The following is a 72,089-nucleotide window of genomic DNA, read 5'->3' as shown; positions in this document are numbered from 1 at the left end:
GTCTCAGTAATATCACTTCAGTTTTCTGTACAGCAAAAAATAGACAAAATGTGTATAGCATTTTTAGAGGGGGGGGGTTTCCCTGTATGAAGCTTGCTTGGAACGTGGAAACCTGCTCAAAAGGCGTGACCCGACAAATGCACAAACGTCAAAAGCGCGCCGACAAAATCACGGCGTGCTTTCCGCCATGTCAAAAGCGCGCGGAAAGCGCGCCGACAAAACCGCACAGACAGAAGCGCAATTTAAGTTAAGTTAAGGTTTAGGGTTAAGTTTAGGGTTAGGTTTAGGGTTAGGTTTAGGGTTAGGTTTAGGGTTTGGTTTAGGGTTAGGGTTACGGCGCGCTTCTGTCGGCGCGCTGTTGTCGGCGCGCTTCAACACTCATTCGTCGGCGCGGTTTTGTCACCGCGGTTTAGTCAGGCGCGCTTTTGTCGTTTGCGCATTTGTGGTGGAACCGCTCAAAGGAACCTTTTCAAGTAGGTTTCTGGTTCAGTCCATCTTGTCCACTATTTGTTGTCCAGCATAATAATTATTTTCCAGTTCAACCCATTTTTCTATTTAGCCTGGAGATTTTTTCCCAGAAGGTAAATGAGTCCTCAGTTTTCATCTACAGAGATAGACATGAGACTTCAACAAAGACACACTCAATGGACTCTCCTATTTACTTTAGGCCATCTTAAATTACATCTATACTGTTCCAGCACAATGGTGTTGATCATCTATCTGGCCCTAGCACAAGCAAGCAACACAATGCTGCTGAGTTTGAATTTCATCTGAGGAATTAACAGCCACCCTCCCATTGCCCAGGCTTTCTGGAGAATCCAACTTTTGTGGAGGCTCAAGGTTGCTCAGTTCTCACAGCTATGGACTTTAAAAATAATTCCACTCCTTTTACCTAGACCGTAACTCAAGATCATATTTTTTACTCTCCAAGTGTGTCTGCCCATGCGTTCATGTGTCCCCTCCAATCTGCTATACTGCTGAACACCACTAAGGCAGTTTAAGTACCTCCCTTCCTCCGAGGCCCATATAAGAGTGTTCTGAAGATCTTGCTAAACTATTTCTCCCCTCCAACATTCCCCTCTTCTACTTCCCTTCCCCCTCAAACATTCCTTTCTCCCCTTCCCTCCATCTCACCCTCCTTACATTCCCCTCTCACTCCCTCTTTACTTCTCCCTCTTCTTTCCCTCTACTCCTCACTTTGGTGTATCTCTACAATTCATTAATCTATTCAGTTTATATTTTACTCTAAAATTAGGAAAAATGAAAAGAAAAAAGAGAAAAAAAAGAAAAAAAGAAAAGAAAAGAGAGCAACAGTATACAAGTGCATTCTTATTGTTCTGAAAATTGGGACTGTATTTCCACCCTCCCCCCTCCCACCCTAAACCCCCCTCCCTAACCCCCTTTCGGCTTCCCAGGTCCCATACACGGCATAACTCTTTATCAAGCACAGTCTGGAGTATATTAAAATCAAATAACTTTAGAATTAAAAGATAAAAGATAAATGAAAAACAAAAAAAAAAGGAAATAGTAAAAAAAGAAAAAAAACCACACACACACACACACACAGACAAAAGGAAAAACGGGAAAAATCAACAAATTCTCTACATTAAACTCAGCTTCCCATCATTTTTAAATCTTAAACAATGTACCTCATTCCTAATTTCAGTTATTTTATTACTTGCAGGATTTCAAACTATATTGAAACCAAGTAAGTTAATTAAATGGAATTCCAGCGAAGGCCTTATCTCTTTATCTAAATATCCAAACCTTTGATTTATCTCTTTTACCTCCTTCTCTATTAAACCATTTAAACATTCAAATACTTCTCTCGGTTTCCTTTTCCAACTCCTCCCATCCTGCCTTTACCCGTGTCCATATATATATTTTATTTTCATCCGTACTCCTCTTATATTTGCTTCACCTTCCTGCAGACTCTATAGGTATATCTTTCCAAACATTATATTCAAATAACAATTTATACAAAGATCAGCTTACTTTCTGTCTCAAAATAAACTCTACTTAAACCTTCACTACCCTCCCATCTACCCCAAACTTCCCAGCTCCATTCAACCCGAACCACAATCCAAGAAGATCACGATCTCCGCTCTCCTCACCCTAAAAAATAAATCATGAACAATTAAAGTAGAAATTCAAAGTTATCCATCGAATCCTGTTTAAATCCCATACAATATATATTCCAAAATCATCGCCACTTCTTTCAGTCTCTTTCAGTCTCAATGTCTCTTCGTCAGTATGCAGCTATACCGTTTTACCCAAGACAGAAATCACAAAGTATTATTCAGATTAAAAATTAAGCAAATGTTTTAGAAGCATAACTAAGTCTTTATTCTCTACTCTTCTGCCCTTCCGGAGGGGGAAGCAATGCCTCTCGCCTTGTAGCCATGTGTTCCGCTGTTTCTCTTCTCCTTCTCCTTGTCTTTCTCCATGTCCGGGTAATTCAGGAAGTCCCGCGTTCAGAATATTGTAATAGAAATCTTGGGCTTCCCAAACAGAGTTGAGGCAATGTTTTTGGTTATCAAATGTAACAGTAATACCAAACGGCACTTCCCATCTGTATTGTATCTGAGAGTTTCTGAGTTCCTTAGTTAAGAAGGCATAGTCTCTTCTGGCTCTTAATATTTGAGGTGGTATTTCTTTGAAAACAATCAAATCCTGTCCATCAATTCGCAGCCTATTATTGTAGAACTCCTGTATTATCGCGTTTCTGGATTCTCTTGTGGCGAAATATATAATTATGTCCCTCGGAAGTTGTCGCTGTTTTGCTACGTACGAATTATGGCGATAGATTTTTTGAATCTGCCAATCAAAGTTAAGTCCCAGACTTCCCACCGAGCGACTAAAAGCCTCAAAAAAGGTCTGTTTCAAATTCTCCTGCTCATTTTCACGCAATCCCCTAACTCTTATTGCAGACTCAGTCTTCTTATAATTTATCATTACAAGTTGTTTTTGCGCAATTTGGATTTCCCGTTGTAATATTTCAATTTTAGATGTCAGGTTGGAATTAGCTTCTTCCAAAAGTTCCAATTTATCCTCCATTCCAGCAATATAATCTGTCATAACATTCATAACCTCGATCATATCCTCCTTTGTTTGAGCAATCTTGGCATCAAGTCTGTCATAAAAGTCTGAAATAAATTTTTGCATTTCCTCTCTGAACTCTTTAAGGATTTCAAAAAGAAATTCTTTCATTAGCAAATCTCCAGTAGAGGGCGTAGAAGGCAAGGACAGCGGCTTTGTAACAAATGCCTGAGATGAGCGTCTGGGTTTCGATTTCGGTGCCATGATAAAAAGGGAAGCAAACAGAGTCTCTACTCACGTTAATTTGAGATAAGGTAGTTTCAACAAACCCCTGGCAATCAATAAAAAGAAATCTTTGAGGGAACAGGGCTAATTAGTTTGTAATCCCTTAAGTCTGTCCAGGAAGTTGAAGATATATCGTTATAGCAAATGCGGAAGTTACAAAATCGCCATTTTTTTTAAAGAAAAAAAAAGGTTAAACAAAAGGAGTCTTTTATAAAATTGAAGCTGGTATTTTAAATAGAGAAAAAGGAAAAATTCACAGGTATGTTCACTGCCCGGATTAATCTTAAATGGGTTAATTACAAAGGCTTGTTCTGGGGGGGGGGGGAAAGTAACTCGCCTAGAGCTGAAAAAAAAACAGCTGAGAAGATCTGGCCGGAGTAAATGACTCAGCTTTCGTTGATTCACTCTCTTTCGTTCGCAGTCAAAAAGAAAAAAAGGCTACGAACTTCAAAGAGGATTCTAACTGGCTGAGGGTCCCTCCCTACTTTTTCCTTAATGGAAAAAGAGTTATCTAAGATCTGCGTGGGGAAATAGAATGGCTGCCAAATTCCACCGCTCCGAATGCTTGCGACCAAGAAGATATTAACCGTGGCGACCAGGACCCCTAATATGGTAACGGAGGGGTTCCTTTTGGGCACCAGCCTTCAGCCTTCCCAGGGAGGTGGTCGTTTAGGGAGGGGGCCGCCCTTAAGCGGCTCCAGGAACAGCTCCGGAACGACGAGATCCTCCCTGGCGTGGCTTTTTACATCGGACTTTTTAAACAGCTGGGAAGCGGCGGCGACGGCTCTGTGCGAGAGGCGGAGGCTTTGGCCCTGCCGTTTGGAGAAGTGCCGAACCCCCTCACTGATTGACCAACATCGTGGGGCTGGCCTATGCCCCGAAGAGGAGGTGGGAGGCCCAGGAGAGATGTCTAGACTGGACTGGGACTGGGACCGGGAGGCAGAGGAATTGATTCCCTGTCTCCGTTACAGCTTCACTCCTATCCCCCCCTGCATTTTAAAAGGGCGTTTTGCCACGATTTCATCGCTGTGCCTGCAGGACCTTAAAAGTTCTGACCATCTATCGGCTTGGCTTAGGAGAAAAACTGGAAGAACCAACTTACGGACTCCCGGTGGCAGCCATTACCATCAGCTGCCTCCATTACAATTAGCACTGCCTCAAGAGTGCTGTGTTGGCCGGGAAACTGAACTCCCTCTAGTGGCCATTACGGGTATTTATTTGAAACCTTTACCATTACCCAGCACTATTACATCAGGGAGGCAGTGTGTTAAGAACTTAGACGCCCTCCAGTGGACATTGTTAGTATTTCTTTTTGGACATATACTTTTCTGGACCATTTACAGCTTTCTATTGGACTCCCACTAGACTTTATTAATTAACTTTGCGCAATTTATAATTTCTCTCTTTTCTTTCATCTTTTTCTTCTCCCTTTGTATGGGTTATATATGAGGTACGCATGAGATGAATGAATGTCCCACTTTTATGACCATATTGTTGTAAATTTTGTGTTTTTTTTAACCTTCACGTGGGGACTGTTTGGGGGAGTGTTTGAGTATGTATGATTCGGAGGACCTGCCGGGAGTTGCGGGGGCTATGGGGGTGGCTGAGGGGACCAGAGACACGGGAGAGGGTCGGGGTATTGCGGTCGTAACAGGGAGGGGCAGATACGGCGGGGACTTTAGGGCAGGCCATTACCGGGGAAGGAGGGTTCGCTACATTGCAGAGATCCCTCCTTCCGGCCCTAGGAGTCCCACTCCAAGACCAGATGGCGGAAGTAGTCAGGACCCTGGTCTCAGGCTGTTGTCGCTAAATGCCAGGTCTGTTGTTCATAAAGCTCCTCTCGTCCGGGACTTAATTTTAGACGAGAGGGCAGACCTGGCATGTATTACTGAAACCTGGCTGGGCCCAGAGGGAGGAGTCCCCCTTGTAGAGCTGTGCCCAGGAGGATTTCAGGTGCTGCATCAGCCGAGAGCCCAGGGAAGGGGTGGGGGTGTGGCCGCCGTTATCCGGGAGTCGTTAGTCCCTCGTAGGGTCCCTGCTCCGGAGATTGTCGGGTGTGAGTCTTTGCTGTTAAAGTTGGACCTCAAGGGTCAAGTGGGTCTGCTGCTAACGTACCTGCCTCCCAACAGCGTTGCAGCAGCCCTCCCCTCGCTCCTCGAGTCGGTAGCCGAGCTGGCAATTGAGTTCCCTAGGTTGATGGTCCTGGGGGACTTCAATTTGCCGTCGCTCGGTGAAAACTCTGATGGGGCGCAGGAGTTCATGGCCTCCATGACAGCCATGGGCTTGACCCAAGTAATTCAAGGCCCAACCCACTCAGCGGGACACATGCTTGACCTTGTATTTCTCTCGGAGCAGTGGATTTGTGATCTTGGTCTGAGGGGGAGCGACATCATACCCCTGTCGTGGTCAGACCACTGCCTACTGAGGCTCGACTTCCGGAGGCCAAACCCCCACTGTAGGGAGGAGGAACCGACCAGGTGGTTCCGCCCCAGGCGCCTTATGGAGCCGTCAAGGTTCCAGACAGAGCTTAGGGTTATTCCTGACACTCTCGCCCACAGTCCGGTGGAGACTCTGGCTGCTGCGTGGCACTCGGCAGCGTCGGAGGCCCTCGACCGGATTGCGCCACTGCGGCTCCTCCGAGGCAGCGGATCCCGGAGACCCCCTTGGTTTACCGAGGAACTCCGGGAGATGAAGCGCCGGAGGAGATGCCTAGAGCACCGTTGGAGGTCCGATAAGTCCGAATCGAACCGAGCAATGGTAACCACCTGCACCAGGGAATACACCAGAGCACTTAGGGCAGCAAAAAGATCGCACATAGCTACCCTGGTTGCATCCGCTGAGTCCCGTCCAGCCGCCCTGTTTAGGATAACCCGCTCCCTATTGAACAAAAGGGAGGCGGGGGAACCCTTGCAGGGCAGGGCTGAAGAGTATGCCCAATTCTTAGCGGACAAAATTGCTCGGTTTCGGTCGGACTTGGACTCCACCCCCGCAGTTCCAGCCGAGGCACAGGGGGACCAAGTAGAACAGCTCTGGGTTGAGTTTCAGGACGTTACCCCCGGGGATGTGGACAAGGCCATGAGAGCTGTAAGTACCTCCACCTGTGTTCTGGATCCGTGTCCCTCATGGCTGGTTACGAACTGCAGTGAGGTGACACGAGGCTGGATCCAGGTGGTCGTGACCGCCTCCCTTCGGGAGGGGAACTTCCCCGCCGCACTGAAAGCGGCGGTGGTGAGACCCCTCCTGAAGAAACCATCTTTGGATCCAGCTGTTCTTAATAGCTATCGTCCTGTCTCCAACCTTCCCTTTTTGGGGAAGGTTGTTGAGAAGGTGGTGGCCTTTCAGCTCCAACGGTCCTTGGAGGAAGCAAACTACCTAGACCCCTTCCAGTCAGGCTTCAGACCCGGTTACAGCACAGAAACCGCTTTGGTCGCATTGATTGATGATCTCTGGAGAGCCAGAGATGAAGGACATTCCTCCATCCTGGTCCTCCTTGACCTCTCAGCGGCTTTCGATACCATCGACCATGGTATCCTTCTGCGACGACTGCGGGGGGTGGGAGTGGGAGGCACCGTGCTACGGTGGTTCTCCTCCTACCTCTCGGACAGGTCGCAGTCGGTGTTAGTGGGGGGGCAGAGATCGTCCCCTAGGCCCCTAAATTATGGGGTGCCTCAGGGTTCGGTCTTATCCCCCCTGCTATTCAACATCTACATGAAACCGCTGGGAGAGATCATCCGCAGGCATGGGATTAGATACCATCAATATGCGGACGATACTCAATTGTATCTGTCCGCCCCGTGCCAACTCAATGAAGCGGCAGATGTGATGAGCCGGGGTCTTGAGGCCGTTATGGACTGGATGAGGGTTAACAAGCTTGTGCTCAACCCAGAAAAGACCGAGTGGCTGTTGTGTTTTCCTCCCAAAGATTTGACTAATATTCCAACACTCAGGCTGGGGGGTCAAATTTTGCACCCCTCAGAGAGGGTTCGCAACTTGGGAGTCCTCCTGGATCCACAGCTGTCATTTGACCACCACCTAACGGCTGTGACCAGGGGGGCATTCGCCCAGGTTCGCCTGGTGCGCCAGTTGCGACCCTACCTGAATCGGGAGGCTCTCACAACAGTCACTCGGGCCCTTGTGATCTCTAGGCTGGAATACTGCAATGTGCTCTACATGGGGCTGCCCTTGAAGAGCATCCGGCGGCTTCAGCTAGTTCAGAACGCAGCCGCGCGAGTGATTGCGGGTGCACCTCGATTCACCCGCATAACACCCATCCTCCGCGAGCTGCGCTGGCTGCCTGTCGATCTCCGGATGCGCTTCAAGGTGCTATTAATCACCCATAAAGCCCTACATGGCAGTGGATCTGGATACTTGAGAGACCGCCTTCTGCCAATTACCTCCCTGCGACCAATAAGATCCCATAGACTAGGCCTCCTCCGTATTCCATCGGCCAGCCAGTGTCGGCTGGCAACCACAAGGAGGAGGGCCTTCTCAGCAGTAGCCCCGGCCCTTTGGAACGAGCTCCCCGTGGAGATTCGTACCCTCTCCACCGTCCAAGCCTTCCGCATAGCCTTGAAGAACTGGCTCGCCCGTCAGGCCTGGGGATAAGGATAGTTACCCCTCCCGAATGATGAATGTATGTTGCCTACCATTTTATTACATGTCTTCTATCTTGATGTTTGTGTTCCCCCCTTCCCAGTTTTATGTGAGCCGCCCTGAGTCCCCTCAAATTCTAATAAAACTCAAACTCAAACTCAAACTCAAATAGATATACGAACCAGAACTCTGAGGGCAGCTTCATTAAGCTGCCGACGGTGGCAAGCACCTCCCCCGGAAAGCCCTTGCTAAACTATTGATGTTCCTAAAGATGTTGAAATCTCTTGTTAACCTCCAAGTAAAACCATCCTGAATCTTTGGGGATGACCCTCTACAAACATAATTAACAGCAATAATATAGTACTCAGGAGTGCTTATCCAGATAGATGTGACACCCAAAATAATCCTTTAGGAAATGAAAAGCTAGAAGACTCATTAGTAGTGGCTTCTACTACCCCAAAATAGTTTCTCTAAATCAGCCAGACTTAAGTGCTATCTTAACAAGAGAGGTAAAAAAAAATGCCATTCACAAATAATTCGACACATGGGAACAATAATGGTAGCTTCCTTTATATCTGTTCCAGCAATCTTCTACAATAATCTTTCTGAAGACCTAAGTTTGCACATGTACTTTTATATAATTAAATAAAATGCAATCCTTTGTCACCTTTCATCCCTATTCAGAAATAGTTGGTGAATCATGTGATCAAAGAAAATATTTTATTTTTACCCGACCTTTTGCCTAACTGATCAAGGATGGACAAAGATCCCTCTCAGAAATAATGTGTCAGAGGGCAAGAGTAAAACCAGTTCCTTTTACAGACATCATCAGGGGTGAAATCCAGCAGGTCCTGACAGGTTCTGGAGAACCAGTAGCAGAAATTTTGAGTAGTTCTGAGAACTGGCAAATACCACCTCTGACTGGCCCCAGAGTGTGGTGGAAATGGAGATTTTGCAATATTCTTCCCCCAGAAATGGGGTGGGAATGAAGATTTTGCAATATCCTTCCCCTAGAAGATGGGTGGGAATGGAGATTTTGCAATATCCTTCCCCTAGAAGTGGGGTGGGAATGGAGATTTTGCAATATCCTTCCCCTAGAAGATGGGTGGGAATGGAGATTTTGCAATATACTCCCCCTAGAAGATGGGTGGGAATGGAGATTTTGCAATATCCTTCCCCTAGAAGATGGGTGGGAATAGAGATTTTGCAATATCCTTCCCCTAGAAGATGGGTGGGAATGGAGATTTTGCAATATCCTTCCCCTAGAAGATGGGTGGGAATGGAGATTTTGCAATATCCTTCCCCCAGAAGTGTGGTGGGAATGGAGATTTTGCAATATTCTTCCCCCAGAAGTGGGGCGGGAATAGAGATTTTGCAATTTCCTTCCCCTACCATGCCCACTAAGCCACGCCCACCAAGCCACATCACACCCCCCAAGCCACGCCCAATGAACCGGTAGTAAAAAAAAATGAATTTTACCACTGGACATCATCTACAACAACCTTCTTGTAGATCTAAATAGACAGATGTAACTTTGTATAATTAAATAAAATGTACTTATTTCTCTCCTTTGATTCCTTCTGTATCAAAAATTTAAAATATCCCAGGTCACGGAACAATTTATTTAAACTTGAAGTTCTGCATAACGGATCAGCATAGACAGATGATAATGTTAGCCCCTATGTGAGTTTAGGAACAGTGCTTCAGGGACAATGAAAGCAGAGCGGGAAAAGTTAAAAATTACTATTTTTTTAATTTTAAAAAAAGGGAAAAGGGGGACCATCCTGTTTTGCATGACGTTTAGAATCATTGCATAATTTAGAATATATCTACCATCCAACATTCCAACAGAGAAGAATGACTAGTTTTTGTTCTCAAGGAAGTATAACCTTTCTATTCCTAAGAAAATGACATAAAATTCTTTATGTTAATAAACTTGTTTGAAGCATGGCAACACAATCTATTATTCTTTCCATTTCTTTCCCATGATGACACAAAGCACTCTACATATATAAGCCAATAACAAAAACACTCAAGCAGAAAACTTTCAGCCTATCGTGTGGAGATATCTTCTATACTTTGTGGAAGGTAAGAACTTTTACTTTTGTTCAAAGTTGAAACTACCTGCAATATTGCAGCAAAGTGATAATGTGTGGGATGTGTGAAAAGAATAGTGCAGATGGTTCAATTAAAATTCCAGAGGGAGGATATTTAAATGTTAGCTCATAATAGATCAGGGTTTAAAGTAGCATTAGTGATTTGATCCACAGCTCTAGATGAGAATTGAACTGATTTTAAATGAAAGAATTAGCATATCTGAAGAAGCAGCAATAAGGCAGGAATTGGTCATTATTTACTATCATAAAAAGGTTCCCCACGCACATAAGTGCTAGATGTTCCTCACTCTAGGGAGCAGTGCTCATCTCCATTTCAAAGCCGAAGATGTCTCCGTGGTCATGTGGCCAGCATGACTAAACACCAAAGGTGCATGGAATGCTGTTGTCTTCCCATCAAAAGTGGTCCCTATTTTTCTACCTGCATTTTTACATGCTTTTGAAGCACTAGGTTGGCAGAAGCTGGGACAAGCAGCGGGAGCTCACTCCGTTACCCGGTGCTAGGGATTCGAACCACTGAAGTGCTGACATTTCTAACTGACAACCTCAGCGTCTTAGCCACTGAGCCACTGCGTCCCTCATTTACTATCATAGAATTCCACATTAATCTTCTAGAAATGATGAAAGGTAAATGGAGAATGGAGTGGAATGAGAGAATGGCATTAGGACCTAGGACAAAGAGATCCATCCCAAAAACACACAAATAAATGGCAGCTAAGCAGGAATGTGGCCAAGGCAAGAGGGTCAAAAGAAACCCTTAAAATGGGATGGGGGAAGAGAATGAGATTTTCTAACTTGCAAGTTTTTCTTTCATATAATAAAGTAGAATTAGTTTACCTGATTGTATTTCTTGTCTGCTCTATATATCATAAAACTGACAGAGAATAACAGGTCTGGGGGAGCTCAGAAAGGGAAAATATGCCAATATTATTATTTGACTTGAGGAGTTTAGGGGAAGATTTGAAATTAAAATCTATGAAAGAATCTACACTACCTGTTTTTTTATTATCTTCTTGCCAAAAGGATTACTTGATGTAGCTCTGTTTAATTCTATTTATTCTGCTGGTTATATCTATAGCACAATGCATGAATCTAGGATGAAATGACTCTGACTAGTAGAATAAGGCTTCTAGCAGCATCTTCTACTAGGAGGAACACAACTCAAAGTAAGAATTGATCCCATTTTTCAGAGAAAGTATTCAGTTGTGTTTTGAACACCTGAGGAGCAGAGGTGGGTTCCTACCAGTTCAGACCAGTTCAAATGAATAGGTAGTAACTTGGCCAGTTCTACCCTGGACACCACCATCTTTATTTTTTGTTCTGAACATGCGCAAAACAATCTTCATTGAAAAAGTGTATCCCCCCCCCCATTAATGATGTGCACATGGCAGTCCCAGAGAGGTCCCAGAGATAGGCTGTTTTGTTTTGCAAAAATGGAAGCATTTTTGCATTCCCCCAGCCTCCAGTAGCACTCTGCAGACTTCAGCAGGGCTGGGGGATGGGAAAATGCCCCCCCTTTTTTTTGCAAAAAATAGGCAAAAACCAGGCCATTTTTCACCAAAAAAAAAATAAATGGAGGCATTTTTGCCTTCCCAGCCCCCAGAAGCACTCTGCATGTTCAAATATTTCGTAGGCATTTCAGCAGGACCATCATTTTTTAATATAAATTTCATTCTGGGACTGACTGTCTCAAGAGGTCTAATTCTAATTCTGCTCTGTTTTTTTTAGGAAACATCTGCTATCCAGGATTTCTGCGGTAAACAATTCTGTCAAAAATATCACTCTATCCAGGTAAGTTTCCTTTATCTCAAGCTTCTTATGGTCACAGCATACTCAGCAGGCTCAACTGCTTTCCTTTTTATTACGCTGTTTGTATTATAGCAATAGTATTTATACTTATATACTGCTTTACAGTGCTTTACAGCCCTCTCTAAATGGGTTACAGAGTCAGTATATCACCCCCAACAATCTGGGTCCTCATTTTACCTACCTCTGAAGGAAGAGTCAACCTTGAGCTTGGTGAGATTCGAACTGCCAAATTGAAGTCATCCGGCAGTCAGCAGAAATACCCTGCAGTACTGCATTCTAACCACTGTGCCACCACAGCAGATGTGGGTTCCTACAAATTCGGACCGGTTCGGCCAAATATGTAATAATTCGGCCTGCCACGCCCCCAAACTAGTTCTATCGGTGGTGCCATAGGCACTGCTACCTTGTTTTTTTGCTTCTGCCCATGCACAGGAGTATAGTTGTTACTACTGTGCATGCATGCATAGTGCACATCAAATGCGTGTGTGCCCGAAGTGCATCCCTGATCAAACCGGCAGTAACAGAAGCTGGAACCTACCCCTGTACCACAGCTCTTATGATTGAATTATCATTCATATTTACCAGTGGTGCAATTCAGCCACTTCTATCCAGTTCAGGTGAACCTGTAGTGATGGCAGAGGGAAGCTCTGCCCACCTGCCCGGACGTCATCACATCCTGTTTTGGATGCTCTACGCATGCGTTCACATTTGCGAACCAGTAGCAAAGGTAAGTTGATTTCACCCCTGATATTTACCATATTTTCCTTTAATTAATAATACTATAAAATCCTCAGATATAAAAAAGTCACCAACTCCCGGTTTGATTTGAAGAAATGAAGCAATGAAATGGTTCTGGAATTCATCTTGGAAAAATAATGTTCCATCCCATCTCCAGGGAATGCACTTTGATCCTCTTCACAGTTTCCTGTTTCCTTTTCTCCTTTTTATTTATAGGGGCACTGGGGAAAGAGAGACAGAAGCCATGGCTGCTAAGGGAAGCCACCTATTCTGGATGCTCTTTTCAGTTTGGAACTCTTGGAGACAGAAGCTGACAGTTTTGAAGACTTCAAACAGAAGCATGTAGATCATCTGGTGACAGATGATTCCCCAGATTTTTGTAGAAAGATAATGACGTCCAGGGGCCATTATGAATCTATTATATATATCCATCTCTCAGGTGCTGATTTAAAACATATTTGCCCTAGCAAATATAATGGGCAATGTGTCTCAGAAAATCCTGTTCTATATACTTATTGTTTAACTATTTTGGGTTATTATTCTGGTTGTCAGAATACTCTCAAGATTATTATACATTGTCGGAATGGATTGCCCATTGAATTCAATTCACTTTATTCTCATTAGAACCAAATGCTGATTTGATCAAGACCTCTTTCATGTCAATGTTCTGCCATAGAGAGAGAGGTTGAATGGGAATTGTGCTTTGCTCCAACATTGCCTTAAAACCAGCCTGGTATTTTTCATAGCATCACATTTCCCTTTCATTCTTTTGGGTTTCAGGAAGCCAAAAATGCTCTATTCAGTGTATATGATGCACCCAGATTTTCACCCTCTTTTTGGGTGGAAAAAGGTGTGTCTTATACTCCAAAAAATATGGTATATATATTTTGCCCAACTCCAATGTTCTGAAGGGCTCTCTAAGACTTGAGTTAGCAGGTGGAATATAAATCCAAATGGAATATCCCTTCCATGAGAACTTTTTTCCTTCCCACATTTGGCCCTTATTTTCTGTCATTGGAGATATTGTCATTAAAAAAAAACTTCTGGACACTTCGATATTCATCCTGCTACTTTAGATGGAAAAAGATTTATTAAAAAATAAAAATTAAAGAAGGAAAAGCCTAAAATTTTCAGCCAGGCTGTCATTATGTAAATTTAAATATTCCTCAACTAAGACATATGTTGATTGTGAGTGACCAGGGCAGCATATTGATTCGGCCAAACTTAGCAGTCCTCTTCTATGTCTGGGAGACATGCCTGGGACTTATCAGTAAAATGAATATAATTTTTTGGCAGCCATTTAAGGAAGGAGAAAAAAGAGCCCAACTAATGAATTGTTAAATAGGAAGTTAACCAATAAATATCCTTTATGTATAGCAATAGCAATAGCAGTAGACTTATATACCGCTTCATAGAGCTTTCAGCCCTCTCTAAGCGGTTTACAGAGAGTCAGCATATTGCCCCCAACAATCTGGGTCCTCATTTTACCCACCTCGGAAGGATGGAAGGCTGAGTCAACCCTGAGCCGGTGAGATTTGAACCGCTGAACTGCTGATCTAGCAGTAGCCTGCAGTGCTGCATTTAACCACTGCGCCACCTTGGCTCTCAATGTATGTAATTAACAGAACCAAAACCTGATTTAAAAATTCCGAGGACATTTTAGTAAAGGCCACTATCTTTGTTCTGAATCATAGCTTTCAAAGTATTGCATTGTGTTTTTGTACCATGACTTATATAAAACCAAAATAGCATTAACAATAACAATAGCACTTAGACTTAGATATCGCTTTACAATGCTTTACAACCCTCTCTAAGCAGGTTGCAGTGTCAGTATATTGACCCCAACAATCTGGGTTCTCATTTTACCCATCTCGGAAGGAGCCAGTCAGGACTAAGCTACTGGCAGTCAGCAGAGTTAGCAGAGTTCTCTGTGTCCGTGTGTCTGTTTCAGAGAGGGGGAGGGAAGGAGAAAGGGAGGAAGGAGGGGGAGGGAGAAGAAAAAGAATGAAGGAAAACTTTTTCACAAAGGAGAAAAACAAATGCTGTCGCTTTAAATTGGAACTGAGCATGCCTGCCTGTGGAATTCTGGAAGTTGAAGTCCACAAGTGTAAAAAATTTGAAACCCCTGTGTCAGTGCCTCACCAGCCATAAATCTCACCGCACATCACTGCTCAGGGGCTGCCACAAAGAAGAGGGAGTCAAAACTATTCTCCAAAGCACCTGAGGGCAGGGCAAGAAGCAGTGGGTGGAAACTAATCAAGGAGAGAAGCAGTCTAGAACTAAGGAGTAATTTCCTGACAGAACAATTAATCAATGGAACAACTTGCTCCCAACACTGGAAGTTTTTAAGAAGATATTGGATAACCATTTGTCTGAAGTGGTGTAGGGTTTCCTGCCTATGCAGGTGGTTGGACTAGAAGACCACCAAGGTCCCTTCCAACTCTGTTATTCTATTCTCTTCTATTCTATTGTCAGTCTATGCTAGTCCATTCCCTTCCCTGATGAGAAAGGGAAATTTTGAGTTAGCTTGTCCAGGAGCTGCTGCCTGCAGGCAAGGGACTGGCTTCCACAAAGCCTAACTAAAGCCAGGAGAGAGCTGTAGTCTCCCAACTGCCAGCTGAGTGAGGCAGAGGCCCAGCCAAGGGAGGTGGCTTCCTTCTTTTGCAAAATGCCACCTACAGGTGAGCTTCTTCCTTGGTGTTTCAAAGCATCAGGGTTTTTCCAGATATTTTCGAGTGGGGATTAAGGCAAAACAGAATTTCATTGGACAATCTTTGTCGCATTCTTCTCATCTTCCATCAACTCACACCATTCGTACCTTCACTGCGGTGATGGAGAGGACCTCCCCGTGAATGCAAGGAAAGCATATTTTCAATTGCAAGATACAGAAGATAACTTCAGACTAGAAGGATGAAACTCTTCTGCTGGAGAGCTTTCAATTGTGGTTTATACAGAGCAGTGATAGCTCACCTTTTTAATTTATTACTTGCAAGGTTTCAAACTATATTGAAACCGAATAAGTTAATCAGATGGAATTCTACTCTAGCTAGGGGCCTTATCTCTTTATCTAAATATCTGTCCATTTCCAAACCTTTAATTTGTCCCTTTTACCTCCTTCTCTATAAAGCAGTTTCTCAAATACTTCTCTCGGTTTCCTTTTCCAACTCTTCTCATCCTACCTCACCCGTGTCCATATATATATATATTATTTTCATCCGTACTCCTCTCATATTTGCTCCGCCTTCCTGCACACTCCCTGGATATATCCTTCCAAACATTATATTCAAATAACAGTTTATATAAAAATCAACTTACTTTCTGACTCAAAATAAGCTCTAATTGAACCTTCACTACCCTCCCGTCTACACCAGGCGTCCCAACTCTATTCAACCTAAACCACAATCCAGGAACATCCCGATCTCCACCCTCCTCACCCTAGAAAATAAATCGTAAACAATTTATATAAAAGTTCAGAGTTATCCATCAAGTCTTTTTTAAGTCCCATACAATATATTTTCTGAGGAAATCCGCATCACTTCTTTCAGCCTTAATGTCTCTTCATCGGTATACAACTATACCATTTTATACAAGACAGAAGTCACAAAGTATTATTCAAGTTAATAGCAATAATAGCAATAACAGTAGACTTATATACCGCTTCATAGGGCTTTCAGCCCTCTCTAAGCGGTTTACAGAGTCAGCATATTGCCCCCAACAACAATCCGGGTCCTCATTTTACCCACCTCGGAAGGATGGAAGGCTGAGTCAACCCTGAGCCGGTGAGATTTGAACCGCTGAACTGCTGATCTAGCAGTCAGCCTGCAGTGCTGCATTTAACCACTGCGCCACCTTGGCTCCTTAAAATTAAGCAAGTGTTTTGGAAGCATAACTAAATCCTTGTTCTCTGCTCTTCTGCCCTTCCGGAGGGGGAAAGCGATACCTCCCGCCTTGTAGTTGTGTGTTTTGTTGTTTCTCTTCTACTTCTCCTTGTCTTTCTCCAAGTCCGGGTAGTTCAGGAAGTCCCGCCTTTAGGATCTTATAGTAAAAGTCTTGAGCTTCCCAAACAGAGTTGAGGTGATGTTTTTGGTCATCAAATGTAACTGTAATACCAAATGGCACCTCCCATCTGTACTGTATCTGATTATTTCTGAGTTCTTTAGTTAGAAAAGCATAGTCTCTCCTGGCTCTTAACATTTGGGGTGGTATTTCTTTAAAAACAATCAAGTCCTGTCCATCAATTCGCAGCCTGTTGTTGTAAAACTCTTGTAATATCGCATTTCTGGATTCTCTTGTGGCAAAATATATAATTATATCTCTCGGAAGCTGTCTCTGTTTTGCTGTCCACGAATTATGGCGGTAAATTTTTTGGATCTGCCAATCAAAATTGAGTCCCGGGCTTCCCACCAAAAGACTGAAAGCCTCAAAAAAGGTCTGTTTCAAATTCTCCTGTTGATTTTCACGCAATCCCTTAACTCTTATTGCAAACGCCGTCTTTTTATAATTTGTCATAACAAGTTGTTTTTCTGCGTTTTCAACTTCCTGTTGCAACATTTCAATTTTAGATGTCAGATTAGAATTAGCTTCCTCCAAAAGCTCCAGTTTATTTTCCATTCCTGCAATATAATCTGTCATTACAGTTATGACCCCGATCATATCCTCCTTTGTTTGAGCAATCTTGGCATCAAGCTTGTCACATAAGTCCGAAATAAGTTGCTTTATTTCCTCTCTAAATTCTTTAAGAGTTTCAAAAAGAAATTCTTTCGTTAACAAATCTCCAGTAGAGGGCGTAGAAGACAAGAGCTGCTTTGATTTGGGAGCCATTATAAAAAGGAAACAAACAAAGTCTCTGCTCACCTTGATTTAAGATAAAATACTTTCAATAAACTTTTGGCAATTAGTAAAGAGAAGTCTTCAAGAAAACAGAGCTGATTAAATATATCATGTATCAAATGCGGAAGCTATAAAATCGTCATTTTGAAAAGCAGTTAAACAAAGGAGTTTTTTATAAAATTGAAGCTGGTATTTTGAATAATAATAAAAAAGGCTTCTCAGGAATGGTTGCTGCTCGGATTGATTTTAAATAGCTTAGTTTTGTCCTGAGGGGGGGGGATGACCTGCCTTGAGCTGAAAAAAAACAGCTGAGAAGATCTGGCCGGAGTAAAAAAAAAACTCAGCTTTTGTTGTTGTTTGTTCTTCTCCGTTCACAGCCAAAAAAAAAAGGTGTGAACTACAAAGAGGATTCTAATGACTGAGTTCCTCCCTGCTTCTTTCTTGCCTGAAAGAAGAGATATCTATAGATCTTGTAGATATACGAACCAGAACTCTGAGGGCAGCTCCGTTGAGCCACCGGCGACGGCAGCCCCTCCCCCCGGAAGGATAGCTCACCTTTTTGTCCTCATGTGCCGAAAGCACACATGTGCATGCCCACACCCATAATGCAATGTGTGCGTGACAAACCCTGTGTACCCCGCCCTCCTGTGCATGAGTGCACAACCCCCATGCTCCACCTCCCCCTGCGCACATTAACTCGCAATGGAGCATTTTGGGCCTAGCAGGCCTCCCTGAAGCCTCCTGAGACAAAAACAGGCTACGGGGAGGGGAACACACACTCTGTGGCCTGTTTTGGACCTAGCAGGCCTCCCTGAAGCCCCCTGGGATCAGAAATGGGATGTGGAGAGGCACCGCACCCACCCATGGCCTGTTTTGGGCCTAGCAGGCCTCCCTAAAGCCCCCTGGGAGTGGTGGGGGGTGCTGCACCCCCTGTGCTCCCCCCTGCGCATTTACATGTGACTCCATGTGACCCCACACATGCACATGTGCCTCCTGCATGCGCAGCAGAGATCCAAAAATCATCTGGCTGGTGGGAGGCATGCACACATGCGCAGTGGAGCTGAGCTGGGCAATGGCTTGCATGGCTGCAGAGAGGGCTCTGCAGGCCACCTGTGGTACACATTCCATAGGTTCACCATCAGGGATATAGGGAGCTTTCCATCAGGCATCATGGGTAGGGTGACCAGACGTCCCACATTTGGCAGGACAGGGATGCCTTTTCATAAATTTTCCCGCGTCCCGCGCCGTTCTTAAAAAAACATGCTTTATTATGGCTCTCGCAGCTCCCTCATTCCCGTGCCCATCAGCTGCTAGCTGCTAGCTCGCTGGATCATTCCGTTCTATCCTACACAAAAATCTAAGCCAGTCCAGCCTGCCGCTCATTGATTGGCCTGGACTTCTGCCAATCAGTGAGCTGGCTGGATGGAAAATTTTCAGCATGCCACATGCTGAAAATTTTCCATCCCAGCCAGCTCATTGATTGGCTGGACTCCGCTTAGCTTAGCATGCCTGCGTGAGTCTCCATTTCATTTCGTCTTTTATTTGGTTGCAGCTGCTTAGGCTTAGCTTAACTCACTGGTGAGTAATGGAATGAACTGGTACCGGTGGGAATCGGGAGGTGCTTGGGGGGAGGAGACAGCCCTCCTCTCCTCCTTCTCCCCCTTTGCGGAGTTCAGTTTCACCTCGCATCACAGCCAGCCCCTGTGCTGCGCCGCCACAAGCGGCAGAAGCTCCGGAACCAAGTGGAAGTTCTCTGCGTGAGTGAAACAGCCGCTGCCACTTGCGCAGAGAACTTCCACTCGGTCACGACTCACGGAGCTTCTGATGGCATGGCGGCCCCTATAATCTCAAAATAGCAATATTCTCTAATACTAGAGATCTTTGAGTTTTAAAAATCTGCCATGAAAGATTGTCTCCTCTAATTAAAAAAAAAGTTTTGACTCTGATGTTGAGAAGTGGTAGAAACTTACCCGTGTAAGTAAACTTAGAGGCTGTGGCAGAAGTTTATTCTAATAAAAGTAATTATTTTACTGAAGTTACAGCTTTGTATATATGCTATAGAACAATTAAGAAAATAGTGTGCAAATCATCTGACTTTCTGTTTCCTAAGATCTTAATCAGTATTTAGTCAGAGATGTTCCAAAAAGTTGATTTTAAAGATGTTAGAACAATGTGACCACTGTCTGTGATTCCTTTGTTCCATCCAACTATATACCAATTATCCCATATCCAATAAAATTCTGATTCTTCTTTTCCCTGTATTTCTTTCGTTAATTTATCCATTTTGGCACAGTCCATAATTTTTCTTATTATTTCTTCTTCATTTAGGTTTAGTTTATTTTTCCACTTCTGGGCGAAAGCTATCCTTGCTGCTGTAAGTATATGTAATATTAGATATTGTATTTCTTTTTTGTATTTTGTTGGTATAATTCCTAATAGAAAGAGTTCAGGTTTCCAATCTAACTTACCCTTTGTTATTTCTTCCAACCAATTTTTGATCCTTTTCCAGAATTTTTTTGCCTCTTCACAAGTCCACCATAAATGATAATATGTGCCATGATATATTGAATCACATTTCCAGCAATTTAGCGAGGTATTTGTTGAAATTTTGGGCATCCTTGATGGTGCCAGATGCCATCTATAATAAAGCATTTTGTACTGGTTTTCCTTGTATGGGATTGATAGTGTCATTCTTAAATTTATTCCCCAAAATTTTTCCCATTTGTCTAGTTCAATGTTATAGCCAAAGTTCTGTGCCCATTTTATCATTGGTTCTTTTACAATTTCCTCTTCCATTTGATACTTCAAGAGGAATTTGTATATTTTCCCTATCATCTTTCTGTCTAGACTTTGAATAATTTTATCCAATTCGTGTGGTTCTGTTTCAATACCATATATTTTAGTGTCTTTATTGTATTTAGTTTTAATTTGGAGGTAGGTTAGCCAATCACCTTTCATATTCTGATCTGCCAATTCTTCAATTGTTTTTAAATTTCCCTGTCTGTCAATTAGATCTCTATATCTTAGAATTTTATTCCAATCTGTAAAATTTGGGTGTGTCGTTCTTTCTGTTGGTGATAGCCAATTTGGGGTTTTCACATATGTGAAGTAACCATCCTCTGCTACCAAATGTGATGTTCCCGTGGGTCGACCATGAGGCCAATGTTGAGAAAAGACAGGACACGAACTTTCTCGAGATGGAGCGACCCAGATGAGAGTCTGAGAGCCCCTTTTATTGAAATAGGACAAAGGCAGGAGGAGCAATAGCATGTGCTTAAAAACAGCCTGTAAAAGTACAATTTCTAATCTACTGCTTCAGGAAAGTTCTTTCTATATATGGTCAAATCCTGGACGTCAATGGTAGGGCACATCTCAGAATGTTATGTTATGCATTATCAGGATGTTATGGCTTTCTAGGAGTTTGTTTTCTCCTGTGTGATTCAGCGTGACTCTGCAGGCCCTAGTATGAACTAGGCCATGGAGGACACACACCTGCACAAGGAACTATATTACAACACACATAGTGGATTTTTTTGATTTTGAACCATTGTTGCAGTAAAGTTCTCCTAATTAAATGATTTTGAAAGTATTTGTGCGTTTTATGTTTGTCATTCCATAAGAAATTATGCCAGCCTGCCTGCAGGTCATGGCCTTCTAAGATCAGAATTCTTTTATTCTTTAACTCAATCCAATCCTTCATCATTGTCATTGTTACTGCAGTTGCGTATATAGGCTCCCTGTGTGCTTCCATCCATCGCTGCGAAGATCTGCTGACTCTGCCTGTCTGCTGGTAAGTGAGCCGGGTTTTTTCTTTTATTTTTTAAATGTATTTTAAAATAATATTTTATTTATTGTGCATATGATTTTTTAAAATAGTGGTATTCTGTGTTGATTCTTTTTTAAAATTGTCTTAGACTATTTAAAAAAAGATTCTATCCAAAATAAATTGAAACAAGCCATTTTTAAAATTTCTATGCACAATACTTTGAAATGGACTCAGGAGTCATGATTGACACTGAGTGAATTTGCACTTTTAATAATCAGGAAGATACAATGGCATTGAAAAAAGTGACTGATGACCATTTTTCACACTTAGCGACCATTTTCACACTTAGCGACTGTTGTGGCATCCTCATGGTCACGCGATCAAAATGTTGATGTTTGGCAACAGATTCATATTTCTGATGGTCTCTAAGTGTGAAAAATGGTCATCGGTCACTTTTTTCAATGCCATTGTATCTTCCTGATTATTAAAAGTGCAAATTCACTCAGTGTCAATCATGACTCCTGAGTCCATTTCAAAGTATTGAGTATAGAATTTTTTTAAATGATTTTACTTCAATTTATTCTGTGTGGAATAGTTTGAAATGGTGACAGTATAAATTATTGCTGGTGTAATACTTAACAATGGTTTTTAAGGATTTCTTTTATTTATAGAATACCTTTTTCATTATTTTGGGGGGATTTTTATTTTTAAATTGTTTATTAAATATATTTACTACAAGAAATGTTCCTTTTTGCAAATGTTTTCTTTGTGATGCAATATGTTCAGACCAGGTTTATGTGTCTCAAAGTGGCTGCTATTCTATGGGCAGGCCAGGTTGGTGCAAGGCAGCTTTGCCAGATTTAGTGTGTTTCACCCTCGTTGAATTTTATATCTAATAAAATCATATAATTTTAATTTTTTTTAGATTATGGACATAAATGAGTAAGAAAAGAGGATGCAAATTCAACAATGATCTAAGAAGTGAATTTCCTTTTCTTAAAAAAACCAAAAGCGATCAGATAGTAAGATGTGAGCAATGTAATGGTGAATTTTCTATTTCACACAGTGGGAGGCATGATATTACAAAGCACTTGGAGACGCAGAAACATAAAAGATATGTAAATGCTGCTGCATCTTCCTCCAGAATGCAGGAATATTTTCGTAAACCAACGTATGCAGACGAAGAAAAGAAATTAGCATTAGCAGAAGGACTTATGTCTTTTCATGCTATTAATCACAATCATTCCTTCAGATCTATGGACTGTACATCACAAGTTGTCAAAAAGTTATTCAACAAAAAATTTACCTGTGCTAGAACAAAATCCGAGGCAATTGTGCGTAATGTGCTTTCCCCATATGCATTTTCAGAATTAAACAAAAATCTAGAGAAAATTAATTTTGTATCCATATATTCTGATACATCTAATCATAAGGATATCAAATTATTTCCAACCCTTATTAGATTTTTTTGATTCAGGAACTGGAATACAAATTAGAATTTTACATTTTGTTTCTTTGCCTGGCGAAACTTCTGAAATAATTTTCAGTTCCATTGTTAATATTTTGGAACAAAACAATTTAAAACACAAAATAATTGCATATTGTGGAGACAATACGAATGCAAATTTTGGAGGAAAAGCGAGAAGAGGTACAAATAATATTTTTTATAAATTAAACAAAAAGCTTAATCAAAACATTATTGGTGTTGGTTGTGCAGCACACATAATACATAACGCCATTCAAACAGCTGCTGACTTGTTGCCCATAGATGTGGAAAATATTATTGTTAAAATAGATTTTTATTTCTATATATACACTGTGCGTGTTGAAATACTTAAAGAATTTTGTGAAAATGCGGAAGTCGAATATTGCAAAATACAGTAAAACGCGCTGGTTAGCTCTTTTGCCAGCTGTCGAAAGAATTTTGCAAATATACGATCCTTTGAAGTCCTACTTTCTATCACAGGATAAATGTCCTAGAATTTTAGAAGAGTTTTTTGAAAAAGAATCTTCAAAACCTTGGCTAGAGTTTGTACACAATCAAGCAGCTGTTTTTCAAAATAGTATAAAACTTATTGAAGGTGACAAAATTTCGGTAATCAAAGTAGCAAATGAACTTAATAATTTAAAATTTCAGTGTCAAGAGCGGTTAGAAAATATTTTTATTCCCATAACTATCCGTAATAGTATAAGCCATCTAGAAGAACAAGGTGCAATAAATCGTGCAGACACCATGAATCATGTTTAAAAGTTCTATAGTAACTGCATAGATTATTTAGAAGAGTGGACGGTACATTATAATGATATTGAACATTTTAATTGGGTTGCATTAAAAAAAGAACTTGATTGGCATGATGTACAAAAATCATTCGATCATATTAATCAAAATTTCCCAAATAGTGATATTTGTGAAACTAATCTTTTTACTGAGCTATCATATTTAAAACAATATATGAATAAGGAAAATGTTGAATCTTGGGCATCAGCAAAAATGACAATAGAGAACAAATGGCTAGAAATATTTCATCATTTTCAAACAAACCATATTTCATAAAATAATGTATTAAAAATTGTGGAATACGCGCTGTCCTTACCAGGACGTTTGAACACGTTTTTTCTACGGTAAATCAAGTGTGGACATCAGAAAAATCACAATTAAGTGTTGAGACTTTGAAAGCATTTTATGTGTGAAATATAATTTAACAAATTTGTGTGAAAAGTTTCATGACCTTTTAAACAATGACAGCAATCTACTAAAAAAAATTCACTCAAGTTAGAAATATGCCAAAGAGTAAAATTATTCTGTACATAATTTTTGTCAATATATTTAATAAATATAAATGTAAATAAATGTATTATATTTGTAAATTGTAGTTATGTTGAAATAAAAAAATATTACAATACTATTTTTGTGTTGTATGAAAATTTTTGTTGCTCCGTATAAAAATTTTAATCAAGCCCCCCCCCCCCCCCCAGTCAAAGGTGTCCCTCTTTACCAATCTGAAAATCTGGTCACCTTAATCATGGGAAACAATGTAGGATTACATCATCAAACGTCAGACAAGTTAATAAACATAAATAATGATATGCCATTTTCTAAGCAATAGAAAGATTAGATTTCGTTAAGAATAATAGCCGGCCATTACTCTATTCCAATGTGGGATGGCACGTGCTTCACATCATGCAAAGTTTCTACACATCCTGGAGGACAGGATATTCTTCCATTTGCTTTTGCCAAATTTTGAGATTCTTTCCTATGTTTTCCAGGGCTTGAAGTGCTGTCCCTAATCCCATGTGTAATCCATCATTGTCAGTCTATGCTAATCATTTCTACAGGTTTTTAAAAGGGAGGGAAATGATTTGGTACACTTCAAGCTATTACAATAAAGTAATAAAATATGCACCTATTTTTGAAAAGGGATCAAATGACAAATAATTGCATCCTACTGGTATTTAATTATGGAAAGTTACACGTGCCCAAGTAGGTTTTCAAAAGAGTATGATATAGAATTGCTGTAACAGCTATAGAGGCAACAGCCATTATGTCTGCCATGTCAATTATTATTTCTGTATGGGCCTTTTTGTCTCTCTGCTTCAAATTCTACATGTCTCCAGATTTTTGTCTGCGGTCGCATTTAATTTTTTTAGGGAAAAAAAACAACCTTTATCAATCTTTTCAGTCAGAGCTCTTAGAGAATTCTTTCATTATTGTTTATTGTTGCTGTTGTTCATTGCACAGTCAGTCAGATGTTCAAACTGGACTTGGCATTTTTTTATTCACCTATTGAATCCATACCACAAACTTGAGATAGGTAGATCTGGATGTTTCATGACATTTACAGTTCGTATCCATAGTTCATAACTTTGCAAGTTCGTATCCATAGTTCATCTTCTTCAAAATGATTGTCAGTGGTAGCATTATTATTGTTATTTATTTATTATTATTATTAATAATAATAGTAGTATTGTTATTAGTATTAGTAGTATTAGTATCATCATCATCATCATCATCATCATCATCATCATCATCATCATCATATTGGAAAACTGAGGGTGATACCCATAAATTGTATTATGTTATTGTCCAGTGGACTATGCTTTGAAGATTATCTATGTTTTAGAACTTGAAGGGTTTGTTTGTATTTATTTATGTGATTTATTGTCATTCCTGTGTCATTTATGTTTGCTTGTTTTATTTATCATATGTCATAGTATTTCCTCTGCAGACTTTCAAAAATAATTCATCCTATTTTTTCCACTTTTTGTATACATTTTTTAACACTACATTTTTTTTTATAATATATTGTAATTGGTTGTACACAGTCCAAAGGACTTCTGTTTAGGGGCATTATAAATGTACAGTAAATAGTGAACATATGGAGTGTGTCATAAGCCTCCCTCAACGGATATCAAGAACGAATAAAACCAGGATGAAACCTAACAATATCAAGGATCAGTTATTTCTTTCATATAGAAAATAAACAGCCTAGCCTGATTTTTTTTTGGGGGGGGGGGGTCTAATATAAGTCCTACCCCAAAAAGAAGCCCAGGGGATAGGCATGGCCAGCACAAGACGCAGCAAAAGTGGTTGAAAATGTCCAATATATGTCTATTACTAACAAATTGACATAATTATTTGTTACCAACAGACATAAAGAACTTTCATAGCCAACTTAGGTTGAAAACCTTCCATTCAAATTTTGGGCAGCCCTAAAAGATTAGTTAGAAATAATAGCAACAATTGTCATAAATAAATAATTATGGGAAATTCCATTCTGTACCCTACAATGAGTGTCTCTGCATTTGCAGAGCAGCAGAGGTAGAAGACCTGGCTCACTTCCTATTTAATTGTTGCTCATATAAGGGGGTGAGAGGCAGGTACCTTGGTCTATATACCAAATGAATGACCCATTCAGATCCCCATATCAAAACAACATACTTTATGTGCGGCCAGAGCCTGAAAATAGCATTTAACGTAGCACAGTTCTTGAACAAAATGGTTCGGTTGAGATCTGCATACATGGGATTGATTGGGGTAGTTTGCAGGGTGACACTGAAATATAATTTTATGTCATTTTATTCTATTTTATATATTTATGTGTTATATTGTATTTTTATCCTGTAACTATTGTACTTTACCTTAGTCATATTTTAAATTGTTTGTATAAGATTTTATTGGCGATAAGTGTTTGAACCTTATGCTTTGATATGGCCTATAGGCTAATCAATAAAACTATCATACCATCTATAAATAATTACATTCAGCAAAAAGAAAAAGGCCATTCTACGGTGTGATTGCGAATAATAAGAAAAATAAATATACCTAGTTTCTCTTTATTAAAAGGAAATATTCTCAATATTGTAGAGGAGGGTGGGGGGAGAGAGATGGAACCTTCATCAGACACTTTTCAATTTAAAAGAAATCTATTGCTTTGTTTTTCAGAAACTAATGAAACTAATGGAAGGAAGGATTGCATAGAAATGAAAGATATTCTACATGAAAATCCGCTTTCATCCATGCAGGGTAGCATTATTAATATCTTATAGGGTTGTTATAAAAAAAAATAACCTGATGAAGGGAAATCTCTCTTCTCAAGCTCCATTGTTGTTTTACCATCTTGTCATCATTACTGGGCAGGCCCTGTTGCAAAGATCCCTGACCAGGGCATCCCCAAACAGTTCCTCTATGCTGAGTATTTTCAAGGAAAGTGACCGCATGGGGGACAAGGGAAGCGATATAAAGACATGTTGAAAGCTTCCTTCAAGTCCCTGGAAATCGACACCACCTCCTGGCACAAGATCGATCAACATGGCCCACGCTGATCCACCAAGGCTGCTGGACATCTGAGGACGGAAGAACAGCCGTAGCACAAGAGAAGCCAGCACTCCGCAAAGTCAGAGCCTCTAATGCTGCAACAATGGTGCCCACACATGTCTGCCCAACATGTGGAGGAACATTTCATGCCTGTATAGGCCTTACCAGCCACCTGAAGATATATTGTGGACAGCCTACAACATGTTAGATGTCGAGGTCCTCTTCGAACGTGATGCACGAACACCATCATTACTGAGGTTGAAAAGTTGCAGCTTGTTCTCTTTCCCTTCTTATGCTTTTGCCTGGTCTCCCCTCTTATCATGTCCATTCTTCACCAGGACACCACGAACCTTGTGAGAAATCCGCTCTGTGATGTGCCTCACCATGTCTCGGATTTACTGGACCTCCAGCGGCGCTCTAGGCGTCTCTTTTGGTGCTTCATCTCCCGGAGGTCCTTGGTAAACCAAGGGGCCCTCCTGGATCCACTACTGTGGATCGGCCGTAAAGGCGCAATCTGGTGGAGAGCCTCATACGCTGCTGAGTTCCAAGCAGCAACTAAGGTCTCCACCAGACTGCGGGTGAGAGTATCAGGCACAACACAAAGCGCCGTCTGGAAACCCTGAGAATCCATAAGACGCCTGGGGTGAAACCACCTAATCGGTTCCTCCCTACAGCGGGGGATTGGTCTCCGAAAGTTAAGCCTCAGTAGGAAGTGGTCCGACCATGACAGGGGCAAGATCTCACTACCCCTCAAACAAGATCACAGCTCCACTGCTCCGAGAGAAATACGAGGTCGAGTGTGTGACCCGCTGAGTGAGTCGGGCCCTGGATTACTTGGGTCAAGCCCATGGCTGTCATGGAAGCCATGAACTCCTGCGCTCCATCAGAGTGTTCGCCAAGCGAAGGCAGATTAAAGTCCCCCAATATCATAAGTCTGGGGAACTCAACTGCCAGCTCAGCTACTGACTCAAGGAGCGAGGGGAGGACTGTCGTCATGCTGTTGGGAGGCAGGTACGTTAACAACAAGCCCACTTGACCCACAAGGTCCATCTTCACCAGCAAGGACTCACACCCAACAAGCTCCGGAGCAAGGTTCCTACGAGGAACTAAAGACTTTCAGATAACAATGTCCACTCTCCCACCCCTTTCTCTGGGATCACGGTTGATGAAGCACCTGAAAACCCTCTGGGCACATTTCAGTGAGAGGGACTCCTCCCTCCTTATGGTTTGAGTCTGCTGTCAGCTCCATTGGCGTGCTACAGCAATAATAATAATGGTGATTCGCTTAACAACCATGGCAAAAAGATAATAAAATCAAGCACAACTTGTCACTGTGCTTAGCAACAAGAAGTTTCCACACCAATTGTGATTGTAAGTAACTATTCCTTCATTGTAACTATTTTTCAGATTTAATTCATCACATTCTCCATCGAATTAAGTGCAAAGAATAAAACTGTAAAAATGAGATAGTAATGTGAAAATAAGATAACCTAATTGAAACCCAGGTCTATTTTCAATAGACACACTGAAATTAATGAGAGTTTCATTAATGGTAGTTTTTTCTTATTGATTTTGCTTTAGTGTGTTTTAAATTGAGATTTAAATTGGTGGGCCTATGCAAGACCTTTGACCTTTGCTTCATAGGAAAGATGATATAGAAGGATTGTAGGAATTTTGTAATACATAATGATGTATAATATAAATCTTATCAAGCCATTCTAAGATTCCCCAACTACTACTTAATTTGTCCCAAAGGTCCCAAGAGGCAACTGGACTTTCTGTTTTTCTTTCAAGAAGCTTCTTGGATGAGAAGTGAAACATCTTCAAAGAAAAACAAGAAAGTACAAGTGCTTCTTGAAAAAACAACTTTGGGATAATCATGCCCTTAATGACTTGGAATCTCTGTAGACATATTTCTTAATTTATTTAAAGCCTTTAATAAAACAATGTAAACTGAAAGGTCTCTGTAGAACAACAGTTTCTTATTATAAATTCTTAACTTGATAATTAATTTTCTAGGGAATCAAGAAAAGAAACAAACTTATTAATACTCCTTACTGCTTTTGACCTTCAGTAACCTTAACTGAGAAAAGGAGTTTAGAATCCAAATCTAATTCTCATTAAGTAATATGGAATCAATTCATTTCTAAAAAAGCTAGGAGATTTCCCTCTTATAAAATAAATCCAGATAATTGCAGCTTCTCCAGGACTAGCTACCATTCCTTGACTGCTTTTGGGGAGCAGCAAAATTTTATTTGTTTTGTTATTACAGGACATATGTAGTGTTGACAAAGTTTCTTCCTTCCTTCACAATTACTTTGAGGTTAACAATGGAATATTGTGGACATTGGAATTTTGTGCTATTGCCTTGTTGCTGTCTTGATCTCTGATGTCCAGTTTCTATTCCTTTATTTCACCTATTCAGAATTTGGCTGATTTTTCCCTGTGCAGAATTCATATATCAAGAAAGACAATGGAATTATAATACATTAGAAAAATGTTTGATAGCCCATTAGAGTAATTGAATAATAGAGATGGAAGATACTTTGGAGGTGTTGTAGCCTCATAAGTCCTCGGACTTACGAATGACAGCTCGGCAGCAGCCAGGCGCATCTTAGCCAATCAGACGCGCCTGCCGGTTGCCGGGCTGTCATACGCAAGGCTATTGGCTCATCCGTCTGACAGCTCAGTATAAAAGGCTGTCAGATGGAGGAGAGGTGCCGGTCTACTCACAGTTGCTGTTCATTTTGTCTTGCTTGCAATAAACCGTTGAAGGTTACCTCAGACGCCTCCTCGTCTTTACTGCCGCCGATCTAACACTGGCGACTAGGATGAGGGACTCCAGCTCTGAGTACGACCTAAAGGGCAAGCAACGATCGTATTAGGCGCGTAGACCGGACAAAAAAACCACGCCTCAAATCGCCTCAGCCGCCTCGCCAAATCACCTCAGCCGCGAACTATTATGGCCGGCATGCCAGCCTTCGCTCCGTTCGGAACTGGTGGAGAGTCTTGGGCAGCATTCTTAGAGAGATTTGAATGCTTTCTCATTGCCAACAATAGACAGTGATATTCTCAGGCTAGAAAATGCAGATTCTTCTTAACCGCCTGCGGTCCTGAGATGTTCGCAACGGCCAGATCTTTTACTGCCCCTAGGGCCATATATGATTTAACTTGGGAAGAACTAACTGAAGGGCTTCAAGCCTACTACGCCCCTACCCCATCACAGATTGCACGCCGATTTGCCTACCGCAGGCGAGTGCAGAAGCCATCCGAATCGGTCAATCAATTCCTGCAGGCTCTGCGAGTTGCCGCGGCGCAATGCGACTTCCCTGATTTAGAAGACAAAACGAACAGCAACTGTGAGTAGACCGGCACCTCTCCTCCATCTGACATGGGCTCCCTGTTGTTGTTCCCTACTTTGATGACGTCCTGATCTCTGCAAGCAGCCGCTCAGACCTCATCAAAGTCCTAAGGAAGGTCCTTGACCGTTTTAGGGGTGCGGGATTGAAATTGAAGCGCAGCAAATGTTCCTTTGCTGTGCCCAAGTGGAATTCCTGGGTTTCTTGATTGATGCCCAGAGAATCCACCCCACCCCTTCAAAAATTGCTGCCATAAGGAACGCACCCCCCCCCAACCTCGAAGACGCAGCTTCAAGCATTCCTCGGACTTTTAAATTTTTACGTGCCATTCATTCCGCACAAGGCGTCACTAGCCGAGCCGCTGCATTGGTTGCTCGACCGATCCGCGGCCTGGCACTGGGGCAGCCGCGAAGCGCATGCGTTCATGGCTGTAAAAATCCCTGCTGACGTCAGAGGCAGTCTTAGTCCAATACAGTGACAAGCTGCCCCTGACTTTGGCCTGTGACGCCTCCCCCATGGGTTTGGGGGTGGTTCTGAGCCACGTCCTTCCCAATGGCTCAGAAGCCCCCATAGCGTTTTACTCCCGGACACTTTCCTCCACCGAGAGGAACTACAGCCAGATTGACAAGGAGGCTCTGGCTGCGGTGTCCGGGGTTAAAAAGTTCCATGACTATCTATATGGTCGGCACTTTACCCTCTACACCGACCACAAGCCTCTCCTTGGGCTTCTGGCCGGTGATAGGCCGACCCCACCCATCCTATCCCCTAGGATGTCCCAATGGACGGAGTTCCTGGCCGCGTACTCCTACGCCCTATGCTACCGTCCGGGCAAGCACTTAGGGCATGCGGATGCCCTCAGTCACTGCCCCCTTCCTTGCAAGGACCCCCAGTCGGTCCCATGCCTATCAGTCCTCTCCATTGCCGAGCTGGACTTGCCCCTAACCTCCACTGATGTGGCCTCCCACTCTCGAGCTGACCTTGTCTTGTCTCAAGTCATGGCATGGGTCCTGAGAGGGTGGCCTACAGATACTATACATCCAGACTGCAGGGCCTTCAAGTCCCGCCAGCTGGAACTCTCCCTCCACTCAGGCTGCCTCCTCTGGGGTGACCGCATGGTCATCCCATCGGTCCTTCGCCACCAAGTCCTACAGCGGCTCCATGCCGATCACCCCGGGGTCGCGAGCATGAAGGCGCTGGCCCGCAGTTACGTTTGGTGGCCAGGCTTAGACTCCGACATCGAGGCCTGGGTCGCCCGCTGCATTACCTGCCAAAAATTCTGCCCATCTCCCCCCTCCTCCCCCTCCCGGGAGTGGGAGATGCCCCGCAGGCCCTGGTCCTGCATCCACATAGACTTTGCGGGCCCCTTCCATGGCAAGGTATTCTTGGTGGCTGTAGATGTATACTCTCGCTGGGTGGAGCTGATCCTAATGCACTCCACCACAGCCGAGAGCACTGTGCGGGCCCTGCGACATTTGTTTGCTACCCATGGGTTGCCGGACACAGTTGTGTCCGACAACGGCCCGCAATTCACATCTACTGCCTTCCAAACATTCCTGGCCGCCCAAGGGATCCGCCATGCGCCTGTCGCCCCTTACCATCCGGCCAGTAATGGCCGGGTGGAAAGGGTGGTCCGATCGGCCAAGGAGGCTTTGGGCCGCATGAACCGAGGCGACTGGCAGGCAAGGGTGGATGCGTACTTAATGGCACTCCTTGCCCCCTGACTCGGAAAAGCCCCGTGGAGCTCCTGATGGGCCGGTGCCTGCGGACCACCCTGGATAGACTTCATCCCCTCTATTCAGGAATTCAGCCTGGCAACCTGGGGTCTCCCTCCCGTTCCTTCCTTCCTGGGGACAATGTTTGGGCTCACAATTATTCTGGGGATCCTCGATGGGTGCCTGCCACCATCATCGAAGTAACAGGACCCATCTCCTACAGGACCAGAATTCCCGATGGCACCATATGGCGGCGGCACCTGGATCAATTGAGGAGTCGCCACAGCAACAAAGATCCAGCTCAAACCGTCCCGCAGAGACCGGCCACCGACGCCTCGCAACCGGCCCCGGTTCCACAACAAGGAACGCAAATACACAATCCTCCGGCCTTCACATATTCAGGTCAGCCTGCCACGGCCTCCGGGTCGCATCAACCCTTCGTTGGCCTTTCCTACCCCTCTCCATTTGAGCCTGCAATCGACAATCCCAACTTGTTAGCCTCCTTAGGCCCAGTCCTCCCCAGTCCCAGGCCGCATACTGGCCTATTCAAAATCCACCGCCATCCTCGGCCGCGCCCCCTTCGCCCAGCCTATCTCCTTCTTGCATTCCTCCAGTACACTCGGGATGCTCTTCTGACGTCACCTGGAGCTACACTCCCTGAAGGGAGGAGCTCTTACAGGGACATCCACTCCAGTCGCCGCCTGCAGTCCAACTGCGGCGTTCAGGGCGTGTCCGCCGTTCCCCTGCATACTTACGCGATTACGCCTGCACCATTTCTGATGCATGTGCATCGCTGGGGGGGAAGGAGTGTTGTAGCCTCGTAAGTCCTCGGACTTACGAATGACAGCTTGGCAGCAGCCAAGATGGAGGAGAGGTGCCGGTCTCTCACAGTTGCTGTTCGTTTTGTCTTGCTTGCAATAAACCGTTGAAGATTACCTCTGACGCCTCCTCGTCTTTACTGCCGCCGATCTAACAGGAGGTCTTCTACTTTAATCTCCTGCCGAAGTTGTCCAATCTTTTCTTTAAAACCTCCAGTGTTTGAGCACCCACAACTTCTAGAGGCAAGTATTCCATTGATTAACTATTCTAACTGCCAGGAAATTTCTCCTTAGTTCTGGGATGCTTCTCTCCTTGATTAATTTCCACCCAGTGCTTCTTGTCCTGTCTTCAAGTTCTTTGGAGAATAGGTTGACTGTCTCTTCTTTTTGGCAGCCCCTCAAATATTGGAACATTGCTATCAGGTCACCCGTAGTCCTTCTTTTTATTAAACAAGACATACCCAATTCCTGCAACCATTCTTCATACGTTTTAACTTCTAGTCCCCAGCACTCTTCCCAGAATCTCAACATCTTTTTTTATATTGTGGCAACTAAAACTGGATGCAATATTCCAAGTATATTAGCATCCAATCTTATTTCCCCTGTCTTTCTCTGTATTTAAAGTACCATAAGAGTGATACCATTCTACCATTCTGATATCATAGTTTACAAAAGATAATCACTCAGTGAAGCTGATTAGTCTTGGAATGACTCTTCATCTATTACGTTCTCACTGAGTATCCAACTTTTTCCCCATTTACTAACTAAAATGGAATCCATGCATCTCTATATGTTTTATGGCTTAATCCAAGAATATAACCAAAAGTAATTCTGCTACTTCTATCATCCTCTCTTCTACTGATTGGGTTATATTCCCCATATATTTATAGAATTCTTTATTCTTCATTGGCCAAGTGTTATTGGACACACAAGGAGTTTGTCTGTGTGTGTCCAATGCTCTCAGTGTACATAAAGAAGAATAAAATAGAATACATTCATCAAGAATCTAAGATACAACACTTAGTGATAGTCATAGGTTACTAATAAGCAATCAAATTATACTAGGATAACAAATAAAACAATATAATCTTTAAAGATACAAGCAACATAGTTATAGTCATACATGGGAAGTGATAGGTACTAGGAAGGAAGAAAAGAATAATAGTAATACAGTCTTAGTAGTTAATATGACAGTGTTGTGGGAATTAGTTGCTTAATAGAGTGATGGCATTCGGGGGAAAACTGTCCTTGTGTCTATTTGTTCTGGGGTGCAGTGCCCTATAGTGTCGTTTTGAGAGTAGAAGATGACATTTTTTCACTAGATGGCAATCAAGAGCACCCAAGGAGGGCTCACTCCTAAGAAGATATTACATTCTATCATTTCAGAGAGGTGATAATCTTTTTCTTTCAAAATATATGACAATTAATTATTCTCATGAACAAATTTACAGATTATAAGAATTTTGGAAAGAAAAGAGCAGAATTTTTTGTTTGCAAGGTATATTTATTCAACAATAAAGTTTATTATGATTGTGGACCAGAATAAGGACACAGTAGCATTTAAACTTTATTCATTTAAACAATTAATATGGTAGCCCATTTCAAAGCAATGATCTTGGATGCTGTACAAAATGAAAACAAACAATAATTACTCCAACCATCTGAATAATACAGTCCAACTCAAAGATATTATTCTCAACTTAAAGTTGAAAGTAACAACCAGAAAATAGCAACCAGAAAAACAATCAACATGCAGAACTTGCAGAATGCCATGGCCCAAGTAAATGATTTATGAAAGGTTAATAAGCTTGGGGCCACCTGGATCTCGGAAAAGATGCTGTTCTAAAGCAAGGACCAGGTTGACATTGGTTGATGGTAGAAAGAAGGAGCTTCCTCACCTTGCTAGTTCTGGTAGGGAGGGAAGAAATAATGGGAGGCAGGCAATCCGACAAATAGCCTGACCTTATGTCAGGGCTTTACAGGTGACAATGAGCACCTTGAATCTCACCTGCGTAGCTCACTGGGGAAAATTCTAAAGGAAAGAAAAATGACCATTATTTTAGTCCACTGTAGGTGGTCAAACTGAACAAAATGGCACCCACAAATAAGGTCTCATATGTTAACCATAAACTTTAGTTTGTGTGTGCAGTACAGCCTCAAGTAGAGCATCTATGCACAAGAGGAAATTTTAACTCTAAGCCTGGACAAACCAAGGAAAAAAGGAAATGTAATTCAGCAGATCTGATTTTCTTTTTAAAGATGGGAAATGGTGTAAGGGCTGCATTCAGCCCTTTGTCAGTGAAAAATGGGATTTATAAACCTTATTCAGATGATCAAGAAATTCAGTTTTTTAAAAACATATACCGGGAGTCCCTGACTTACAATAGTTCATTTAGTGACTGGTTAAAATTACAAAGGTACTGAAAAAAAGTGATTTGTGAACATTTTTCTCACTTATGACTGTTGCAGCATCTCCATGGTCGTGTGATCAGAATTCAGATGCTTGACAACCAACCCATATTTATGATGATTGTATTGTGCCAGGGCCACGTGATTACCTTTGGTGAACTTCTGACAAGCAAAGTCAATGGGGAAACCAGATTCCCTTAACAACCATATTACTAACTTAACAACTGCAGTGATTCACTTAATGACTGTGCCAGGAAAGATTGTAAAATGGGGCAAAATTCACTTAACATCTGTCTCACATAGTCACAGAAAGTTCGGGTTCAATTGTGGTCATAAGTCAATATATCCCATAACATTTCTGGACATAACTAAATGGACATGGATTTAGCTCATTCCTTCCATGATTTGATTTGATTGATTTGATTTGATTTGATTATATTTATATGCCGCCCTTTTCCCCCAAAGGGGACTCAGGGCGGCTCACAATTCAAATCAGGGAAGGGGGGTACAGACAGAAAATAAAAAGACAAACCATAACAATACATAATTTAAAAACACACAACAGTCATACCATTCGAGATGGGGGCAACAGCTCTTTAGCCCCAGGCCTGTCGGAACAGCCAGGTTTTAAGGGCTTTGCGGAAGGCCTGGAGGGTGGTGAGGGTTCGAATCTCCATGGGGAGCTCGTTCCAGAGGGTCGGAGCAGCCACAGAGAAGGCTCTCCTCTGGGTAGTCGCCAGTCGGCACTGGCCGGCGGATAGAATTCGGAGGAGGCCTAATCTGTGGGATCTGATCGGTCTATTGGAGGTAATTGGCAGCAGGCGGTCTCGCAAGTACCCAGGTCCAATACCATGAAGGGCTTTATAAGTGACGACTAGTGCCTTGAAGCGTATCCGAAGACCAATAGGCAGCCAGTGCAGTTCGCGGAGGATAGGTGTTACGTGGGTGAACCGAGGTGTACCCACGATTGCTCGCGCGGCTGCATTCTTGACAAGCTGAAGTCTCCGAATGCTCTTCAAGGGCTGCCCCATGTAGAGCACATTGCAGTAGTCCAGTCTATAGGTCACAAGGGCTCGGGTGACTGTTGTGAGGGCCTCCCGGTTCAGGTAGGGACGCAACTGGTGCACCAGGCGAACCTGGGCAAATGCCCCCCTAGTCACAGCCGACAAGTGGTGTTCAAAAGTCAGCTGTGGGTCCAGGAGGACTCCAAAATTGCGAATCCTGTCTGAGGGGCATACTGTTTGACCCCCCAGCCTGAGAGATGGAAAACTTGGCCAATTAGTAGGAGGGAAACACACCAGCCACTCGGTCTTATCCGGATTGAGTACAAGCTTGTTAACCCCCATCCAGTCCCTAACAGCCTCGAGGCACTGGCACATCACATCAACTGCTTCACTGAGTTGGCACGGGGCAGACAGATACAGCTGCGTATCGTCCGCATACTGATGGTATTTTATCCCGTGCCGTCGAATGATCTTACCCAGGGGCTTCATGTAGATATTAAACAGGAGGGGGGACAGGACCGAACCCTGTGGCACCCCATAATTCAAGGGCCTAGGGGTCGATCTCTGCCCTCCGACCAACACCGACTGCGACCTGTCCGAGAGGTAAGAGGAGAACCACCATACGACAGTGCCTCCCATCCCCACCTTCCACAGTCGTCGCAGAAGGATACCATGGTCGATGGTATTGAAGGCCGCTGAGAAGTCAAGGAGCACTAGGACGGAGGCATAACCTCCATCTCTGGCTCTCCAGAGATCATCGATCAATGCGACCAAAGCGGTTTCCGTGCTGTAGCCAGGCCTAAATCCTGACTGGAAAGGATCTAGATAATTGGTTTCCTCCAAGGACTGCCGGAGCTGAAAGGCCACCACTTTCTCAACAACCTTTCCCACGAAGGGGAAGTTGGAGACTGGACGATAGTTGATTAAAACGGCTGGATCCAAAGATGGCTTCTTCAGAAGGGGTCTCACCACCGCCGCCTTTAGAGCGGGGGGAAAGAACCCCTCCTGAAGAGAAGCGGTAACAACCGCCTGGATCCAGCCCCATGTCACCTCCCTGCTGTTAGCGACCAGCCAGGAGGGGCACGGGTCCAGTACACATGTGGAGGCACTTACAGCTCCCATGGCCTTGTCCATGTCCTCAGGGGTAACAGCTTGAAAATCAATCCAGTGATGTCCTTCCAGATTCTCCCCTGGTGCCTCGGCTGGCTCTGCGCAATTGGAGTCCAGGTCCGTCCGAAGCCGAGCAACTTTATCCGTGAGGAATTGGACGTAATCCTCAGCTCTGCCTTGCAAAGGATCACTCGTATCCCTCCTATTTAGGAGGGAACTGGTTATCCTGAACAAGGCGGCTGGGCGCGACTCAGCGGAAGCAATCAGAGAGGCAATGTGTGTTCTTTTTGTCGTCCTAATTGCCCGAAGGTAAGCTCTGATGCTGGATGAATCCAGAAACAACTTTGTTGATCTCAAAAAAAAAAATAGTACTTGGACATAGCTAATATTTAAAAGATAAATTCCAAGGCTGTACATTAGTCTGTAAAAAGTGAGTTGTTATCTTGTCTTTATGTGTTTACAATAGGCTTTACTGATTTTGAAGAGTTTTTATAAGGACCATATTTTTCGGATTATAAGACACACTGGAGTGTAAGATGCACCTTAGTTTTGGGGGAGAAATATAAGGGGGGAAAATCTACCTCAATTAAAGGCCACTTACAGAGACATTGGCAATTTTAGATAAAAGGCATTCGAGAAAAAGTAACATTCCAATGAAATACTTACTACTCTTGCCAAAACAAGCAAACAAATCAGTGTTGACGTGACCATGAATTTTACTGGAACTCGATATTGACTTTAAACATGAAGCAAAATTATACAACTACAGTTAAACAAGACAATCTCAGATTATAATGGCTACCAATGACAGGCTGGAGGTTACATCTCAGCCCTAGTCTATGGGCCTAGCCTATCATTCTATTAAGACAATTCCATTTTGATAGTAATACATTAATCATATCACAAAGCCATATTTAAAATAAATACGTATTAAAATATGAATTCTACATCCCTACTTAAAATTCAGTGTAAAATTTTAGAAATTCCACCACCTTTGGCTACTGATTTTCTACCTTCCAGATATCAACGTTTAGATACATACACAAAGAAGATAAATCCAAGAAATGAGGAGAAAGATGGCTTTATACAATTGCAGAATTGTTTGTTAATGCTGGTGTTGAATATATTTTGAAGAAGATATCGCCCTACATTGTAGCTTGGTTTCTAATGAAATGATCACAATCTTCTTTCACTTAGTAAATTTTCCAGCCATAATGGAAGAACAATAATGCAGGTTTGTATCGGTATTTTAGCAAAGAAAAGTTTTTGTGAGAAAACGAAGTGTTTATTAGAAGAAAATCAGACAACTCATCTGATGTGATAAAAATTCAGTCCTAATTCCATTGGAGTCCAAAGAATTTATTCAGTAAATGTACAAATATTGTTTCCATATCTTGCTTTCTCTTTTATCAATATATAACTGATTCCCACTATCTTAATAATAATAAGCCCTAATCATAATAAGCACACTAACATGCTTAGCATCCCTGTTCATTTCATTTATCCATTTCATGGATTCAAAATCATGTTTATACTTACTTATGTTATTTAATACATGCTTGACAAAATAAATAAATAAATAAATAAATAAATAAATAAATAAATAAATAATCTAGCTGTGGAAATGCAGACAAAGAATGCAATTGTGAACATTGGATTGCTAAGCAGAGTCTTTCTTTGCACTTCTTCCCTATGATTCTTGGGGTCCATCAAAAGGGCAAGGTGTGGTTGATGGATGGATGACCTGGCCATTTCCATCTTTCCTTTAATGGCCATTTTGTGTCATTTGTTAGACTGAAATTTTCCTTTAGATGCATTAAAGATTTCTTCTATCTCTTGGAATAACTTCTTTCTTTTTGCAACCCTTTCATGTTTCAATCATCTCTCTTTGTCTTTAGCCCTCTGTATTAATTTCACAGTCCCCTTCAAAGGCCTTAGTTTGTGTGTGTAATACAGCCTCACATAGAGTATCTATGCACAAGAAAAAGTTGTAACACTAAGTGGACAAACCAAGAAAAAAAGGAAATGTAATTGAACAGGCCTGATTTTTTTTTACTGATTTCGAAGAGCTTTTATAATTATACTTTTTAATAATTGTACTGTTCTTTCTATATTTGATTTTGGTTTCTTAATTCATTTCATTCATTTTTGTTCATATTGATTCATTTTGTTAAGCCACCTAGAATAGCCAGTTGGTGCAGAGGTGGTGCAGTGGTTAAATGCAGCACTGCAGGCTACTTCAGCTGACTGCAGTTCTGCAGTTCGGCTGTTCAAATCTCACTGGCTCAAGGTTGACTCAGCCTTCCATCCTTCCGAGGTGGGTAAAATGAGGACCCGAATTGTTGGGGGCAATATGCTGACTCTATAAACCGCTTAAACCGCTGAAAGCCCTATGAAGCGGTATATAAGTCTAACTGCTATTGCTATTGCAGAGATGCCGTGTATTTAAATAATCCAATTTAAGACCACCTCCATAAATATTGGTAATCTTAGGTATCTTACAACCATCACAGTTGAAAAGAACATCCAGAAAAGCAACAGTGAAACACTCAGCACTGTTGCCAGAACAAGCAAACAAATCAGAATTGACATCACCATGAATTTAGTAGGAACTGGATGTTGATCTTAAACATGAACCCAAATTATGCAACTAAAGTTCAACAACACAATCTCATTAATAGCTGCCAATGACAGCCTGGAAGCTGAATGTCACCTTTAGTCTATGGGTTAGCCATCCTTACATTAAGGCAATGCCATTTCTTTTTTATTGTAATAAATTAATGCTATCACAAATCCAAATTAAATATTAAAATATGAATTAAAAATCCATTTGAAAGTTCAGCTTAATGGAATCTACCGGTATTGAGGTTGAATATATTTTGCAACCCAAGTTGTTTGGTTTCCAATGAAATCAATGCCGTCTTCTTTCACTTACAAGATCTTCCATCCATTACAGAACAACACTAAGTCACAGTTTTGTTTCTTTTAGCCAAAAGAAGAAAAAATGTGAGAAAGCAAAGCATTAATGGGAAAAACAAACAGAGAGCTCCTCTGATGTGATACAATTCAATCCTAATTCCACTGTAGACAAAAGAATATATTCAGCAAATGTATTGCATATTGTTTCCATATCTTGCCTTCTCTCTTATCAATTCATAACCAATCTCCACCTTCCTGATTTAGCTGAGGAAACACAGGTACAGTAGCTTGGGAACTTAGTTTCTGTTTGGACTTCTTCGCCATGACTCTTGGCGCCCATCAAAAGTTTATCTTTGGTCAGATGATCTAGCAAATTCCGTATTTCTTTTAATTTCCAATTTGTTTTACCAATAAGAATGGAGCCTTCCTTCATATGTATTAAGGCAGCAGAGATTTCCATTATTTCTTGGAAGAGCATCCTTCTTCCTTTCTACAACCCTTTCAGTTTTGAATCGCCTCTCTGTCTTCAGCACCCTGCATTAAGTTTATCAGGCCCCTTCACAATGACCAACCAATATGTTTCAGTCCATGTAGACTTTGGATTGCAGAGGTCTATTGCAGCTCTTTTTTCATTACTGAACATTAAAGTTTTGATTTCTATATGTCCATGTGAGCTGACCTAATCCTTTTTAGGATAGAACAGAATATAATATAATAAAATAACAGGGTTGGAAGGGACCTTGGATGTCTTCTAATCCAACCCCCTGCCTAGGCAGGAAACCCTATACCACTTCAGTCAAATGGTTATCCAACATCTTCTTAAAAACTTCCAGTGTTGGAGCATTCACAACCTCTGGAGGCAAGTTGTTCCACTGATTAACTGTTCTGTCAGTAAATTTCTCTTTGGTTCTAAATTGCTTCTCTCCTTGATTAGTTTCCACCCATTGCTTCTTGGTCTACCCTCAGGTGCCTTGGAGAATAGCTTGACTCCCTCTTCTTTGTGGCAACCCCTGAGATATTGAAACACTGCTATCATGTCTCCCCTAGTCCTTCTTTTCATTAAACTAGACATAACCAATTCCTGCAACTGTTCTTCATACGTTTTAGCCTCCAGATAGGTTTTACATTGTGGAACTAGTGAACATCTGGATGGGGTAATTCCAAAAGTCCTTGGAAATGACCCACCTTTTGTTTTTCTTGGACTGCTTAAAAACAATCACATCGATTGTTTGCCAGCCTTACGGGAATATCAGTTAATAAGGCAGGTCAAAGGCAGGACATTGGCAAAGAATTAGTTGGCTTAGGGGGAAACAGAGTCTCTTGAAAAATTTCCACTCATGTGAAAGTTGTTATTAGGAACTCAGCGTTTTTCTTGATCTATGAGGATTGAATCCTTTCTGTTATCTGGGCTGAAAGGAGCATGAGACCTGCTGTTTCCAGCTGGTGGGATGTCCAACTTAACACCCTGCTAAGAGTGCTGCAATTACCTCTACCTCTAGGATGGACCCTAGAGGGATGATATAATAAAGGTAAAGGTTCCCCTTGCACATATGTGCTAGTCGTTCCCAACTCTAGGGGGTGGTGCTCATTTCTGTTTCAAAGCTGAAGAGCCAGCGGTGTCCGAAGATGTCTCCATGGTCGTGTGGCCGGCATGACTAAATGCCAAAGGTGCACAGGAACACTGTTATCTTCCCACCAAAGGTGGTCCCTATTTTTCTACTTGCATTTTTACATGTTTTCAAACTGCTAGGTTGGCAGAAGCTGGGACAAGTAACAGGAGCTCGGTCCATTACACGGCGCTAGGGATTCAAACCACCAAACTGCTGACCTTTCTGATTGACAAGCTCAGCATCTTAGCCAGTAAGCCAACTAATGATATAATAAGATAGCCAAAATGACTCATTCAACATGCAGGAAGGTCAGCAGAACAAAAAAGTGGAAGTAGAAGGTTGATTCAGAACTAGACAAGAATTCTCAGAGAGTAATTAAAGAGAGTTCTCAGCTTGTGTCTGTAATCGAATCTAACCATTAGATTCATAATTCATGACAGTCATAAAGGAAGATATTTTCCTGAATCCAAACAGTAGGGTCTCCTTCCATCCTCAGAGGGAATCTGGACTGTCCAGTTTCCTTCTTTCTTTGAGGAGAACGGGAGGAGTTTGTTAGAGATAAGAAGTTTTCATGTGGTTCATCTGTTGGGCTGAACTTGTGAAAGCCCATGAAGCAGAGGTAAGTTCCTACTGGTTCGGACCGATTCAGCCAAGCAGGTAGTAACTCGGTTGGACATGTGCCCGAACCGGTTCTATCCTCAGCACCACCATCTTGGTTTTCTGTTCTACACATACTCAGAACAATCTTCATTGAATAAATGTATTTTTTTCCTTTTCTAATGTTTTGCACATGCACTTAGAAGACGTGCACATGTGCGGGAAGCACGCGTCATGTAAGTGCACGAGTTAAGCAAACCGGTAGTAATGCTGGCAGGAACCCACCCTTGGTCCCTCCATATCTTTTTGACAATCATGTTCAGCCAGCACCCCTCCAAGATTTATCGGGATGGGAATAAAATAAAGTATGATTCTGATTTAAGCTTCACTGGGCTCCTGGAACGGGAGTTAGACATTTGCTTCTTAGACCTTCCTCCGCAAATATCTCAGCATCTACAATTTGAACAAAATTTCATGGTGGAACTGATGCGCATGATCAATACACTTATTTCAACCTTGAGCTACAAATATTCTCATTTATAGGTAGAAGGAAATGTAGCTAAACAGACCAGGAAAAATACTTCTTTAAAAAAACATGAAAAGATGCACTGGCTGCTTTCAGCCATTTTCCAGTAGGAAATCGAGACTGTTAAATCTCACACACATTATTTAAAACTTTAGATTTTTTTAAAAAAAATATCGCATATCATTTCTTGATATAAAATTACAGTTCATATCATTTTAGCTGAAAAGAGTAATTTGTGACCCTGCTTCTTCAGGAGCTCTGTATGGCTTCATTAAAACTGATTTTAAAGAACCTTTATCATTATACTTTTTAATAATTGTACTGTTCTTATATTAAATTTTGGTTCTGGACTCTTCTGGTTATATATTAGAATCGAATAATATAATAAAGAGAGGGATAGAATCAAGATCCCGTGAAGTGTTAATACCACTTTATAATCCCTTGCTAAGGCCACACTTGGAATACAGCATCCACTTTTGGTTGCCACAATGTAAAAAAGATGTTGAGACTCTAGAAAGAATGCAGAGAAGAGCAACAAAGATGATTAGAAGACTGGAGGCTAAAACATATGAAGAACGGTTGCAGGAACAGGGTATGTCTAGTTTAATGAAAAGAAGGACTAGGGGAGACATGATAGCAGTGTTCCAATATCTCAGGGGTTGCCACAAAGAAGGGGGAGTCAAACTATTCTCCAAGGCACCTGAGGGTAGAATAAGAAGCAATGGGTGGAAACTAATCAAGGAGAGAAGCCACTTAGAACTTAAGAGAAATTTCCTGACAAAACAATTAATCAGTGGAACAGCTTGCCTCCAGAAGTTGTGAATGCTCCAACACTGGAAGGAAGGAAGGAAGGAAGGAAGGAAGGAAGGAAGGAAGGAAGGAAGGAAGGAAGGAAGGAAAAAGGAAAGGAAAGGAAAGGAAGGGAAAAGTTTACAAGAGTACTTTTTTGCATCTTGTTTAAATAGGAAAAATATATCAGGCAGGTTAAATTTGTAGCCAAAACTTTAGGAAATTTTACCAGAACCCTATAAAATAAATTAGATTCCAAATTTAAAGTTGGGAAGATGAGACTTAGGAATTAAATATACAAAGCATTTGTAAATTCACAGCTAAGATGTGTATCCCATATATCGTGATATTCTGTCTCTCCTTTATTCTTTAATTCTAACGTCAATCTATCTAATTCAGTGCAAACCAATATTTTCTTGTTGTCCAATTTCTTGGGCAGAGTCAAGGGAGTCGAGCTATTCTCCAAATCACCTGAGGGTAGGACAAGAAGCAATGGGTGGAAAGTAATCAAGGAGAGAAGCCACTTAGAACTAAGGTGAATTTCCTGACAGTTAGAACAATTAATCAGTGGAACAACTTGCCTCCGGAAGTTGTGGATGCATCAACACGGGACGTTTTTAAGAAGAGATTGGACAACCATTTGTCTGAAGTGGTGTAGGGTTTCCTGCCTGAACCAGGGGGCTGGACTTGAAAATCTGCAAGGTCTCTTCCAACTCTGCTATTCTATTATCTTCTTTCTAATTTTTTAGTTGGCCACAAGAACACCATCTGATATGTTGGGCTCTTGTGAGACCACTAAAGGACACCACTTTTCTCTGAAGCACAAAAAAAGAGAGATGCCTGACATGAAATGATAACTTGAAGTGATGAAGAAGATATCCCATGATATTCAGAGATATGTCTCTGAAGAAATTTATTGGCTGTGAACCCCTTGGAAAAACAACAATATATACAGTATGTAACTATAGAATACAGATAGATCACTTCTGGCAGCTTTTGAAGTTTTTACTGAAATATTATTGATTTCCATGCAATAAATCATGCCCAGTAGCTGGTATTGAGTTGTTTAGTCTTGTCACTTTGGAAATTGCAAGAACAAATTGTATGTACTGGGTTTTTTTTTTTTTTAGTTGTTTTCCCGCTCTAAACATTAATCCTCCATTTGGCTCAAGGTTTAAATAAACTTAACATTGTAGTCAAGCCAAGAGGTCAACGTTTGTTTGTTTCTCTTTTTGAGCCAAAAACGATACTCTTATGTGTTAGGTAGAGTCGTACTAGGCATGTCCAATTGAAATTTTTAAAAAAGACCCCCCAGGTGAAGAATAGTCTATCTTTCTCTCTCCAATTTAGAATCTATTTTTTCTCCATTAAATGGTCAAGAGCAGATGGCTGCAAGGAATATAAATCCTTCACTTCCCCCCACTCCTCTTCAGTCAGTTAGAACTAAAAAAAACTTCTTGGATGAGAAAATAAATATTTTCAAGGAAAAAACCAAGAGACTCTAGCTTCTTTTTGGAAAAGCACTTTTGAAACAACCTTGACCTAGATGGTTGATAACCTCCATAGATACCTGGAAGTTGAGGTCCACATATCACACAGTTGCCCAGCTTGAGATACAGGAGATTGGACTAGAAGACCTCCAAGGTCCCTTCCAACTCTGTTATTCTGTCACATGGGATCCTGTCTTGAGAAGGGACTTGGACTAGACAATTTCTATGGTCATTTCCAACTTATTCTTTAAAAACTACACTTTTGGAGCACCCACAACCTCTGGAGGCAAGGCATTCAACTGGTTAATTGTCCTCACTGTCAGGAAATTTCTCCTTAGTTGCAAGTTGGTTTTCTCCTTGATTAGTTTCCATCCATTGCTTGAGAATAAATGGTTGGGTACCATTTGTAGGCCACGCCAGTTCTACGAAACTGGTGAAGAAAAAATGGGTTACGAAATCTCTATAAAATAGTGTCCTTGATAAGCCTGAACAGAGAGAACAAACTGTCTGCTGAGATCAGAGTGTTTTATCCTAGGTCTGGATTAAAAGGGAAGGATCAGTCAATTCAGAGCTGACAAAAAAACACTCTCAATAGAAGATATTTAATCTAGGGGTTTTTTGTGGAGGGGGGAGAGAAACACACACCATCCCATCCAATAATAAGGCTCACTTCTGAGTTGGGGTTGGGATTAGGGGATAAAAGGTTGTAGACTAAAAGGGGCATCAGAAAACATTTCCTGTGATGTGTCTCCTGCAGTTGGTTTCCCCACAAGGAATTCCCCTATGTTATCTTCTTTGCAGGTAAATATGATGTTATCATCCCTTCCTTTCTAAGCCTATTCCTGACTTCTTCATATTGTGGACATTGTTAACTACCTGTTTAAGGACTGCAATTATAAAATGCTGTTTCAGCAGTGACTTTTTTTTTTAAAGAGTGTTAGACATTTTGCAGCTCTACAGAGGCATAATATGCTCAGAAGATGTTTTCAAAGTCCTGATTCATTTTTGATTGTATGATTCCTTTTGGATGGGTGTTTCTCCCTGCTTGTCACTATGGGCATTTTTCATAGAATGGAATGGAGGAATAGAATAATAATATTAGTATAGAATAATATTATCTATATCTATATCTATATCTATATCTATATCTATATCTATATCTATATCTATATCTATATCTATATCTATATCTATATCTATATCTATATCTATATCTATATCTATATCTATATCTATATCTATATCTCTCTATCTATCTATCTATCTAATCTCTATCTCTATCTATCTATCTATCTATCTATCTATCTATCTATCTATCTATCTATCTATCTATCTATCTATCTATCTATCTCTATCCCTATCCCTATCCCTATCCCTATCCCTATCCCTATCCCTATCCCTATCCCTATCCCTATCCCTATCCCTATCCCTATCTATCTATACATACATACATATACATATACATATACATATACATATACATATACATATACATATACATATACATATACATATACATATACATATACATATACATACACATACACATACACATACACATACACATACACATACACACACACACACACACACACACACACACACACACACACACATATATATATATATATATATATATATATATATATATATATATATATATATGAATAGAATAATATAATTAAGAGAGGGATAGAATCAAGATCCCGTGAAGTGTTAATACCACTTTATAATGCCTTGGTAAGGCCACACTTGGAATACTGCATTCAGTTTTGATCGTCATGATGTAAAAAAAGATGTGGAGACTCTAGAAAGAGGGCAGAGAAGAGCAACAAAGATGATTAGAGGACTGGAGACTGAAACATATGAAGAATGGTTGCAGGAACTGGGTATGTCTAGTTTAATGAAAAGAAGGACTAGGGGAGACATGATAGCAGTGTTCCAATATCTCAGGAGTTGCCACAAAGAAGGGGGAGTCAAACTATTCTCTAAGGCACCTGAGGGTAGAACAAGAAGCAATGGGTGGAAACTAATCAAGAAGAGAAGCAACTTAGAACTGAGGAGAAATTTCCTGATGGTTAGAACAATTAATCAGTGGAACAACTTTCCTCTAGAAGTTGTGAATGCTCCAACAGTGGAAGCTTTTAAGAAGATGTTGGATAACCATTTGTATGAAGTTGTGTAGGGTTTCCTGCCTAAGCAGGGACTTGGACTAGAAGACCTCAAAGGTCCCTTCCAACTCTATATTATATTAGAATAGAATCATATTGTGGCGTACCATTTATTATTCTATTAATCATATAAGCAGCCACTGGCCCAAACCTCAGCTATGTTTGCTCACTTTAAAGCCAGAAATAAATGAAACCAAGCCTTATTTGTTTATTTATTAAATGTCCACTCACCCATTTCACTGATACAGCAACCCTGGGTAGTTAACTGTAAAAAAAAGATTAAAATATACTAGTAAACAATTAAAATTAGAAAAACAATTGAATATAAAAGCTAAAAGCCAACATGATGTGTAGCCTGGGGTTGGAGATATTCTCTACCAAGTCAGTCATTCCCAACAAAGCAGGCCACCGTGTGGGCCAGGCCAACTTTTTAGGCTCTTCAGGAAGGCTAGGATTGTGGAGGAGGACATCCAACTATTCCAGAAGGTAGGGCCACACAGAAGACTCTTCTCCTAGACTCTGCCAGCTAATTAATTTTTGGCCAATGGAAATCGGCCCTTTCCTCTGGAATGAGTGGGATGGAGTAGTCCTGTTAGGATGAAACAATTCCTCAGGAATCTTGGACTTTATCAGAGACTCCCAATGTCTGAGCTGGGTAGTTTTCTGGCAGATGTTTGGTTACCCAAACTAGGTAATATCATCAGTACTAGTAAGGAGTGGAGTTCATCTCAATTTACATTCTACTAGCTTGCCCTTGTCCGTATTGGTATGTTTTGACCTAGGCTTCCCAAGCAGCATGAAGCCAAGTCCTCGTCCTGATAAACCCCTTTTATTTAATTTACAGTGAATTCCTCTCCAGCAAAGTCCCAGCAAGCAGTCTTTCAAAATAGTTCACAATTACTTACCTTTATCAGGCTTGGAGAGTGGACAGGCCGATTTCTTTCAGACACTACAATACTTCGCAAAAATGTAGGAATGAACTAATTGTCTCTTGCAAACACCCCTCTCCTCTCACCCCTCTTTTATCCCCTATGGGAGGCGCCATTCATCATCCACCTTTGACCTTACTCCCAAGTCAACCCCTGTTCCTTAGCTGTGCCCTTCATCTGGCAACTCTGCGCATGCGTACACTGGGAACAGGCTCCAGCTGTTCCTCTGCCTCATTGATGTCTGACTCTGAAGGCAGCTGATAACTGTCAGATGGCCCTGGCCCCATCTCTGCCTCCATCTCAGAGCATTTGTTAGAGCCTTCCCCAGACTCCAGGACTGGCCCATGTTACTCCCCAACCTCACTGTCTGAATTTGCTGCCATCTCCGTTGGCCACTGGTGGGCCACAACATGGTGGAGGTGATCTTAGAGGTCCTGTGTTTGGGTTGTTTTATTGTTAATTTGTTTGGAACTTCCTTGATTACGGTATTGTTCACTTCTTGATTGCTGATGTGATGTAAATCTGACTAGCACTGATGATGTTGCCTCGTTGGTTATCGAAACATCTGCAAGAAAACAACTAAGCTCAGACAGCACCAAAGACCTCTCATTTCAAACCTGAGCTATAAATATTCTCCTTCGCTGGTATTCCAAATATCTATGAATGTCTGTTATAAACCAGTCAATTAACAAATTGAAGGGGCAAATCTGTATTACCATATTCCAAACTGAATCATTCCACCGTTCCTTCTTTCAGCTGTTGCAGAGACAATGATGCCTTTGAAAGAATCCTTCCACGCTCTGCTTCTCCTGCTAACAACTGTATTCATCCTGGGGTCCTTTGCCTTTAGCTATGAGAACTTCCTCATGAAGCACTATGACTTCCCAAGAAGCGTTGTTGGAACCCACTATTGCAATGCCATGATGCAAAGCCGGGGAATGACCAAGCCCAAATGCAAGCTAGTCAATACCTTCATACATGACACCAAGGCTTATATCCTTGATGTGTGTGGCAGAAAAGGGGTAACTTATGGGCATGAGCTGCGCCATAGCATAAAGATATTTTCGGTCACCACCTGCACTTTGAGAAGTTCTAACCCTCGAGCACCTTGTATCTACAGAGAAAATCTTTCTCCCAAAAATATAGTCATTGCCTGCCTGGATGGAAAGCCCGTACACTACGAGGAAGGAGATTTTGCACTGGTGCATGAAGAGGAATCATCTTATTAGCATTGAGGTATGAACTCTTCTGTCAATTCCTCTGTCTCCACACCTGAAGGCAGGAAAAGAAGTAACCGATGGAGAGATCCACCTAGAACTAAGGAGAAATTTCCTGACAGTGAGATCAATTAACGAGCGGAACGATTTGCCTTCAGAAGCTGCGGGTGCTCCATCACTGGAGGTTTTTAAGAACAGATTGGACAGCCATTTGTCTGGAATATTATAGAGTCTCCTACTTGGGCAGAGGTTGGACTAAAGGGCCTCCAAGGTCTCCTTCAACTTTGATATTCGTTAACTCCTCTGTGCAAAATTAAAGTTTGATTCCTAATTGTGTGACATGTTTTTCTAGTATTTTACTTACAACAGTTTCAGTCCTTGGATCTATCTATCTATCTATCTATCTATCTATCTATCTATCTATCTATCTATCTATCTATCTATCTATCTTTCTACCTTTCTATCTTTCTATCTATCCATCCATCCATCCATCTATCCATATCTTTCTGTTTGTCTGACTGGTTGGCTATCTCTATCGTCTGTTTGTCTGTTTATCATCTGTCTGTCTGTCTGTCTGTCTGTCTGTCTATCTATCTATCTATCTATCTATCTATCTATCTATCTATCTATCATCTATCTATCTATCTATCTATCTATCTATCTATCTATCTATCTATCTATCTATCTATCTATCTATCCTCTCTGTCTCACTGTCCATCCATCCATCCATCCATCCATCCATCCATCCATCTCTTTATCTCTCTATTTCTCTCTCTTTATCTATATCTATATCTACAGTATATCTATCTATTTACAGTATATGTATCATCCATCCATCCATCCATCCATCCATCATCCATCCATCTATCTATTTTCTCCATCCATCCATCCATCCATCCATCCATCTATCCATCCATATCTATCTATCTATCTATCTATCTATCTATCTATCTATCTATCTATCTATCTACCTACCTACCTACCTACCTACCTACCTACCTACCTACCTACCTACCTACCTATCATCTACCTATCATCTATCTATCATCTATCTATCTATATCCATCCATTCATCTATCAATTCATCTATCCATTTAACCATCTAGCTATCACCCTTCCATCAATTCAACCACCCACCCACCCATCCACCATCTATCTAGCTATCATCTATTTGGTTTTAAATCCTAAGTTTCGTTCTTGTGATTTTTCACCGTAACAGTCCTTCTTTCTGCCAGGGATCATGATTCCTTCATTTGTTTTCAAACAAGCCCTATTTTTCCCTGGGTTTCTTCTTGCCACTCTGCCAGCTATAAATTCATGCAACAACTTGCTTGTATGGCTCTATCTCTAATTTGTCTTCTCCAAATACAATAGCTTATTTATCAATTAATAAAGCTACTTTTAGTGATTTTTTACACATATAGGAATTGTGTTAAAGTTCACCCAACTGGTGAGTATCTATCTATTTACAGTATATGTATCATCCATCCATCCATCCATCTATTTTCTCCATCCATATCTATCTATCTATCTATCTATCTATCTATCTATCTATCTATCTATCTATCTATCTATCTACCTACCTACCTACCTACCTACCTACCTACCTACCTACCTACCTACCTATCATCTATCATCTATCTATCTATATCCATCCATTCATCTATCAATTCATCTATCCGTTTAACCATCTAGCTATCATCCTTCCATCAATCCACCCACCCACCCACCTACCCATCCATCCATCATCTATCTAGCTATCATCTATTTGGTTTTAAATCCTAAGTTTCGTTCTTGTGATTTTTCACCGTAACAGTCCTTCTTTCTGCCAGGGATCATGATTCCTTCATTTGTTTTCAAACAAGTCCTATCTTTCCCCAGGTTTCTTCTTACGACTCTTCCAGCTATAAATTCATACAACTCACTTGTTTGGCTCTATCTCTAATTAATCTTCTCCAAATACAATAGCTACTTTATTAATTAACTTCAATGAAGCTACTTTTAGTGATTTTTTTACACATATAGGAATTGTGTTAAAGTTCACCCATCTGGTGAGTAGAAAAAATCACTATGAGGCCTTGAAAGGAGGATAAATAATATTTTTAACAGCATCAAATTAAAGTCAGGAATCTCCAGAGTTCGTTGCAACCATATTTTTCATGTCTGCTGCTTGATCTTGTACATGCATGGCACAGCACAGCACTGATTTCTTCACTTCAACATGATTCCTCCATCCCCCTGGATTTTAAAGTGATAAAAAAGCATGCTTGTGGTCATAACGGTTTCCAAGGATTGACCAGTGTGTTATTAGCTAATCATAAAGGCTATTGAGAAAATTTCAGTGAACACCAAACACTAGCACTTTGTTTTTTAGACATCAGTTGATCTTGTTTAATGAGGAAAGTAGAATCATGCATACAAAGACAATCACAAAACCAACCAACACAGTCACAAGAGGTCCATTACAGAAACACATTTTCTGGGCAAATCCTGACCGAGATGAGGAAACATTCATACCATATAGAAAGTAATTGGAAAAGTGAAAAGATTCCTATGGATGAGAAGGTGATATTAGAATGTGCAGAAATGAACAGATTAACATTAGCAATTAAAGAGAAAGAGCACACTGAATATTATATGACTTGGGAAGAATTTTACCAATGATTGGGGGAGGGGAAGGAGTTTGGAAATGAAGAAAACTGAAACATAAGTAGACAATAAACTTAGATAGAGATATAAAATGGTTAGTACCGGTATATGTATGATAAGAATAATGATGTTTAATATTGATATATTATTACCAGAAGATAGAAGAAAAATTGAGAGTTTTATAATGTTTAAATGCTTAATATATTATAATACTAAACTTAGGGAAATAATGTTAATTTGAATGTGACAGATGTGGCAAAAGAGGAACGATGTTGCACAGAGATGTTTGTACACAGATGACATACGGCATAAGGAAAGATGGAATGCTTATTTTTGTAACTGAAAAATAATAAAATTCTTTTTTTTAAAGGAAGAATTTAAACAGGTACGTTTAGGTATGATTAAGGGGGTTACAGTGGGTGTTAGGTAGGTTTAAGAAGGCTACACAAAATATGCAAATTTGGGAAATGTAGATTTAATTAGATAATTAAATGGTGCACATTAGGGCAACGTCCTAACTTCTTTCCCATCTGGGTTGAGAAGGAATTTCAGGCTGAAGGCACAACAAAGGTTGCCATTGTGCTCCAAATTCTTACCCCTGTTCCCACCATCTTTTCCCCCTGTAGGTTTGCTCAGAAGATTAGAACACAAAGGTGTAACACTGTTGTATATGCATTCTGGAGAACTGCAGATAGTGGTAGTCCCTGTTTTGGGTCCTGGTGAATTTTTCACCTCTCTGACCCAAAACAACTCTGCCTCTAACCTGCTACAGTTGATGGTAATGGAATAAATACAATCTGGAGAAGTAGACCTAGCTTTGCCCTTTGGTCAGATGAGATATAAAAGATGCATTTTATCTATCATCCATCATGGGGTGAAGCATGGATGTTATTGTTCTGTAGGTGGGCAATTATTTTATTACTGGGACTGACAATCAGATGGCCGTTTGGAAAACTGAATTCAAAATCTGTAGATTCTATAGTTCTCAATCAGTTTCCTATCCAGGAATCTGGTATACATGCTAATAATACATAGCTACTACATGATATGAATAGATTCAAAGTTAGAATTGTCCATGAGGGTTAGGGGACAAACAATGAAAGCACCATTGGCTTGTCCTGATGGAAACTCCACTCTTTTGTGCTCTGTTTCTCCTCTTCATACAAAACAGATAATCAGGTTGGAAATCCAGACTTAAATTTATTTATTTTAAGTTACTTGTACTTCCAAATACAGATTAAAATCAAAAAAGCAAAACTCTTTTGGAAGAGCACTACGAGATATTCAGATGATGTAAATACAATAAATGATAGATAGATAGAAAGATAGATAGCTGATAGATGGATAGCTGATAGATGGATAGATGATAGATGGTGGGCGGGTAGACGGACGGACAGAGAGAGAGATAAGATGGATTGATAGATAGAGGTAGATGTAAAGTGAAGGAGAGAGAGAGAGAAAGAAAGAAAGAAAAAGGGAGAGGGAGAGGTAGGAGGGGAGAGAGAGAGTATAATTTTCACCCCTAGTTTTTAGGCCTTGTTCTAAAAGTATGCTTTTTTTCTTTAAAAAAAATTGCTTATCAATTTGTACTTTTGAAGATGTAAATACGATTTCAGATATATAATTAATTTCACACAAATAATAGCTGAACAAATTACTTAACTATGTTTTTAACCTAAGAACTATTTGAAAAATAACATCATTCATCTTCCTTGCAACACTTCAAATATGTACAAGTGAGCAGTACTCCTTTTTCCCAAAGGACTTCCACAGCAGTAGCTTCAGTTATTAATGTCTCCTTCAGTTACTGTTTCAACATTGGTGATAAGGCAAAAGCATTGCTCGGATGCAGTTGTGAAATATGTTCATGCAGAAACACGCTCTTTTCAGGAACATCCTTGCGCACGTGAATTATTCCCCCGTTTCCAACTATTCTATTCTATTCCATTCCATTCTATTGCATTCCATTCCACATTTTCTATTCTGTTCTATTCTATTCCATTCCATTCTATTCCATATTTTCTATTCTGTTCTACTCTATTCCATTTCATTCCATTCCATTCTATTCCATATTTTCTATTCTGTTCTATTCTATTCTAATCCATTCCATATTTTCTATTCCATTCTATTCCATATTTTCTATTATATTCTGTTCTGTTCTGTTCTATTTTGTTCTATTCTATTTCATTCCATTTCATATTTTCTATTCTATTCTATTCTATTCTATTCTACTCTACTCTACTCTATTCCATTCCATTCCATTCTATTCCATTCCATATTTTCTATTCTATTCCATTCCATATTTTCTATTCTATTCCATTCCATATTTTCTATTCCATTCCATTTCATATTTTCTATTATATTCTATTCCATTCTATTGTATTCTATTCTATTCCATATTTTCTATTCTATGCCATTGTTGAAACTCTAGAATTAGTGCAGAGAAGAGATTAGGGGAGTGGAGGATGAAATATACAAATAACAATTGAAGGAATGTGTGCTTTAATGAGAAAAGGGACTGGGGGGAGACATGATAGCAGAGTTCCAATATCTCAAGGGTTGCCACAAAGAAATCAGAGTCAAACTATTCTCTAAAGCACATGAAGGTAGGACCAGAAGCATTGTTGGAAACTAAGCAAGGAGGGAAGCAACCTAGAACTAAGGAGAAATTTCCTGACAGACCATTTAATCAGTGAAACGGCTTGCCTCCGAGAATTGTGGGTGCTCCACCAGTGGAGGTTTTTAAGAAGAGATTAGATAACAATTTGCATGAAATGGTATAGGGTTTCCTGCAATAACAGCGGATTAGACTATAAGACCTCCCAAAGCAGTGGTGCAATTCAGCCGGTTCTATCCGGTTCCGGCGAACCGGTAGCGGTGGCAGTGGGAGGCTCTGTCCACCTGCCCGGACATCATCACGTCCCATTTTTGACACTGTGCACATGCGCTGAAGGTCCTCACTCACATTTGCCAACCAGTTGCGAAGGTAAGTTGATTTCACCCCTGCTCCAAAGTCCCTTTCAACTCTATTAGTCTGTTATTCCATTCCTGAAAGAGAAATATATCCTTGCGGCAAGCTGAAACATTTAGTCTCTGCTTTTGCAGATTCACTCTTTGGAATTGGCTACAAGCATGGTTTCCCAAGGACCCAGCCCTCATCCCTTTGGCTGTGTTGACCTCAAGAACCTATTCTCCTAATTATGACATTTCTTCAAAGAGATAGAATGATCTGTGTCTGAAGAAATTGCCTTAATACCATGACACAAAAATGGGAGCTGATGAAAATAGTTCTACAAGGAAGCAACCCCGAAGAAATACTTAATCTGTAATCCCTAAGAACTAATTGTGTGCAGGGCATATAGTGCATTGTATAGTGTGATATACCAGTGCAGTATGTTTTCCTTTTGGGTCACCATATGTACAGACAACTCACTCCAGTGCTCTTGTAACTAAGGAAAGACTGTTTCATCTCAATATATCACCAGAACTTGCGAAGGCCTACCCACTATGAGGGAGATGCAATTCGAATACAATGAGATCTGGCTGAAATTTCATCACCAGTCCTCCATGAAAAATACAGTGGAGAAAAACAACTAATTTTGTATTATTAGTTGACAATTCAAATCTCACCAGGCTCAGAGTTTACTCAGCCTGACTCTGTAAATAGCTTCGAGGGGGCTGTAAAGCACTGTGAAGTGCGATATAAGTGCTATTGCTATTATGATAAACACACATTTCTTTTATTTGCCATGGCACTGTGGAGTTCTTTGCATTCACTTGAATTTTTAGAGCAGGTCAAAAAATCTCTTTACAAAATTACTCATAACCACTAGAATCATTAAAAAATCTAGTGAAGAGAAGGACCACGGGAGACATGATAGCAATGTTTTAATATTTGAGGGGCTGCCAAAGAGAAGAAGAGGTTAAGCTATTTTCAAAGGCACCTGAAGGCCAGACAGGGAATAATGGATGGAAATTGAACAAGGAGAGATTCAGCCTGGAAATAAGGAGAAATTTTCTGACAGTGAGAACAATCAACCAATGGAACAGAAATTGCCTTCAGGAGTTTTGGAAGCTTCATCCCTGGAGGCTTTGAAGAAGAAACTGGACTACCATCTGTCAGAAATGTTGCAGGGTCTCCTGTACGATGACATACATGGTCCCTTCCAACTCTGTTAATCTATTAAAACACATAGGAATATAGAAATATGATCCATTACAGATGAAAATACACGATCAGATTAGCTATATTTGTTTTTCATGCCAGGACCATGCTGGAAATCTCATCTTCTTTCTAGCCAATTCTGAAGAGATGTACAAGTGAGAGTAGGTTCTGTTTATTGAAGGAATTCCATGTTGGCCTTACTCAGAGGCACATAGCAATGCAGAAGCTTCAGGTGTTCAAGTATCTTTCAGTTATTGTTTCACCATTGGTGATAAGGCAACAGCATTGCTCGGATTCAGCTGTGAAACATATCCATGCATAATCATGCTCGCTTCAAGAGTGTCCTTGCACACGTGAACGTTTTGTGTGTGTGTTTTGAAATTAACGTCTGTCCATGCTCACTTCTTCTTTTTCGGAAGGGGGTGTCAATTGCAGCTCTTTCCTACTCTACCCCTTCCTTGCAGTGGACCATTTATATAATGGGATTGTACAAAGCAGAAGAAGAGAAGAAGACGGAAGGTTGAGAACCCATCTCTTCTTCAAGAGCACATTCAGGTGAGTGTAAGACCAGGGAAGGCTAAGATGAAGAGATAATTTTCTGATGGGAGATTTTGATTCTCACTGAACTGGATTAGGCTTATCAATACTTAGTTGAGCTACATTTTAAGCTTCTTTGTAGGGCTTGTACTACAGTGAAGGGCAGATCATTCATTCTGCTGGTTCAGATGCCTCTTATCTGACCATTGCCTAGCCTGTGACTGTTCTCTCTTTCTCCCCAAGATAATTCCCATACACCTATAGAATATTACCTTGGTAGAACTCCCAATTCAAGGATGTTTGTAGAGCCCTTCTATGGAGCACCAAAGGAAGTCAGCTAGGAAACTAATGTGGTTCCTGTCTGAATAGGAGACTCTAGAAACTTCCAATGGTTTGGAAAGGGGTGTAGCCTCCTTAGAAATTCCCCGGAGGAGCTTTTATGGAAAATTCCCTAATTTTGATAATATGGAAAGTCAAATATTTAGCATAATAGCCCAAATAGAAAGATCCATTTCTGTGCCAGGTATTCCAACCGATGATTTCAGATGGAGATACTCATGCATCTTCTCCCTTTCTTCTGTGGCAGAGCTGATCATGTGGTTCAAGGGATTTGGCCTTGGGCTCTTCATAGTCCTGGCTGCTGTCCTGATGCTGGGCACCTTCGCTGCTGACTATCCAACCTTCCTGGAACATCACTTCGATGACCCCAAGAGCAACGTGGGAGATCATTACTGTAATAAAATGATGCAAAGACGCGGAATGACCAAACCCAAATGCAAGGAGGTCAACACCTTCATCCATGACACAAAGAACAACATCATAGCTGTGTGCGGGGATGGCGGAGAAGCCATTGACAACAGATTGCAGCGTAGCAAGAAGCAATTCCGGGTTACCACCTGCAAGATGAAGGGGTCTTCTATGAAGCCTCCTTGTGATTACAGAGAAAACACGTCACCCAGATATATTGTCATTGCTTGTGAGAACGGATTGCCTGTGCACTACGAGGAAGGTCACATTTAATCTGAAGATGATATGAATTGATCGGATGGAGTTTCCCTCAAGATGGCTTCTCTTCTATGAAGAAAATCTCATTTTCTGCTGATCCTCTGGCTCGTTTCCCGAACTCTTTTTCATGATCTATGCTCAATTGTAACTTACCTTAATATTTGCCGTGCTTTTCTTTTTTTCTCTTTATCCTTCAGCCAGTTCAAAACCAAAACTCTGAATATCTGAAATTTTATGGAAGCCAGCAATAATACCTTTGCCAAATGCTTTTAAATGAATGATTAAAAATAAACAAAAAGTTGCATTACATCTCTGTTCTTTGTGTCACTTCATTTCATTTTAAACAATTTAGGATTTTTTCAAGAAAAAATGACCAGATTCATCCTATATTAACATGAATGAAATTTTTGTACTTGTTAAATTGTCGTATTGGTATATTCTGACCTAGGCTTCTATCTATCTATCTATCTATCTATCTATCTATCTATCTATCTATCTATCTATCTATCCATCCATCCATCCATCCATCCATCCATCTATCTATCTTTCTATCCATCCATCCATGCATCCATCCATCCATCTATCCATGTCTGTCTGTCTGTCTGTCTGTCTGTCTCTATCTATCGTCTATCTATCTATCTATCTATCTATCTATCTATCTATCTATCTATCATCTATATGTCTCACCGTCCATCCATCCATCCATCCATCCATCCATCCATCCATCCATCCATCCATCCATCTCTTTATCTCTATATATATCTATCTAACTATATCTATATCTACAGTATATCTATCTATTTACAGTATATGTATCATCCATCCATCCATCCATCCACCTATTTTATCCATCCATCCATGTCTGTCTGTCTGTCTGTCATCTATCTATCTATAGCAAGGAGCAATTCAAGGTAACCATCTGCACGATGAAGGGGTCTTCCACAAAACCTCCTTGTGATTACCAGAGAAAACATATCGCCCAGATATATTGTCATTGCTTGTGAGAACAGATTGCCTGTGCACTACAAGGAAGGTCACATTTAATCTGAAGATGATATGAATAGATCGGATGGAGTCTCCCTCAAGATGGCTTCTCTTCTATGGAAGAAAATCTCATTTTCTGCTGATCTTCTGGCTCATTTCCTAAACTCCTGTGCTCAGTTTCTACCCTTATAATCAACCTAGATATTTGCTGTGCTTTCCTTTTTTTCTCTTTATCCTTTTGCCAACAAAAAACCAAAACTCTGAATATCCTAAATTTTATGGAAACCAGCAATAATATGTCTACCAAATGCTTTTAAATGAATGATTAAAAATAAACAAAAAGTTGCATTACATCTCTGTTCTTTGTGTGGTTTCATTTCATTTTAAATAATTTTGGGGTTGTTTTTTTTTCCCCAAAAAAGGCATGACCAATGTCAGTGTTCCAAATAATACATCCAAAACAATGAGAAACAATTTTATTTTGGTTACAACACCCCAACTATCTCTACTCCCCACTCCCTTCCCTTCAACTCTAGCCTGTGTCAGCACTGAAGCAACAATAAAGAAAGTGGCTTCAATCAGGCAAACTTCGGGGTTGACAACCAGATTCATCCTGCATTAGTCTAACCAAAATTCCTGTTCTTGTTAAATTGTTCTTGCTTCGTTCTCTCTGAACACACTAGGGCCCCTTTTATGATGACCACCAAGTATTATATCTATGGAAATTCTCCACGGAGAGTCATCCAGAGCTGAAGAGGCTTCTTGTATGAGAAGCGAAATGTTTTGAAACAGTTGTCTCTTGAAAAAAGCACCTTTGGGACCACCAAGCATTAGTACTTTTCTTTTAAACACGAAGAAGTTTTCTGAATCAACATAGCAGCCTGATGTAGCTGTAGATCAGGGCTGTCAAACTGGTGACCCATGGAGCGTCACGTGCAGGCCACACCCACTCCAGCTCCGCAAAGTGGGAAAATGTCACAATACATCACATGATGGCAATGTGGTGCAGCGAGTTTGACATCCGTGCTCTAGATACTTTAGTTAGACGTATGTAAAGCCAACCAGAAGGAGAAAAAAGCACTTTTGGGACCCCCATTTTTTTTCCTCTTCTGAAATAGCCCAACAGCCTGATGTACCTCTAGATCAGAGGTAGTCAACCTTTTTATACCTACCACCCACTTTTGTATCTCTGTTAGTACTAAAATTTTCTAAACGCCCACCGGTTCCAAAGTAATGGTGATTTATAAAGTAGGGAAGTAACTTTATAAAATTTATAAAGCAGAGTTACAGTAAACCCCTACCGCCCACCATGAAAGCTGGAATGCCCATTAATGGGCAGTAGGGACTAGGTTGACTATCACTGCTCGAGATCCTTTAGTTGGTAGGGATGCAAAGCCAACCATCAGAAGGAAAAAGTGTACTACAATTAACATGCTTTAGCTGTATTCACGCAAGCTCCAGTGAACTAGGGTCAGACAATCCTAGATCTATTGGTATCTTAGAAGGACATTAAGCTTTCAGACAATCATTGCAAAAAAACAAACAAACCTGGAGGAGGTCTACTCATCTGGACCCCTTTCTGTCTGGCTGGCTGTCTTTCTTTATATCAACTGTCACAGCAGATGAATGGTTTTGGACCATGGGAGTTGAAGTCCACACATCTTAAAGTTGTTAAGGTTGAGAAACATTGGCTTAGATCCTCTCTGTTGGATTAGAGATATTTGTCATTATTCCATTTTTTTAACCCAACACAATGAAGAGACTCATCAGGTCACAATAATAAAATGGTCAGACCATAAATCATTTCGTGCATCATGAGGTGCTACTAGTTTTTTAAGTGTGAAAAATGGTTATAAGGGACTTTTTCGGTTTTGTTATAACTTAGAACATTCACTAAGCAAAGTCAAGGACTACCTTATAGAACTGTTCAAAAAGGAGGCAAGTAAACAGGACTATGTGCCAACAGTATATCAACTCTTCAGTAGGTCTCTGTTTGGTATTTTCCTAAAACAATGAATTAGAGAACAATCTGATTTCAAGGGACGGAAAATTCCATATTATTGGTAAGGTAAAGGTTCCCCTCACACATATGTGCTAATCGTTCCTGACTCTAGGGGGAGGTGCTCATCTCTGTTTCAAAGTCGAAGAGACAGCGCTGTCCGAAGACGTTCTCTGTGGTCTTGTGGCCCGCATGACTAGATGCCAAAGGCGCACAGAACTCTGTTACCTTCCCACCAAAGGTGGCTCCTATTTTTCTACTTGCATTTTACGTGCTTTCGAACTGCTAGGTTGGCAGAAGCTGGGACAAGTAACGGGAGCTCACTCTGTTACGTGGCGCTAGGGATTCAAACCACTGAACTGCCAACCTTTCTGATCGACAAGCTCAGGGTCTTAGCATGTGTGCTGGAGCTGATGGCTCGCGTGCTAGCACATATTGTTATATAATGATCATAATGTCAGGCCTTCTTCCCTCACATGCTCCGATAATATAGTGAGATTAAACTTTCTTTAGATACAAAGCCATTGGAATGAAAATCAAAATACAGATGGTGACCCAAAGGGAAATACATTGCCCTAGAACCTAAACCTGCGATTGCGAACCTATGGCACGTGTGCCACAGGTGCCTGCAGAGCCATTTGTCCTGTCAGCTCCAGCGCACATGAGTGTGCTGATGAACTGACTTTGGACTTCTTTTTCAGCCATTTTTCGCTCTGCAAACTGGAAGTTTAGGAATGGACTTCCAGTTTGTGTGTTGGGCCGTTTTTCACCATCTGGAAGCTTCAGGGAAGTCTCCTGAAGCTTCCGGAGGGCTCCCAGAATGGAGGGAAGGCTTTTTTCACACTCCCCAGGCTCTTAAAAAGCCTCTGGAACCTGAGGAGTGTGAAAAACTGGTCCATCCCACGCCAAAAGCAGGGAGTCATGCATGCATGGAGTGTCACATGCATAGCATTATGTGTGTGGGCACACCCATGCAGGACACCCCTGCGCTCCCCCCGCTTTTGGCCCATGATGGGGAACAGGTTAGCCATTATTGACCTAAACTATATAGCAGGGATGTCAAACTTGTGACCAACGGGCCGGATGCATTATGTCCTGGCCATGCCCACACCCAGTTTAGCGACGGGGGAAAAGTCACAATATACCACATGATGACAATATGAAGCCGCGAGTTTGACATTAGATTATTTTCATCTAATTCCCCTGTATTTTGGTGTGCTGAAAACAAATAAAATATTGAAAAAACTCCTAGACATCATGATTTGCCACAAGATGAAAAATTGTCTTCAAATTTATCATTTTTTTAAATTTTTGGTATTTTTTTTATATTATGGGTTTTTAATCAAATTTAAAGTCCAAATTACTATTAATTAATTCACATAAGTGCATTTAAGATATAAAATGCCAAAAAAAAACTGCATGCCACACTTGTGCATGAATCATCATCAGGTTCTTGGTTCTAGGCTGTTCACACTTTTTCATTGCAATTCATTTAGCTCGTCATTCTTCAACCATTATGTTAAGGCTCCGTGAAAGTGTATTAATTTGCCAGACAGTTTCTGTTTCATCCGTGGTGAATATACACTGTTGAAGCAACAGCAGAATATTACAGACTTTGTGAAAAAAGTATACTTTGCATACTTTGGAGTAAAAATTGGAGATCAAGATAAAGTTTGGGCGCCTCATAAAGTGTGCAAACGATGTGTTGAGGACCTCCAAAATTGGTTCAAGGGTAAGAAAAAATCTTTCCCTTATGGGATTCTTATGGCATGGCGAGAGCAAAAGAACCATAGTGATGACTGTTACTTTTGTTCATGTGCTGTGAAAGGGTTTAATTCCAAATGGAAGCATTCCATTTCATACCCCAATCTTCACTCAGCAATTCGTCCCATCCCCCATGGCACAGATATACCAGTACCGAAACCCCCTGCTACCTTGGAAAAGATACCTAGCTCCGATGAAGGTGAAGTCATACCTGAACCAGATGACGAATCAAGTTCTGACTTTGGAGATGATACAAGAACAAAATTGTTTTCTCAGGAGGAGATGAATGATTTGGTAAGAGACTTCAATCTTCCCAAAGATGCCGCTGAGTTACTTGGATCAAGGCTGAAAAGCAGGAATTTATTGTTGCCAGGAGTGTCATCTTCATGGTTCAGACATCGTGAAAAGGTGTTCGTTCCTTACTTTGCCCAGGAAGACAAGTTGGTTTATTGCATCGATGTTGAAGTCTGATGGGTCAATTTAAAATCCAATATGATTCAGAGCAATGACGTCTTTTTATACATTCTTCAAAAAGAAGTCTCAAAGCAATTTTATTCCACAATGGTTTTTACGCTTCCATACCTGTAGGTTATTCTGTACACTTGAAGGAAACCTACGAGAACTTGGAATTGGTTCTTCGTAAACTTAAATATGAAGACCATGGTTGGCAAGTGTGTGGGGACTTGAAGGTCTTGTGCATGCTGCTTGGGCAGCAAGCTGGATATACCAAATACCCTTGTTTTCTGTGTCTATGGAACAGTCGAGACTGACAAAATCATTGGACCAAGAAGAGTTGGCAGCCGAGGGTGCTAACAGTCAGTGAAAAAAATGTTCTCCAAGAAACTTTGGTACCTTCCCATAAAGTTCTTCTACCACCTCTCCACATAAAATTGGGATTGAGGAAGCAACTCGTAAAATCACTTCCAAGAGATGGAGAATGCTTCAAATACTTGATCACCAAGTTTCCATGCCTGTTGGAGGCAAAATTGAAGGAAGGTGCGTTCGTCGGACCAGACATTAGAAGGCTTATAGTTGATCAAGAGTTTGTCAACATCATGACAGATTCTCAAAAAGAAGGGTGGATTGCATTTGAAGAAGTTGAACATAAATTTTTAAGCAATAACAAAGATCCTTACTATAAAAAGATCGTTGGAAGAATGCTGAAAGCATTTCAAGCTTTAGGTTGCCTGATGAGTTTGAAAGTGCATTTCCTCCAGTCCCACCTTGACTACTTTCCTGAAAATTTGGGAGCTGTGAGTGAAGAACAAAGTGAACGATTCCACCAAGACATTAAAGAGATGGAAAGGAGGACCGGGGGGCGGAGCCTGTTGCCGAGGAGAGCTCAACCGAGCTCCTCTCAGAGATCTGGTCTGTATATCTAATTAAGATCATAGATATCACCCCTTTTTGGCTAAGAAAGGGGCAGGAAGTAGCTCTGTGTGCTAGGGTCTATTCGTAATTCACAGCCTTTCTTCTTTTTTTTGGCTGTGGACAGAGATTAGATCCAGCGTGAGCGGAGCTTTTATCTCCAGCCAGTTCTTCTCAGCTGCCTTTTTTTGCAGCCCCAGACAGGCGACCCCCCCCCCAGGACAAAGCAAAGTTGTTTGAAGCTAGGATTAATACGGGCGGGTCCCACTCCTGTGAGATTTATGCCTTTATTACTATCTTAAATACCAGCACCATTCGTCTTAGAGGCTTCTTTGTTTAAACGGACTTCAAAATGGCGATTTCTCTCCGTTGGTGACTGATAGGGGATGTACGTAGCCGGTTTTACCTTCCTGCAGACCACTCCTTAACAAGATAATTTTTTTTTGTTTTTTTTTGGAAACAGAGGGGAGCGAAAGCGCTGTTTATTTGTTGATTTATAATGGCACCCAGGTCAAAATCGAAGCGTCTCTGTACAAATGTGCCTAAAGAATCTGTGAAGGAATTTAAAGAATTTACACTGGAATCACAGTCCTTGTCTCCTACGCCCTCTACTGGAGAATTCTTAACACAGGAATTTTTTTTTCAAATCTTTAATGATTTTAAACAAGAAATTAAGGAATTTGTATTGGAGCTATATGGTGATTTAAAGTCTAAAATTGACCAAATGAAGGCGAATACGTTTGCAGCCGTGTCTGCCCTGTCAGATTATACCGCTGAAATAGAGAATAAATTGGAAAGCTTGGAGGAGGCTAATTCTAATTTGACTACTAATATTCAAATATTACAACAAAAAATTAGAGACACTCAAGAACAGCTCATTATGATAAACTTTAATAAGAAGGCATTCGCAATAAGAGTCAGAGGATTCCGCGAAAAGGAGCGAGAGAATTTGAAACAGACCTTTGTTGAAGCCCTCAGCCATGCGGTGGGAAGCCCGGGACTTAACCTTGATTGGCAGATTCGGAAAATCTATCGCCAGAATTCGTTGGTAGCGGAACAGCGACAGCTCCCGAGGGACATAATTATATATTTCTCCACAAAAGAATCCAGAAACGCGATCATGCAAAAATTTTACAATAATAGTCTGAGAATTGATGGCCAGAACTTGATTGTCTTCAAAGAAATACCTTTCCAGATGTTAAAGGCAAGAAGGGACTATACCTTCTTAACTAAAGAGCTTAGAAATCAACAGATTCAATATAGATGGGAGGCCCCAGCCGGCATTACGGTCACATTTGAGAATCAAAAACTTCGTCTTAATTCTGTTTCGGAGGCTCGAGATTTCTATTACAAGACTTTGAAGGCGGGACTTCCTGATTCACTTGGAAAAGAGGAGAGACAAGCCGAAGGAGAAGGCAAGCAACAGACCACATGGCTGCAAGATGGAGGGGGTAGCTCCCCCTCCCTCGGAGAAGCAGAAAAGCGGAGTTTGAGGATTTAGACATTCTAAAATATTCACCAAAGTTGTGGATTGAATGGGGGTTTGCGACCTCTCTCCGGCAGAAAAAGGGGAACTTATTGGTGGGGTGATACTGAATGTATATATGTAAAATGCATGCAGAATGATTTATGCTGTTTAAATCTTGTTAGAAGGGAAAGTTTGAAGAGATTATTTTAAAATAGAAGGTAAACTGATTTTTGTTGAAACTAATTATTTTGAGCTAGATTTTAAACTAATGCTTGCATAAATTTGATAGTGGCAAATATTAGAGAAGCAAGGGATGAGGGTAAAATGCATGCGGAATGATTTACGTATATTGGTGGGGTGATATTGAATGTATATATGTAAAATGAATGCAGAATGATTTATGTTGTTTAAATTCTGTTAGAAGGGAAAGCTGGATGAGATAATTTTAAAACGGAAGGTAAACTGATTTTTGTTGAAAGTATTATTTGAATATGTGGAATGATCTATGCTATCTAATTTTTATTAGAAGGGAAAGCTTGGTGAAATTATTTTACAAATTTGGATAAATGTTTATCTGAATACAAGGTTAAGGAAGAGGAACGGGAGAGTCTACAGGAGGTTGGGGTAAATAACAAAGAAGCAAGAGACGAGAATAAAATATAGATAGAATGATTTACACTATTTAAGCATAGATAAAGATGGGGGGCTGAGCTTAACACAAAGAGTTTCTTTTTTTTTCTTTTTTTCTTTGTTCTTTTCTTTCTTTTTTTTTGGTTTTTTTTTTCCTTTAATATATTATTTTTATTTTTAATCCATATGAATATAAGATACTTTAGATAGAAGGCAGTGCCAGGTGTGGGCCCTGGGAAGTCGGGAGGAGTAGGGATGGGGATTTTTGGGGGGTGGGTGGGTGGGTGTTAACATAGTCTCAATAAGAACAAGAATGCACTTATATACGGTTGTTCTTTTTTTTCTCCTTTTTTTTTTTACTCTTTTCTTTCTTTAAAAAAAAAATTTTCCCCTTGGTTTATTTTACTTTTTATCAGATTATAATAAACAACACTTGAATAAAGGAATACACCAAGGAGGGAGGTAGAGGGAAAGAGGAGGGAGGAGTAAGGAAGGAGTAAGGGGAATGCAAGGAGGGTGTGTTGGGAGTAAGGGGAGAAGGAAGGTTTGAGGGGAAAGGGAAGTAGGAGGGGAGCGTTAGAGGGAGGAAAGGAAAGTTGGAGGGGGTAGATGGGGTGTATGGAGGATGGAAGTGTCAGGTGGGGTTGTGAATGATGAGTTGTGTTTTCTTTTTATTTATTTTTTTATTTTTTTATTTTATTTTTTTTCTTATAGCAAATACTCTGTATATAAGTGATTGTAAAATGGAATGTGAAAATGAATAAAATATATTTTTAAAAAAAAAAGAGATGGAAAGGAGATACCAAGGAAAATGGAGCATTACAGTGATCGCAGACTACTTTTGGATGCTTTAGAGAGACATTCCAGATGCTACTCACAAGTGTAAATGCACCAAGAGGAGCCTCACCAGGAAGAAGAATTGAATTTAGTGTGTAAATACTGCCTTATTTAACATAGTTACCTAAATTGTCAGGAAACATGACGTCTTATGACAAAATGGAGGTCATTTTTTGGATTCAGCGCACCAAAAAACATAAAGATTACGTGGAATAACCAAAACAGCTCTCAAAAAAAATATTTGGGAGATCTGTGAGAGTGTCATAAAGAAGTTTTTCTGGTTTCTTCTGGAGGGCCTCCAGGGGGCTGGGGGTGGCTGTTTTGGCCCTTCCCAGGCCTCAGGAAAGTCTCTGGAGTCTGGGGAGGGCAAAAAAAAGGCCCAATGGGTCAACTGGACGTTCAGAAATAATCTGTTTCCAGCTCCTAGAGGGCTTCCAGGGCCCCACAGGAGGCTATTTTTCCCATCCCCAAGCTCCAGGAAAGCCTCTGGAGCCTGGGGAGGGTGAAAAATGGGGCCAATGGCCCAGCCAGAAGTCCAAATTTGTTTTTAACTGTTGGTTGGCCAGTTAGGCCCATTTTTTGCCCTCCCCAGGCTCCTTCAGACAGGAAGATGGTAGAGAGAGTGGTGAGGACAGCAAAAAAGATTATTGGCAGTTCACTGCCTTCTATCCAGAATGCATCACATAAAAAATGCTTGTATACCTGTATGTATGTATGTATGTATGTATGTATGTATGTATGTATGTATGTATGTATACATGTGTGTGTGTATATATATACATATACATATATACATACATACACACACACACACACACACACACACACACACACACACGGGGCTAGGAGCCTTCCAGGCAAAAAAACATTTTTGTGTTGCATTTGTGCTGATAAATAAATAAAGGGAAGCAGTATGGTCCCTCCCATATTTGGGCATCCCAGGTACATAACACTTAATCATTTCCTTGGCTCAGCTGATAAGGTGGTAGAGCTTGTGGCTTAGAGGCTAATACAACTGCCTAACATATAAAAACAGCCCAGGTCCGAATCCCAGTAAGGCTATGGCTAGCTGATGAGAGCTTAAATAGCTTGAAATAAACCCATACTAGTCTCCCTTTTTTTTTAAATTTATCAGCACAAATGCAACACAAAAATGTTTTTTTTTTAACCTGGAAGACTCCTAGGGTGGAGCTGAAAGACAGAAAAGGAAAGCAGTATGCTCCCTCCCATATTTGGGCATACCAGGGGTTGTGACACAATACAATTTTGCTGATTTTATCTGTGGTGTGTTTGATGTAAGGGAGGATGGCGATGCAGTTGTCCTGTTCTGTCTTGGTTTTTTGGGGGAGTCCCCTTTTGGATTAGGTTGGTGTTGTGACCCAGCAGGAGCTGTTAGAGCTGCCAACAGACTCCGATAGCGAGGGACCCTATGAGTCGGCTCTGGAAGAGGTGGAGGACCCTAGGCAGGGTGCAGACTCCGAGCAGGGACCAGAGAGGCTGGTTGGCCACCAGGAGGCGCCTGAAGCTTGGAGCAGCAGTGAAAGCCAAAGGGAGTTTGTCCCTGATGTCAGGCCCTGGAGCAGTGGGGAGGAGCAAAGGGAGTTGGTCCCGGACGTCAGGCAGAGAAGGGCAGAGAAGCACAGGCAGCAATTACAGAGACATAGGAGATAATCAGACCCAGGTGGTTGTGATTTGGCTCCTCCCAAGAGAGTATATAAGAAGAGACTTTGGGAGGAGACCTTTTGCAGGACACAACTGTTTTACTAAGCTGGAGAAGCTCTTGTGTGTATCTCTTATCTATGGGAGTCTAGGTTGCTGCCAAAGTTTTGTCTGTGAGTAATTACTGTGAATAAAGTGTGGCTAACGTAATCTTGTGTTGGCGTGACTCACATACGGAGGGGGATCAGAACAGGTTGGTAATTGTTTTTCTTTGGAATCCATTGGAGATTAATATGTTTGTGAGACTATGTAATTCAGTTTTCAGGTGGTCTTTGTCAGCTAAGCGTTTGGTTCTGGAGATAAGGAAAGATGGTGATGCCCTTACATCAAAGGCACCACAGATAAAATCAGCAAAATTATCCACAAGCACAATATAAAGACAGCCTTCAGTACTGACCAAAAAATAGCCAACATCTTAAGATACCCCAAAGGCAAATCAAGGAGTCTATGAAATACCATGCAAAATCTGCCCTGCAACATACATAGGACAAAAGAACAGGAGAATAAATGCATGCATCGCAGAACACAAGAACACAGTAAGAAAAAAAGAAAAAACTTCCTCTCTTTTCCAGCACCTTAAAGCTATAGGACATGAAATTAATTTTGAAAGAACCAAATAAATCTCCAAAACTAAACACTTCAACAAGATAATAATTATGGAAGTTATCGAAATAGAGAAACACCCCCACAACATGAATAAACATGACGATACCTCCTGCCTACCAGACATCTGGAAACCAGCCCTAGTCAACAAACGGGCCCCACCCACCACCCAGGCCGTTACAACACGAAACAACAATGGACACACTGCAAGCACCAATCTACCAATCATGATACAACCAGATGACCAATCATTCCACTTACTGAAACAAAGCCAGCACTCCATACGCCCCCACCAAGATATAGATAGATAGATAGATAGATAGATAGATAGATAGATAGATAGATAGATAGATAGATAGATAGATAGATAGAGCAGTTATATATTTATATATGTTTATATCAGGTATATATGAGTGTTATGTATGTGTTTGGGTAGATATATACTTTTTCTTGAGAACAGGCAACAGAATTTCATTTTTAATGTGGGTTATTGTGCTCACACTAAATTGATAAAATGATAAAAATGAAAAATGAAAAAACCTCTCCTCTCCCTAATTCCTCCATAGTTTTAGATCACTTCTCTTCTTGATTAATTTCCATCCATTGTCTATTGAGATTCTTAGTCAGTATTCCAAAGATAATTTTTGAAAAGACAACTGGACTTTCTTGTTTGTTCTTGAAGATGTTTCCATCCATTGTTTCTTGTCTTGCTTTCTATTTTTCTTTTTGAAAAATAGGTTGACCCATCTAGTCCTCCTAAAATTGGGATATAACATGTCTTAAGTAACAAATTGCTAGTGTTTCCCCCTCTCCCCCCAACTAAATCACTTCCAGATTTTTTTTCATTGTTAGGAAAAGAGTAATCTTACCATGTTTTGTCTTTTTGTTCAACTTTAACATTGCTAGATCCATGGGCAGGATATGCTTGCTACCTAATTTATTATCACACAGTTAATGTCTCAATAAATCAAGGAAGATTAAAGATTAACTATCAACGTTTTTAGAAACAGGTTATTCTTCTGCATCTCTGCACTTTTGATTATTCATTAAACTTTCTCTTTCATAGTCCCGCCTTTCCCCGAGAGACTAAGTTATGAAATATTTTGGCACTTTAGTATTTAAGGAAAGCTATTCTCTTTCTTTCTGATTGCCTCCAACTACAAATTCTACAGAGGAGTAAAGGCAGCTCTCAGAGAAAGCTGTGCCTGCTTTTTCCCCCACAAAGAAACTGAAAAAAATCAAAAGGGAGACTGAAACAGCCCCAGAATTTCAGGTGAGATACTAAAATGGTTAGAGATTTTTCTGGGCCAAGATAAATGGAGGGGAAAGTAAAATCAAGAATCATAGGGGCAGAAAATGTTTTGGAAGGCATCTAGGGTGGATTCCTTAATGAATAAAACCACTTCCACTTTTTCTAGAGCAGAAGTTACTTCTTCCCTATCTTGACATCTAAACACACTTCCCAGGTTTAGCTCAAATCTGCTTCCCTATAATTTCTACCTACTGTTTGGAATTATTGATTTCTTGGGATCTAGGAGATCTGGGGATTTCTCTTCCCTTTTCTCTGTAACCCTGAAAGCGTGTTCAAACTCTTCCGTTCCATTCTTTTGTCTTCCTGTTCATTTGAGTCTTCTCCAAAGATTCTCCTGAAAGCTGGGATTTTTAAGTTAAGCGGTGAGTCACGGTGGCGCAGTGGATAGAGTGCAGTACTGCAGGCTACTTCTACCAACTGCCGGCTGACTGCAATCTGACAGCCCTGTCTTTCTTAAAGTAATGTAGCTTTTGACTGAATATGAGAACCTGGGAAAAAAATTCAGCTGCTTGTTTCCACTACAAAGAGTAGTTTCCTTAGCAATTCCCTGGGCAGATTCTGAAGAAAATTTCCTCCCTGCCTAATATTTCTTGGGAGTTCTTGCAAGGATTTAAATGCTTATGACTCTACATATTATCTTTAAATTATACCCCAGTGCGTTTAAAATATATCCCTAATGCCTTCTAGATATCAAATATTTTCCATATTGGCAAAAAACAGAAAGGTGCATTTCAGGGCTAGATATTTCAATGACAGTTACCAAATCGAGATACTCATGCATCTTTTCCCTTTCTTCTGTGGCAGAGCTGATCATGTGGTTCAAGGGATTTGGCCTTGGGCTCTTCGTAGTCCTGGCTGCTGTCCTGATATTGGGCACCTTTGCTGCTACCTATCAAGAGTTCCTGGAGCACCACTACGATTACCCCAGGAGCAACGTGCGCGGAAATTACTGTAATGGAATGATGCGAAGACGTGGAATGACCAGTCCCAAATGCAAGCCATTGAATACTTTCATCCATGACACAAGGAACAGAATCATTGCTGTGTGTGGAAATGAAGGAACATTAATTCCACGTGTTCATCCTACCGATCCTGATCTGTGGCGTAGCCATCGGGAGTTTCGTGTCACTACTTGCAAATTAAGAGGATCCTCTCTTGACCCTCCTTGTGAATACAGGGGTAACACTTCGCCCAGGTATATTGTGGTTGGTTGTGGGGCGGAATTGCCTACACACTACCAGGAAGGTGAGATTGTTGTTTGAAGATGACCTGAGTGGATCAGAGAGTGCCATCCTCAAGATGGGTGATCTTCCATGGAAAAGATCTCATTTTCTTCTGATTGGTGATCGGTGCACCATTGTAACCTACTTAAATATTTGTCTTGCTTTCATTTTGCCTCT

At 41.0% G+C, this 72,089-nt stretch overlaps 2 protein-coding genes and 1 long non-coding RNA gene across 3 annotated transcripts in view; all 3 read left to right on the top strand.

The window, feature by feature from the left end:
* Positions 1-45,831: 45,831 nt before the first annotated feature.
* On the top strand, positions 45,832-49,764 carry LOC116520426. Its single transcript, XR_004256781.1, has 2 exons — positions 45,832-46,133; positions 49,189-49,764. It is a non-coding gene; the product is annotated as an uncharacterized LOC116520426 (long non-coding RNA).
* A 7,131-nt stretch (positions 49,765-56,895) lies between these two features.
* LOC116522840 (ribonuclease-like) lies at positions 56,896-58,061 on the top strand. The gene is made up of 2 exons (XM_032237893.1): positions 56,896-57,018; positions 57,587-58,061. Exon 2 carries the CDS (start codon positions 57,595-57,597, stop codon positions 58,018-58,020), a length of 426 nt encoding a protein of 141 aa, XP_032093784.1. The 5' UTR covers positions 56,896-57,018; positions 57,587-57,594; the 3' UTR covers positions 58,021-58,061.
* A 13,440-nt stretch (positions 58,062-71,501) lies between these two features.
* The window catches only part of LOC116521664 (ribonuclease-like), a 1,430-nt gene continuing 842 nt past the window's right edge, over positions 71,502-72,089 (top strand). Inside the window, exon 1 of the mRNA XM_032236322.1 lies at positions 71,502-71,934. Within this exon, the coding sequence (XP_032092213.1) occupies positions 71,502-71,934 (433 nt within the window). The remainder of the gene's footprint in view (positions 71,935-72,089) is intronic.

This window comes from Thamnophis elegans, chromosome Z (genome assembly GCF_009769535.1).
Source record: "Thamnophis elegans isolate rThaEle1 chromosome Z, rThaEle1.pri, whole genome shotgun sequence".
Classification (NCBI taxonomy): Eukaryota; Metazoa; Chordata; class Lepidosauria; order Squamata; family Colubridae; genus Thamnophis; species Thamnophis elegans.
Note: the sequence above shows the minus strand (reverse complement) of the source record. Positions and strands in the feature narration are given on the sequence as shown.

Excerpts from the sequence above, each read along its gene's own strand:
- LOC116522840 (XM_032237893.1), top strand. The coding sequence starts at position 57,595 with ATGTGGTTCAAGGGATTTGGCCTTGGGCTCTTCATAGTCCTGGCTGCT.